Source organism: Strigops habroptila, chromosome 14 (assembly GCF_004027225.2).
Source record: "Strigops habroptila isolate Jane chromosome 14, bStrHab1.2.pri, whole genome shotgun sequence".
In the NCBI taxonomy this organism is placed as follows: domain Eukaryota; kingdom Metazoa; phylum Chordata; class Aves; order Psittaciformes; family Psittacidae; genus Strigops; species Strigops habroptila.
Genome location: NC_044290.2, coordinates 3,355,768 through 3,415,370, shown reverse-complemented (window position 1 = coordinate 3,415,370; position 59,603 = coordinate 3,355,768). Strand labels below are relative to the sequence as shown.

The 59,603-nt window shown below is 45.3% G+C and overlaps 2 protein-coding genes across 4 annotated transcripts in view; both read right to left on the bottom strand.

The window, feature by feature from the left end:
* Window positions 1-800, bottom strand: part of LOC115616666 (GTP-binding protein Rhes-like) — a 1,655-nt gene extending 855 nt beyond the window's left edge. The window contains exon 1 of the mRNA XM_032920290.1: window positions 1-800. This exon is cut by the window's left edge and continues 855 nt beyond it. Within this exon, the coding sequence (XP_032776181.1) occupies window positions 1-427 (427 nt within the window). The 5' untranslated portion in view covers window positions 428-800.
* A 15,512-nt stretch (window positions 801-16,312) lies between these two features.
* Window positions 16,313-59,397, bottom strand: SEC14L1 (SEC14 like lipid binding 1). 3 transcript variants are annotated; one of them, XM_030506073.1, is made up of 16 exons: window positions 59,250-59,397; window positions 57,690-57,780; window positions 34,371-34,520; window positions 34,149-34,280; window positions 32,079-32,207; window positions 31,584-31,818; window positions 30,757-30,866; window positions 29,821-30,010; window positions 26,653-26,741; window positions 25,607-25,677; window positions 23,804-23,975; window positions 23,354-23,488; window positions 21,536-21,670; window positions 20,834-21,085; window positions 19,605-19,783; window positions 16,313-19,040 (listed from the first exon to the last, which is right to left on the bottom strand). In XM_030506073.1, the coding sequence occupies exons 2-16, from the start codon at window positions 57,750-57,752 to the stop codon at window positions 18,935-18,937; spliced, it is 2,148 nt and encodes a 715-aa protein (XP_030361933.1). In that variant the 5' UTR covers window positions 57,753-57,780; window positions 59,250-59,397; the 3' UTR covers window positions 16,313-18,934. The 3 variants fall into 3 exon arrangements, with proteins under 3 accessions (XP_030361933.1, XP_030361932.1, XP_030361934.1); XM_030506072.1 differs by lacking the exon at window positions 59,250-59,397 and adding an exon at window positions 55,864-56,050 and having other exon boundaries at window positions 57,690-57,767; XM_030506074.1 differs by lacking the exons at window positions 57,690-57,780; window positions 59,250-59,397 and adding an exon at window positions 34,631-34,652.
* Between the last annotated feature and the right edge of the window lie 206 nt (window positions 59,398-59,603).

Below are 59,603 nucleotides of genomic sequence, written 5' to 3'. Positions count from 1 at the left end.
CCACCAGCGACAGAGCATCCTCCACCGGCACCTGCCGCTCGCTGCCACTCTCCGCCTTGTTGCCGACCACCACGATAGGAGGGAACTTGTCTTCCTTCACCTCCAGGATCTCCTCCCGCAAGCTCTTGATGCTCTCAAAGGACTCAGCATCGTCTATGGCGTAGACGAGGGCGAAGGCATCACTGTTCTGGATCGAGAGCTTCCTCATGGCTGGGAAGGAGTAGCTGCCGCTGGTGTCCAGGATTTCCACCTTGACCGTGGCCCCGCTCACCTCGTACTCCTTGCTGTGCAGCTCCTCCACCGTGCGCCGGTGCTTGGGCTCAAAGGTGTCCATCAGGAAGCGGCGGATAAGGGCTGTCTTGCCCACGCCGGCAGCACCCAAGAAGACCAACCGCACATGGTTCTTTTCCTTCACCACCAGGGACATAGCGCAGAGGGGACAGGATGCTCCGCAGCTGGTGCTCACCTCAAAGGTATCCCTGGATGGCTGCAGCCCCGGTGTCTCTCCGTCTGTCTGTCCTCCCCGGCACCGGCTCGTTGCAGCCAGGGAAGTTTGGTTCCACCTCCCTGCAAACTTCTCCCAGCTGTTCTGCTACAGATGCTACAGTCCCCAAGTCCAGCTCATTTTTTATCCTGACTCCCCTCTGCTATGTGGCAGCCGGCTGTCCAATCTCCGTGGGTTGAGGGTGCTGAAGGAGGAGGGCTGGGAGGGAGGAGAATGGGGTGCTCCGGGCCAATCCGCAGAGCTCAGTCCTGGAAAGCCACTGCAGCCCTGGAGAGCACCGCGCTACGCTGCACATTGCACTTGCATCTCTCACCACTGCCAGCAGCGCCAGGGAGCTGGCAGTGTTGCAGCCGTCATGCTGCACAAGCTGTCCTGTCCTTTTGTTCTCCCTGGAGATTAATGTGTGGTACTTGGCATGGGCTTGCTGGCAGCAGGGAGCTCGGTGGTGGTCCCTCACCCATTGGGTGACATGGCAGGAGCTGGCCGAAGTCACCCATGGTGTTTCTTACACTTATCCGAGGCTGGGGACTTGTTTTCAGACAGGGGTGCTGCAAACGTGCCCAACTCTTCCTTGAACCCGTGAGATACTTGACCTGAGGGGAAGAATAAGCTTTCCCTGAAACCCGTGTGTCATAACCAATATGTTCAGCTGTCAGTTATTCTGTGGTTCTGTGAAATATTTAACCTGAGGGGAAAACAAGATCTCCATGAAACGCTGCATCACGACCTCTGCGATGCTGAGTGGTCATGGGCAGGAACACTGGCTGTGACCTGCTTCAGCAAAACTGTGACCTACAACGGCTGGTGGCTTTGTCAGGCCAAGGGGTGGGAGGTGTGCTCATGCCCATCTCCGCATGGATGGGCATCGACTCTGGAAGTGAGTTTGCTCATAGAGGTACAGGTTGCCCCGTGTTTCCTCAGCAGTCACCGTCCCTATTTCATGCTAGAGTTGGTTCAGAAGCTGATTTATGCACAGTGCAAATACAAAGGGAACTTGCTCAAGAGTTAAAATGAGTTTTATCTTACCTTTGTGCATGTGTGGGTTTTTTCAAGCTTTGGACTCATTTGTGTAGTTTAGATGCAGCTGGTTTTCTTTCCATAGCAAAGTTCCAGCTTCAGCATTTGGTTCTGGTTGAATTTAACCTGTTGTTTCCAAAAGCCCTTTTCACAAGAATCATTTCTGCCTCTGAATTCCCCAGTTGTTGTTACGCTGTAGGCATGCTAAGAGCTTTCTCTACCTGATCATAGGTAGAGCCAAGAGATTGCCTTGGGGAAAGCAGAGTCCCATCCTTGGCTGAGCCTGCCCTTGGAGAAGGGAAGGTTGGGTCCCTAACAAGACTGGCAATGGGACCACTGTCCAAAATTGCCAATTTGCTGTCCAAAAAGTGCACTGTGGCACCCTGCGGGGTTTTGCACCATCAGGTGATGCACATGGTGAAGGTGCATCACATGACAACATGAAGCTCTTTCTGGTGAGATGACTGTGCCCTGAGGAGATCCCTAAGGTGATGCCAACGACTGAGCCTCAGGAGTTAGAAGATGTTGAAGACACAAAAGATGTAATGGCACTTCCATAGGACCTTATGTGAGCCAAAGACCAGAGGAAGGGATGGATGAGCTGGGTTTAGGCACGTGAACAAAGCAGTGACCACATTTTGGTGCCTGGTATATCATCAATATCAGTGGGAATGAAGAACAAAAGACGGCGAGGGAGAAGGGCATGACAAGTAATCTCACCCCAGCTTTGGAAGCTGTGTAAAGCCAAAACCCACTTTTTTTAACTAGAAAAGAATTTGGTTAATGCCTCTTTGTGCTTAGATGGACATAGCAATGGAGGTTTTTGGGAAAGGAGATGAAAGGGGTTTCCTGCAGTTCCTCCCAGCCAGCTATGGTGAAGCTCTGCAGGGCTCAGCTGGCTCTCAGGAGATGCTGGGGGCCTGTGTTATGCTCTTACTGCTGCTCTGTTTCCCAGTATTTTATTCCAAAGGGCCTCATGGCCCTTGGATCTGTTCAACCTCATCAACACCCATCTCTCTTACAGGTGCAGAAATGATGCCCAAGGTGAAAGAGGAACCTATGGCAGGAGCAAACGGAGACCCGGGGCTCCAGACCCCCAGCCTGGCTCTAAACCATCCCTGTTACTGCCAGCACTCTGCAGGGAAGGAGCTGTGAGCTGATGGACACACTGGGAATGCCGAGCAGCAATGCTAGCCATGGAGAGGTTGTTCCCAAATAGTGCCCAGGAAGGTGATGCTGGTGCCATGGGAGCCAGCACTGGGTCGCATCACTACCACTGTCTGCAGTTTGAGTCGTTCATTGTAGATGTGGATGTGTCTTGCATGGTCTGGCCAAGGTGAAGAGCCAGCCCTGGCCCTGTGAGACAAAGAAGAAGTGTGTTGCAGAGAAGCAGCTTGATGCTGCAGCTGCACGCAGCCTGACTGTACGTCCCCAGTGATTTTTCACATCAGTTGTCTCCCCTTCCTTTTCACATCTGTGCTGCTATGGTTACCGAGAGCCTGAAAGGTTTTAAATCTCCCTCAGAGCAATGGAGGATTTCAGGGGTAATCTTGTTAAGAGATGAGCAATGAATATTTCCAAAGGCCTTTTGCATGAATATCTCGTTCCCTATTAGCTTCTGTCCACTGACAGCAGGGAAAGCAAAGCACAGAGGGACTGTGTGCAAAGAAGGGAAGAAATCGGGGAAGGATGAATGCATTGACTTGTTTTCCACTGCAGCCTTTTGTACCCAGAATGATGTCTCTAAAAACTATTTTTCAAGGAAGACTTGGCCAGCTCGGGTCAGAGATTATTCAAAAATAATTATTTCAGCCTGTGTTTCCCCCAGGGAAAGACTCGCAGGCCCTTGATGGACACGGGGAGCTGGGGACACTCATGGCTGAGTCCTACAGCAAAGCTCTGCATCCCTTAGCTGTGCATCAGATGGTGAGCGGAGCTGAGATGGCTCCGGCTTCAGCAGGGCTGTGGGAGCAGCCAGGATCTATGTGGGGTTCAGTAATGGGGGTGGAGAGTTGGATCCTGCACTGAGGGCATGTGCTGCACCCGTGGGGACTGGAGCGTGGTGCCCTGGGCTCTGTGCCTGCAGGAGAGGGACGGTGACGGCCTGAGGAGGGAGGGAGAGAGTCAGTGACCTGCGGGCAAGGGAGCCCTGAGCTGCTGGCAGGGAGGGGTGCAGGCAGTGAGGGAAGGATGAGGGGATGACAGCAGTGGTGGGCAGGAGCTGGGATGGGGCACGGACAAGCTGGTGTGGGTCTGGGGCAGGTGGAGCCCCACACCCGGCGTTCACAGGCAGGTTTGGAGCAAAGGGCGCTTGGAGGTGTACAAAAGGGTTCTTGGTCATCCTTACCCCAAAGCCATCAACCACGGAGTGGTGAGATACCCTGGAGGAAGTGAAGGATGGTCCCCAAGGCCCCAGTCAGTGCCAGGGCTCAGACAGAGCCATGAGCTGAGCTTGAAATACCGGCCAGCTCCTGCCTAAGCGGGCTGGGCAGCCTTCAGCAGCCAGGATGGGGCAGTTTGGGACAGAATGCTGAAAAATGGTGTGCACAGTGCTGCTTCCCACCATGGAAGCACTGGGGAGCAGCAGCAGAAGCAGGGATGGGGCAGAGGAGGACGTTGGACCCCTGCTCCTGGAAAAAGTCAGCAACACCTATTAAGGGAGAAACTGGGTTCTGTACAAGTAACACTCTTCCCTCCCATTGCTCTGTGCATCCTGCGACGTGGTACACCATGGTGCCTGTATTTCTCCTGAACCAGCCCATGCTGCTGAACCAGCTGATGGAGCTATCCCCAAACCAGGTTTTAATGTTCTGCCAAGTTTTGCAGCATCTTTTCCAAACATTCACTTTTATTTCACTGGCAAGCCTTATGTTTAGTGCCTTTAAATGGTTGTGTGAGAGTGGAAGCCAAAAGAGCACAGGAACCTTTCCCACCAAGTGCTGCCCAGCTCTGCTGCCAGACCTGGCTCCACTGCAGCACCAGGATATGCCTCATTGAGACAATTGCAAACTTGAGGAACAGCCTGTGCTGCTTCTGGATGTGGTTTTGGGGAGCAGCTATCTCAGTTGTCACGGTTCAGAGGGGATGGAGTAATGTTCTCCAAGGAGCAGCGGGTGCTGGGCATTGCTCCAGTCCCTTACGTGGTGCCCCAGTAACCCAGTGACATGGAGGGAAACGCTTTCCTGGCTGGTGGGAGCATGTGCCTTGCCCATTGCTCACAGGCAGTCAAGCATCATTATGAATGTGGTAGCAAAGAGTTCTCAGCATTGTGACACTTTTCCATGAGTCTGGGCCAGCTTCTGGGGGCTGATGGAGCTGCTGATACGTGGGTGCAGTGGGGTGCCTGGTGCCCCAGCACCACATAACAGGACACAGAGGCAGCCCATGTCAACAGGATGCTTCCACCCCACCCCACCTGCTTGTGCCTCTGCCTCCTGTTTCAGCCCATGGTTAAATTCATGGTGTACGTGAGAGCGGCTGCGTTTGCAGCAGGGCTTGCTGGTGTTCAGCTGAGAAGGTGAGCAGGAAGCAGCCAGTAATGAGAAACCCCACTGAGACCATGTCCCCAGCTGCTCACCACCACAGGCAGGGGCCAGGGGTGAAGCATCACTTCTCCCATATGGAATGAACCCTGGATAGGAGACTAGGCAAAAACGGGAGTGGGAAGGAGAGGGCTGCCCCACTGCCTGTATCAGAGGTTGGACAGGCAGGTCCTCACCTGGGGACACCCAGCCACGCAGGAGAGGGTTAAACCTTTCCCGGAGATTAAATCTGAATGTCCTTTGATTTAGAGGCAGGTGAGGGGAGAAATCTGAACCTTACAGCTTCCACCCCCACTTTAGGGGAGCTGCAGCCCTCCCAATGCATAGATGGATCATCCATACGCGGGGCCACTGTCTGGAACAGCATGTCGCCGGGTGGATCCTGTTCCCAGCACTGATGAGGCCACCACGGGGTACGTGCCACCCCAAGCAGGGAAAACCTGTGGCTTGGCTCTGTTTTGGGGGGCAGATGAGGGTGATCAGCCCTGGAGACGGCCACAGTAACCCTGGCTCCTGCCCCACTGCCTCCCTGCTGCATGGTGAACCCCAGGGCAAGGTGGGGTTGATGGCAAAGGCCATTACAATGGCAAGGTTGCAGGAGCTGGTTGCAAAAGGCGGGGGCTGAGGTTTGCCCATAGCCCTGCACTGGGCATCAGTGGGGAGAGGGGAGGAGAGCAGGGATTGATTTGGGGTCTTCCATTGCTGGTGGAGGAGGGAGAGGAGGAGATCCCTGCTGGCGTCACCAACCACTTCAGGAGGACCAAGGGCATCCTCGTGGCATGCCCTGGCCAAGTGTATGGGATCTTCCTTAGGGTTGGGGCTGATCCAACCCACAGCTGTGCTCATGGAAACCAGTATCACCTGTGCAGCCCTCGGTGAGGGTGCTCAGCCCCAGTGTCACCCACAGCAGCCAGTCCTGGGCACGGGGGCAAGGGGAAGCTGATCCTGGCACAGGCACTCCCCAGCTCACGCCTTCTCCACAAAACCCACCTTTTCCAAGCAAAAGACGACACCTCAGGTTTGATAACCTTGACCCAAGCCCCTGTTCTCTGCTGTGGCCCCTGCTCTGAGGGGACCAAGGGACCAGCACCAGCGCCGCGGAGGGGTGGGCAGGAGCCCATGAACAGCCTGTACTAGACAAGGCCAAGTAATAAAATCTAGTCTCCCTGTAAACAAATGTCTTGCTGAGGACTAAAGGGATTTAGTGCAGCTGTTCTGGGGCTTGGATGAGTCTCTGTAGCATCTCTTATCTTGCCCTGGTGGAGATTATTAGCTGGAGAACAAAGCTCGCCTCTCTTTGGGCCATCGACATGGCTTTTCCTCAGGTAACACGGTGGTGACATGCTCTGTGGCCATGCTCTCAGGTCATTAGGAGATGAAATGTGTGATGTGGGAGTCTCAGACATATGTCCTGCAGCTCTGAAGGGCCTTGCAGGAGCAGGGCTCCAGCCCACCCCATGGTCCCAGTGTTCCCAGTGCCTGGCTCTGCCTGGCTTTGCCCATTACGGTGGCATCAAGCTCAACCCTGGCACATGCCTTAACTCTGAAGACACAAGAATATGGTTTCGTATTAGCATTGCTCCACTTTGAGGTGTTACAACTTTGGAGTGTTATAAGGTACATTGGGCAGCTGGTTTCCCACATGCTGCTCTGAGTGGGGCTGAGCCTCTTCCACATGGGGCTGAGCTTTGACCTCTTCCACGTGGGGCTGAGCTTCCTCCACGCCAGGCTGCAGGCACAAAGGCAATAGCTGGGGACAGGGAGGGTGCTGTGACCGTCCTCATTCTGTTAACCTTTGGCCACTGCAAATAAATACATCAGTCCAGGTTCAGTGCGTGCCCTTGGCTGTGTGGCTGATGCTAACGTAGTCATGAAAGCCCCAAGTCAAGACGGGTCTTGTTGTCCTGGGTTCAGGATGTGGATGGGAGGGACAGAGATGCTGACAGAGCAGTGAGACTGAATGTGAAAGAGGCATGAAAAGGAATGGTACAAGGTGGAACAGCATTAGCCAGGGCAGGACTGGCAGGGGTGTACCTGATAGTGATTACTGATACACATCCTAGCATGCATGGACAAGGTATTTCCAGGAGAAAATGGCAGGATTAGGTAAGAACATTCCTGAAATACAGCGTAGGGTCCTGCCATTGTCCAAAAAACTTCATTGTGAAGTGAAGAGAGGAGCTACTCTGAAGCTCAGAGAAAGCCTGGCACCTCTGAGGGATGACTAAAGGGCTTCGGGGAGCCAGGAGCAGATATATGGCTTCTCATGGCAGTGTCAGAAGGGAAACGGCTCTTCAGCAGCTCCACTGCATTAGGACAAGGTTGGGTGCAGCAGGGTCTGGCACTGGCAGGAGATGCCTGTGACGCCAGGCTCGGGAGATGGGAGCACAAGGAGCACCCCTCCAGCTTGCCATGGAGCCAGACCAACCCCTCTCCTGTCTTCACCCATCCCGGGTGCTCCGGCAGCTCAGGCTGGGGACATGGCCCCTCTCCCCCAGGCAGCAGCCATCGCCATGTCGTGCCTCAGACCCCACCACCCGGGCTCCGGTCCTGTCACTGAGCAGCGCTTGCAGCCTCCCCTCCCCTGACCGTGTCCTGGTGCTAGCAGTGCTCTCATCATGCCCTGTGCAGAGGCAGACGTGACACAACGCCCTGAAAACCAACTGCTTTTTTTGGTTGTTTCTGTCAGAGTGCATGGAAATGTCATGCTGTAAACACCCTCCAGGGATGCTGCCTGTCACTGCCCATGAAAGTCCATTCCCTGCTTACTGTATGGCCTTAACTCCTTGGGCTTTCACTACACAGTCCTCTACCATTTCCCCAGTGACCACTTGTCCTCAAATAACAAAATAAACCTTTATTTCACAGGGCAAAAGTGACCTCAGTGCTGTCCCTGAACTGGGCTGATTTTTGCTATAGCCACCTTTATGGTCAGACTGCTCCTTCCTTTCCAGGGCATGTGCAAAGAATGGATCAGCCAAAACACAAGGTGGGAAAAACATGAGGTTTTTATTCATTCTGCAGATGTTCCCCCTTAATGTGTCGGGTCCCACAGTGTGGGCTGCATGTTCCCTGCCCCAGTCCTGCTCTGGCTCCCCCCAAACCTCTTCTTCTGCCTCTCTTGGGTTTGGAGGAGAACACCTCCTCCTGCTCCCCACACGCCATCCCCGTCCCCGGCTGTCCTGGAGCCGGTGTCACTGTAAGAGCTCCTGACAGCGCTGCTGGAGCCGCCACTGTCTGGGCTCTGCAGACAGTGCCCGGGGCTGCAGCACAACCACAGCCTGTCAGGGCACCTCATTTCTAACACATATTTCCTGTCGGTGGCTATCAGCAGCAGCAGATCCCGTTCTTCGGCGTGGGGCCACCGTTGTGCTGAGCTCCTCCATACCCAGCTCCTTTGTTGCTCTCTGAGATTTGGCATCCACCCAGCCCTTGAGCTCTCTTGGTTTCCCCAAGTTCTATTTTGAAGGAAGCAAACTGGTGTTGGGGAGCTGTGAAATGGCACCTTCCCCTCGCTGTCTGCTGTGGTGGGGCTCTGCCCTACCCCAAAGAATGACTCTTGCTATGGGTCTGGTTTGCAGAACCTCCTAGCCAACTGTAAACCAGCTGAGACCAAGAAAAGGCCCCTCTCCTGGTGGTTAATGGGGTGACTGGGTGAGCAGAGGGGTTGGGGACTGTCACCAGTGGGACAGAGACTGCAAAGCCAGGAGGAGTGCTGGGGATAAAAGACAAAGACCCCAAAAGCCCATTTGCAAGAGGTAGTGAAGGGCAGGGGACACTGCATGAGCTGACTTGGGGGTCTGGTGGTGAGACAGGGTCTCAGGGCTCCTCTTCCCCACAGGGCTGGGGGGCACAGCTGCCAGGCATGTCCTGGCATCATAGCTGCTCCCGAGCGCTTGAGCAGAGCTCTGTGGTTCTTTGATGGCTTTGAAGACGGGGAATGACATGCGCTTCACTTCCATCAGCCTCTTCCAGCAACAGTGTGGAGCAGAGAGAAGCTGGCAGTGGTAAGATACCTGGTTCAGTTGCTTTATGCTCAAAATCAGGTCTCATCAAGGCCAGTGTAACTCCAGTGGCACTGGGAAGAGATGCTGATATCACACCAGGATCTGTCGACCTCTTTACATCTCCCAAACAGGGCCATGCTCACCCTGTGGGGCAGGCAGAACCTTCTGCACCAACCGAGTGGCTTTGTTTTCCCTGTGCAGTGACCTGTGTGTGTGCTCATGTGTTCCTCTCCTTCCCTTCCAATAACGTTCAAAACAATTGTCCATGTTTAATCAGAGCTGATGGATGGGGTTTGTGGTGCTGATGCTGGCCAAGTGCCTCCTCATTTCACAGCAAGGACGTGGGAAGGAAAAAAGTCCCAGCCTTTAATCCACAGCCCCAGTGCCTCGGCTCCATCCTCAAGGACTGCTAAAATCCTCTGCATGGGGAAGAGAAGTGGGATTTTGTTGTACAGGGTAAACTGAGTCAAGGAAGGCAAAGCACCACTGCGTTCCCTGCTCACGTGCTTGGAAGGTGAAAATAAAAGTGCAAAAGCTGCAGATTGCCAACTGTCCACCCGGGCTGCAGCAGGGACACTGCTCACCCTGCACAGAGTCTTCTCCAGCCTGAGGTCCAGCAGGGAAAGGAAGGAGTGCAACCAAATGCCTCTGAGGTGCGCCTGAATGCCGTGCAGTGCTGTGCCTGAGGTGTCCTGCAGATGCACATTGGCCTCCCTGGGGACACCTCGGTGCTCAGACCCATCTTACTTGCACTGTGGCCGCTGACAAGTACGAGTTAATCTGTGCAATTAATTATCCAACTCACATCCCTTCCCTGCTCTCCAGCCAGCCCAGCGGGGGCACAAGGGGCCTAGAGCTGAGCCTCTGAAGCAAAGCAGGAACAAGGGCAGTTTGTGGGCTGGGCTCTGCAGCATCCCTCCTGTGGTGCTTGACAAGAGCACAAGCCTTTGCTGTTATCAGAGGACTGGATATCCAGAAGGGAGTGATCCTCTTGACCTGCACTTTAAACCTTTCTTTAAAAGCAGTGAGACTGGGGCTGATCCTGCCTGAGCGCAGGGAAGGGGGCTTTGGGCTGCTGCAAGCTCAGGGGTAAGACAAAAGTGTGTTTATTTAACCAGCCCTTGCCCTACACCCTGCCCCAGAGCAATAGGGGCTGTGGTGAGGGCTGCAGCTCTCTGTAGGCAGGCTCACACTGGTGAAGCATCTGCCCAGTATGGATGGGGAGAAGGAGCCCATGAGCACATGTACCTGCAGCCACCGCAGGCAGAACCCCCCCACCATCTCATTCCCAAAAGCCCTGCCAGCTCTGCCATTCCTGCCTGCCCAGTGCAGGGAGAGCAGCAACCCAGTTAGCTCCAGTAACCTCCCATTTCCCAGCGCGATGAGAGAACCCAGGGGTGGGCAGGCAGCATCCCACCACACTTGGCAGAGGCATAACGGCCTGTGTCTTGCCTTTGGACTCAGGAGCACCTCCAGTGAATGAGGCTGCTTCTCACAGCATGTCCCCACCACCACAGCCACCTCCATGGACATGTCTGGCCCCGTCAGAGTCACCCCAAGTGACCAGCTCAGCCCAGCCACACTTGCTTGTTAGAGAAGAACCATCCAGATTGAGCCCTTCCTTCAAGGATGCTGTTTCTTGTCACTCTGTCACGTCCACAGAATGCTAAGGGAGAACTGTGAAGCAGAAATGACACGTTCTGGCAGCTGACATCTCGGGGAAGAGTTTAGCATGAAGACAAAATAACCCTACGGTGAGTTACTGTTCCCGAGCTGCTGTCCTACAAAGCCCAGGACACTCGTGATGCCCAAACAGGAGAAAACAAAGGCAAGGGCTTGTCCCAGATTCACATGACCAGCGCCAGTGGTGCGGGGCGACCAGATACAGCCAGATGTGTTTGGCATTTCTCTGGCCCTGCTCCCTCAAAAACTTGGATTGCTGCTGTGTCACGCTCCAGATAGCACAGTATGTGTGCCCCAGTGCTGGTGAGCCTGGGACAAGTGCTGGCATCTGCTCTGGTGGGCTCAGGTAAAAGGGTCTTTCAGGGCTGTGTGATGATGAGTGTGGTTGCACACGTATGGCTGTGTTTGTGCATAGTGTTTGCAAAAGGAAATCGTGTTTGCAAAGCCATGGTGCTGAGCAAAGGGAGGGTAAAACCCTATGCTGAGGATGGGCTGCGGGGATGTCCTCCCAACAGCTTCTAGGCACTTGGAGCTGCTGCCTGCTCCATCCTGGCTTATAAACTTGGCTTGTAAAGCCCAGTCCCTTTCTTTTTCTCCCCACCTCATATTTATTTTTCCATATGAGACACGATGCAGGCACTGTGCGGAGCTGATGCTTGCAGGCTTGGCTTCTTTCCTCTCCCACCCAGCACAGCTTGGGAGCTTGAGGGGGGGACTGGCGAGGACTGCTCTGAACAGGGAGGGCTGATGGTGCCTGAGCCTGCAGTTTAGAAGGCATTGAGAAACGTCCCTACAAACCTTCTTGTAAAGAGGTGAGGAGAAGCACTCCCATTGTCAGGGGCTTTAAACTTGCTACTGAGCACCCTGCTGCAGCCTGGCACTTGTTCAGCCCCGGTGTCCCTCTGCCCTCAGCCCAGCACTTGCTCCAGGGCTGAAAACAGCTTTTATTTGGGCAGCGCTTGCCACGGAGCTGCAGACCAGCTGACATTTGTGACTTTGCCCTCCCTGAACCAGGAGCCTGCACCTTGTGGGATGAGGGCAGCAGCAGCTCTGTGCTTTGCTCTACCTTCCCCTGCTGGGTTGCAGCTCCCAGGTCCCTGCTTGCAGCGTCTTTCCCAAAACCTCTTCCAGTGAGCACTGATCCCAGCAGCATCTCCCATCCGCCATGGGGGCTCTCAGGGCTCCAGCGTTGCAGGAGCTGGCAGCTTGACGTTGGTGGCCTGACTCAGAGCCCTAAGGGCCTGTCTGCTCCATCCCATCCATCCCTGCCTGCCCAGGGGTCCCCATGGTCTCCTGGGGGAGGTTGTGCCAGATGACATTTCAGTTGCCCATTGTCTTTCTCTTCATCCCCAATGGTCTCCCTTACGTGGTTTCCTAGCCTGCTGTTTCCTCCTTAGTTTAGGGCTGCTGGTTGTCTGGGGTTGCTGATGACCCATCTCCCGGCCGATCTCGACAGAGAGCTGGCCCCTAACATGCCCTAACAGAGAATGGGCCACACAATTGCTCCTGCAGCTACTGCAGGCAAGCCAGCACCAGCGAGTTCTGCAGAGCCCAAACCCTGAGCTCTGGGGAGGAGGACGCAGATGGTACGGAGAGGCTGATGGAGAGACAAGGCCTTCCCTCGCCCAGGAAAACAGGGTCTGTTAGCAAAAACCCTGTGGAGGATTTTCCCTGCAGAGACTCCATCTCCAGCTGGCCTCTCTCTAAGGCCAAAGCTGCCCCAGGAGCTTGCATCCTGAAGTCACCCATGTCCAGTAAGAAAAATATGCTCTGGCTGCTTTGCTTGGCTCTGGTCTGGATGCTGATGGGTGCTGTGGCCCTGCAGGGCCAGCCCAATCAAGCTGTGTTGGCTCCACACAGGGCGTTGAGTCCAGGGTGGGCAGGATGGGGTAGGGCTGATGCTGGTGGCCACATGGCATCGCCACAGCTCAGCCTAGAAACCTTGTCCTGGGCAGCCCTTACCCCCTGTGGCAGTGAGCTGGCAGCTTTAGGAGGGCAGGAGCAGCAGGGCAGGGGCTGCACCACGCACCTGGGACAAAAGTGAGCCCCGCGATGCTCTGCTGGCACAGTCTGTGATGGGAGAAGGTTTCTGGGAGCTGTTATGAAACATCCATCAGCGACAGGGAGGGATTTCAGGGAAATCCGCTGGAGCAGGAGCAATTATCAGCTGTATTTACAGACCCGTGGCCTCTGCAGCCGCAGATGGGTTCACGAGGGGCCGTGATCGGGGCAGCCGGAGCTGTTTGTCCTCTCCCGTGGCTGGAGGAAATAGCAAAAGCTCCAAAGGGGGATGCAGTGACCTGGTAAAGCCCCTGGGCAGGACCTCGCAGTGCTGGTGCCAGCTATGGGGAGAGGAGCAAGTCCTGCCCTGCAAATGTCTTTGGGGGTGAATGCCCACAAGCACAGGCAGACTCAGAAGAGGGATTTTATGCATTTACCTTGTTCCTGCCCTTTTCAGCTTGTGGCCACTAATGGAGATAGACTGGGTGGCGCTGGAGAGCTGCAGAGGGTCTATGGTGGCTCCTGCCAGGGCCCCTGTGTCCCCCAAAGCTCCAGAGTGGAACCAGTATCGGTGCTCACACCTACAGTCCCATGGGGTGAGAGGGACACCATGTTTTACTACAAACACAGTGTGATGGCCCTGGCTGATACCCACCCTGGGTCGGTTTAAGATGCTCTTGTGAGGAGCAATGATGTATTTTCAGCTCCCATCTTACTAACCGTGCTGTTCCTCCTCTTTCACCTCCCTTTCCCTGGGGGTGTCCTGCACATAATTAATCTGAACTGTTTGGTTACGGCTCATGAGCTAATTCTTACTGAGGCCACAGCAATGAGCAGAGTGTTTTTTCCCTTCTACAGGATTTCTCCCACCAGCTCCAATGGGGTTTCTCCAATATTGATTAACTTTCTCATGACCCCTGTGAGATAATGACTGTTTCGGAAGATTCCAAATATCAGGAGAGCAAAACAAAAGACAAGCTGATGCTCGAAGGACAGCCGAGCATCCTCTCGTCGGGGGCAGGGTGGTTTGGGGCTTGTGCAGGGCACAGGGTGAGGATCTGTCCATGGCGGTGGGCGATGACCAGTCCTGCTGCCCTGGGGTCCCCCAGTATGGACCGGCGCTCCGGATGGTGAGACAGCAGAGCCCGAGGGGGCTCAGGACAGCCCCAGCCCCACACCGCATCCTGGCAGTAGGGACATGAGTGGGACACGGCAGGGTGGCCGTGACCATACGTGAGCTGCTGGCACCATCTAGTGGGGTTCCTCTGGGACAGGCTGTGCTGCAGGCACCTCCAGTGCCCTGTCCCCTGGGGCAGCAGCACGGCCCCGGACCCCCATCCATCGCCCCAGCCCTTTGCCCGCGGTTCCTGGGTTTTGTAGAATAGTAGAATCAACTCGGTTGGAAACTTTAGGAGCAAGTCCAACCTTTAAACCCTTTTATATGCTGGGCTTGGGCTGGTGGGGTTTGTGCCTTAACTCCCCAGCAGCGCCGGATGGTGTATTTGGAGGTACAGAGGCTGCCTGCAAAGCTGGGCTCCCCCAGACACTGGTTTAGCAAAGCTTGCGCCCTAGCTCAGCACCATGGCACCCACCAAACCCCCCTCAAAACCAAAGCAGAGGGTTCAACCAGAGCAATGCCTTCCCCAGGGGAGCTGTGTGATGCAGCAGCGCTGGCCAGCACTGTTGTCACCTGCTCAGCTCAGAACGAAGAGCCTCAGACCTTATCTCATTACCAGTTCCAATTCAAGAGAGGAGCATTGGCTGGTGAAGGCAGCTTCCCCCCTGGGCCCAGCACAGCCAGACAGCAAAAGCCACCTCCTTGTGTGATGCCTTTTCAAGGGCTTTTGTCTTTAGTAACATCCTGAGTGCCAGTGAGCCGGTCCATGATAATTATGGGCTGGCACAAAAACCTTGCCCACACGTTCAAACTTGAAGTAGGTCAGGCAGCCATCTGGTCCTGCTGACAGGCCTCTGTGGCCACAGTTAAAGATTGTCATTTTAGAACCTTTGCAGCATGGTTAATATCCACAGCAGCTGCGTCCACAAACTAACTGCTTAGGTTAAAGGCTCACCTTTAAAGAGTCATCCTCTTACCAAGCCCATGCTGCACCCGGGAACAGAGCAGCTCTCACCAAGCACCATAGAATGGTTTGGGCTGGGGGGACTTTAAGGCTCATCCAGCTCCAACCTCCTCCCATGGGCAGGGACACCTTTCACTAGAGCAGGTTGCTCCAAGCCCCTGTGTCCAACCTGGCCTTGAACACTGCCAGGGATGGGGCAGCCACAGCTTCTCTGGGCACCCTATGCCAGCGCCTCAGCACCCTCACAGGGAAGAGCTTCTGCCTAAGAGCTCATCTCAATCTCCCCTCTGGCAGGTTAAAGCCATTCCCCTTGTCCTGTCCCTACAGGCCCTTGTCCAAAGCCCCTCTCCAGGTTTCCTGGAGCCCCTTTAGGCACTGGAGCTGCTCTAAGGTCTCCCCTTCAGGAGCCTTCTCTTCTCCGGGCTGCCCCAGCCCAGCTCTCTCAGCCTGGCTCCAGAGCAGAGCTGCTCCAGCCCTCGCAGCAGCTCCGGGGCCTCCTCTGGCCTCGCTCCAGCAGCTCCACGTCCCTCTTGTGCTGTTGCCCCAGAGCTGGATCAGGACTGCAGGGGGGGTCTCCCCAGAGCGCAGCAGAGGGGCAGGATCCCCTCCCTGTCCTGCTGCTCGCACTCTGGGGGTGCAGCCCAGCACAGGGGGGGTGGTTCTGGGCTCAAGCGCACACTGAAGCTGGGTCAGGGAGAGCTTTTCATCACTCCAGCAAGGCAGGGCCTGTGGAGCTCAGCCTGGCTGGAAAGACCAGGATTTACCAGCAGTTCTATGGCTTGGCTAGCTGTGCCTGTGCTAAGACCACTCAGGTTTTCCCAAGACAGCACGTGCTCAGCCTAGGGATGCAGGCAGCTCCTGATTCCACCAGAAAGCACGTGACAGGGCCACTTCTAAAGAAATAAGTTGGTGGAAAAAGAAAACAGTTATTGCACTGGCTGGTTCAGGCTGCAGAGGGGTAACAGAGACGTTTACCTGTACCCTGGCTGTGCTAAGCTGGCCAATGCAAGCCTTTCAGGTAATACACACAATACACACCACAATGGCTGCTGCTGCAACCAGCAAGTCATTATATCATCCATGCAAACAGCCATTTTCTTTTTGGGGCCACCTGAAGACCTTTTCAGCACAGCGTTTTGTTCCTGTTGTGCATTCACAGACTAGTAAAACATCCCATGCGCTGTGGGGAAGACAAGGATTTTGTTATGTGACAAGGAAGTGACCAGCAGAGGCCGTTTTCCTTCTAAAACCATATTCCTTGTACCAGTACCAGCTCAGGTTTCTACTCCTCAAGACAGAGAGCTTTGCTGAAGCTTCTCCTCAGTGGTCCCGTAACAGCACTGCCCCAAAGCAGCTCTGGCAGACTCAAATTCAGCACATTAAATAACCTGGAAGCTCTGCATCAGATGGATGAAAAAGAAGTTGACCCTTTTTTTTTCTCCAAACAGTTCACATTTATTGATAACGATAAAAAAATCTTTTAAAGACTATCTGTATTTTATTACCAAGAATGAGGTATTATGTATACAAAACATTTACAGGATTTGATATGCAGTTCATGAGTACAGACAGGAGAGTGCAGAGGGGACACTGATGCCAACAGAGGGGAAAAGAGCCAACAGAAGAGTCATTGGTGGGGAGAAGGAGGAAGAGCAGTAATATCACACAGACCAGGGTATGGGAAATTAATTAGACTGCAGCAATCAAGTCATATTGCCACAGCACTTTGCTTAGAGGAGAATGAACTATTGTTTTTGTGGAATTTTATCTCCCCAGCTGTTTGTGCTGTCATGTGCTTTGAGCTCTAAAAGATGTTAAGATGAACAGCAGGAAAACCCCAAAGTGCCACTTTTGAGCCAGCTCAAGTGCAAAACAAAATCTAGATCTTCAGACTTGAAAAGTGACTGCAACTCAAAAAGGTCTACAAAGCCAGACACCTCTGGACAGATGTGGAGTGTTGAAGGAAGCAGTTTCTTTACAGTTGTCAGCAAAATCGCCATCTGAGAGAGAGAGAGAGAGGGAGAAAGAAAGAAAGAAACGGGACCATCTTCAACCCTTGCAGCCCAGTAAATGGAAAGTGGCATTTGCAAAGAGCCATGAGTGTCATTAAGTTAATTAACCTCCCTGTGCCTCCTGCTGTGCTGGCTTTCCTGTGCCTGGGAATACTGGTTCCTGCATGGCAAGAATCAAGGCACCTCTTCAGGTTCCTCCTAGGCAGACAGCTCGTATGAGCAGCCCAGAAGCCACAACTCACGGTTGCCTGCTCTGCAGGCACTGGCTGGAGGGGTGCTTGACACCAAAGTGGTGGCTTGTCTCACACAACAGCACACTTATGGCAGCCTAAGTAACAGTTTAATCTCCATCTTCAATTTCTAAGCCCAAAATAGCTGAGTTTGGTTCACTTTAAGGAGACTGGCCTCTCAGCACCTCTAAACCTGTTATTAAAACACTTGCATGTCAGCCACAGCCAGAATTGGTCCACAGGAGAGGTGCTCTCAGAGGTTAGTCACCGGCTTCTCAGAAACTTTGCAGTCATAAAACAAGGTTTATACTGAGTTCAGAACCAGCTTTCCTCAGGCAGGGCATCCAGTATCTTAAGCAAGTTCTGCTCTGAAAGTGCAACACCTCCACAAGCTCCTCTACCACTTAGCCACCACTTAATGCTGCCTCCTCAAGATTTGAGAGCGCCTCTCCGGCTTCCTATCAGGGACTGCAGCCACGACAGTAGCTCCTTTTGCCTGGATGGATAGTTTAGCTCTAAAAGGGTGAGGAAAGACTAAGCAGGGTCTAACTTATGCAAATCCTGCTGCATTTCAGACTGAAATCTTCTCTGCCTCACTGCCACGTATGCTCTGTAGTTGTCTAATGACAGCTCTTCGCTCAGCTCTTCAGGCTTTTGTGCCTTTTGCTGTGTGTGGGAGAGAGGGCTCGAAGTGGAAGGATACCTGAACAGACTAACAAAAAGAGCTCAAGTAGGATTGCTTGGGCCTGGGTAGAATGGGGACAAAACTGAAAATGGCAATTCCCCTCTGGCAGTGAAAATGGTTGAGCAGGCACTGCTTAGAGCACCTCCTGCTGCATCACTCAGAGTGAAGATCGCTGTGCTCCCTGCCTATGGCAAAGCTTCTGCTGCTCAGAACTCAAGCCCCTATTTCTAACATGCACAGGGAAGGATGGGAGGCTAGAAGGATTGGAAAGTGGACAGGAAGGATGTAAGCCATACCTCCTTTGGACTGATTTAAGAAGCAAGCTTAAGCTTTGCATAAATTCTGGATAACAACAGAGTCTCAGTAAAATCAATTCACGTGGAGTATACTAAGGAAGTGGAGTGAAGCTCCAGCACCGAGCTGGGAACAAATCAGGATCAGCCCAGCGTGACACAGTGAGGGAGAGCCTGCTCTCTGCCTCTCTCTCCACAGTGCTTCAAGCACAAACCCAAGGAAAGTATGAATTGCTTTAACCCATCAAGACCCAGAGCTCAAGATTCCCCAAAATTGTGCTCATACAAAAGGTATTAGTGTTTACAGCCTGGCCACAGCTCTGTGGCCATGCTTTGAAAAAAACGGACTCACAAAGTCAAGTATCCAGCAACTGCTTTTCTTTGTCTCGGACATCACTTGGTGGCAATGGGAGAACAGTTTGCAGCACTGGAAGACCACAGGGGATTTCTTAAGATGGCAAGCAATGTCCTGACAGGAGACTTGCAGTTGATCTCTAATGCACTACAGAGCATTTTTGGTAGGGTTTTTTCTTTTTTAAACATTTACACAGTTAAAAATTATTCTTAACTGATGCACTGGTTATTCTTCCTTTCAGTGAGAGCCCTTGTGTTCAGAGTTAGGATTTGTGCAAGCATACTTGCAAAAGTATTATGGCTGAGTTAGGAAAAAGGGTTAAACTTAAGAGACTAGCTGTTGGAACTAACAAAGACCAAAACCACTGAGTTTAAAATTCAAACAGCTACTTTACTATCTATAAAAGGCTTTAGGGGGTGGGGGTTTTTTTGCGCAATTGCCAGTTGAATATGGTGTATTGCAGTCAGCTGCCACAGGCGAGGGTCCAGCCATCTCATCCATTTGCTTTTCATCTGTTGTGGCACTACCTGGAAATCATGGAGCTGGAATGGGACTGGCTAGAAGAGGTGGTGGCAGCACTGAGCTGGGAGAATCCACTGTGGCTTGATTCAAGGCTGGTCATAGATCCCCTGCAATAAAAACCAAAGCAGTTTTAAGCTTCCGAACATACAAAGATTTTGATTTCTGCTATGGATCTACACCGGGTTTGTTTGCACACTGAATAAAAAGCAAGTAAGAGTTTTGGGGCAGATACTCAAAAGCTTTTCTCCCTTACACATAAGATAATGGGGACACCAAACACCTTGCAAAAAAAAGATGCTATTCGAAGAGACTGAGAATAAGTTTCAGTCAAACAGATCTACTGGCAGGGAACTGAACTGGCTCAACTCCATTTCGAGTTGCACCCATTTCTACATGGCAACCTGCCAAGCCCAACAATTCACACAATAGCAAAGTGACCAGAGATGATTATAAGCAGATAACTAATTAACCCCTTTTATACATTAGTTGCCCCCAGTGCCAGTAATGGTTGAATTTATTTGCTGGTTTTGGGGGGTTTGGTTTTTGAGGCCTAAGAAAACACAAATCCTCACAATTTACATGTATTTAAGTGAACTTGACAGCGGCTTCATCATCAAAGTATCACAAAGGTTTGACATTACCTGACCTTCATGAACCTTGCCCATACATACCTGAAATCTTCAGATCCTATTACTTCTGTATAGTACATCACTTTACACTTGTGAGAGGAGACCTGTAGAGATGCTAATACATCATCCACACGAGGCAGGTTGGTTGTAGCACAGGCAGGCATGCTATGAAATTTCCACTGGAGGATATAGAAGCCAGGCCACCTGGTCACGTGTGATCCCTGGAAGCAGCCACAGCAAGAATGAATAATTAACTTTGTCAACACCAATATTTTTAGGCTTGAAACTTCTTTTCCAAGCTTAGAAAAACTGCCTGGATGCCCCTAATTTTTCCCTCAATGCCAGTATTTCAGCTCCTCAGCCAACTGGCAGTGCTGGTCAACTCTCCCCACACAGCATATGCTTATAAAAGTTATGACACAATGCCAGAGGTTCCTCCTGCTTTTTTTTGCCAGAATCAAGGGGTTAGGATTTAAATACACCGAAAGGACAAATTCTTGTTTAAAACAATACCCATTTTTTTTCCACTTATTTTCATTAATGGCTGTCCTTCGAGACTGTGAGAAGGGCAGTGAGCTCCTGACTCACAGAAAGAGAAACTACAGTTCAAGAGGTCACTGCCCATATTTGCAGTTGAAACACTTCCAATTAGATGACTTAAGGAACAGCTTTTTCAAAGGTACTTCAACTCTTACTTCAAGTTAAAAGGAATAGCAGTGGCAGAGTGTGATTGCAAACATGCTGCATGTAACATCAAATTTGGTAATTAAAGGATAGGTTGCAAATGCCGTGAAAAAAATAATCAGGAACCTTGGCCACAGGGAGCTTCTTACGGTACCTATTAGAGGGACAAACACACAGAAGCTAAGTCTTAATTTCCACACTTCTCCCATTACTGTGGTAAGAGACTACGATATTCTTCAAACACAGACTGTTTGCTTCAGCAAATAATGGTCAAAATTACAGCACACAGCATGTCTTGCTGCTTTCAGGATGAGCACTTCATCCTAGGTGATTTCCCTATGGTCCTTGCTGATCAATCTCAGTCACTACTGGACTGATGTAACCTCCCCTCACAGCAGATCCCATGTAAATACTATCCCCATTCCCTGCAGCATGCAGCTAGGAACAGAAGCTGAAATGTCAGCCAAAAGCAAGCAGACAGCCTGGAGCTGAATCACCACTCAGTCATCAATAATGATTGTGAATTAGAATGTGTCGCTTTGGAGCTGGCCTCCACCTGCTCCCATCTGAGGATTCAGTGGTCTCACCTGCACACTCTCCCCTTCTTTGCAGATAAGGGGAGACTCCACCATACTGTAATCACAGCCCAACTGCCAGACTTTGTCTATCAACTGGACGTTGTTCCCACCAGGAGAAGTAATACTGTGAGCTCCCAGAGAGTCCTTTTTAGGAGGCTGTGGGGCTCTCTTGGAATGAAAGATATTAAAAACAATGTCGCCCTTGCACACGTCAAAATCCCATGTGATGACAGATGAGGCATCCACAATCTGAATGAGAACCTGAGACAGAAGAGTCATATTAGACAATAGCAATTTGCTCAGTAAAGACAAGCTCCTACCAGAAAAGAAGACAAAGAACAGAGGTTTTTGTTGCTGGGCTTAGTTTCAACTATTAGAAAGGCATTATAGGTACAAATTCTCTCCTGATGGAGTGTATTTATTTTAACATACGACTCCCAGAAGCTCTCAAGTAGCTTCTGAGGATATCGTTTATCTTTGCTTAGAAGGATATTTGAATGGAATGAAAACCAGACATATTCTCTATATGGCAAGAAGATGATCCAAGGAATGGTCACAAACTTCAGCTACTAAAGCATCATTATGTACCAGAACTACAGAACAAGGTAGAAGCTTGGCAACTAAATAAGTAAGTTTGAAACCATTTTCAGGCCAAGAAAGAGTCCAGAGCAGAGGGTTGAGATGAAAGAAAAGGGTAGGCTGCAGCCATACCTCATGTGGAGCTCCTTTGAAGACACTTGCAGACTGGTAGATTGTTTCAGTCCAAAGCTTTATGTCTTCATTTTCCAACTCTTCTGCTGTCCGATAGAGGGACTTGGGAACCAGCCCACCCTCTGGCACTTCACACTGAAAGCATAAACAGCCATTATAAAGTATCCCCCCCTCTGTACATCCACACCCTGTCACACACTCTGCCTGCTAGCTTCAGAAACAAAAACTCACCTTCAGCAAGTACTCTGAAGGATGAGACATGAACAGAGTTTGAAAGTAATTCTATAGCTTGTACATCACACATACATATATTTCACAATGAGCTGGTTTAGGTGAGTTTGCAGAATTAGACACCAGGGGAACAGACCTTGTATATGCACAACAGCCACCACCACAGAAAATAACTGTGTCAATGCTATAGTTATCACTCATACTGCCCTATACCTAAGATAGATGTGAGCCACTTAAGAATCCTGAGGAAAGTGGCAACAGGGGCTCAGTCTATAAACTGTAGCTTACACAAACCTGAAAGAACTGGGGTAGCTAAATTGAAGGATGGGGGGGAGATGCAGGTAGTTCCCAAACAGGAAAAAGGATAATGCACTCAGGAAGGTAACAGTTTTGAAGTTACAACTGTAACAGCTCCGTACTAGAACTGATTACACAACTTCCTAAGTAATCTTCTCTTTAAAATACCTCTAGTAATGAAGTTAGACAACTATCTGATCAGAAATAGGTCTCACAGAAGTGTTTGAGAACTGCATTATAATAGAGAATTGAAAGGATCTCTGAGAAGTCATTTTTGTTCAAATATCCACAAGTAAAGAAAAGAGACTGTAATTTTCTGTGACTGACAAGAAGTATTGTAGCAATTTGCTGTCTGGTAACATTCACCTTTTCTTACTTAAGCAGTGGATTTTGCCAGCTTCTTGAGCTTCAAATTAGATAGCACAAACTCTCTCCACTGAAAACTACTGCTGCAGCAAAAACCAGCCTACTGGAGATAAACACACACTGCTCCATCACATGTAACAGTACTTCCTTATAATTTGATACTGTATTTGAACAGACCCAGATGAATTTTCAAGAATGGTACAGAAATTAACCTAAAAAAAGTATACAGGGGCTTAAAAAGCAAGCCTGAAATTATAATTTAACACAGCTGAGTTCAGGAAAAAAGTCACTTAAGTGTTACTGTGACAGAGGCTCCAGAAAATGCCCAAGCTGCCCTCCTACACCTCAACCACATCAGCGGGCCTGTGCTGTCAGAAACATTACAGAGAAAACAAACCTTACAGTATCATTGAGACGTTAAAATGACAGATTCAAGTGACACCCATAGTGTAGGCAGGGAACAGCTATTAAGGCACATGACAAGGGACTGAGAAATTACAGTATCTTGGAGTAAAGCAAGGGTTTTAGTTTGCTGTGGGCTGAGTTCTGGCTGTTTGTTAAGCCCTGCTAGCAGGTGTGCCATGTATTTCCTTGGGCTCCTTATGGTATGGATTAGTTCTTTCGGGTGACACAGACTCTTCTGATGGTGACAGCTCTTGCTCAGTGTTGTGCTGCCACATCTGCTTGAACCTGACAGGTAACAGAGACTATGGCTTTTAACCTTGGCTATTTTGGTAAGTTATCTGATATTCGCTGTGGATCCAGAAGAGAACACTAAACCTGGAAATCCTATATCACAGTCCCTGCCTCCAACCTATATTAGGAATCATCCTGTGCTTCAAGGCTTCTTTGTTTAAAGGAATGCAGGGGAAAAATAATAAACCCCACAAATAAGTTGCTATATACACTAGTTTATATTCATACCATGCACTCTCCACCAAGAAAATCAGGGATGATTTCTTTATCGATGTAATCCAGCAGTCCCCCAGGACCCTGGTAGTCATTTCCAGCATAAATAAGGAATTTCTTTCTAGTGTTGTCATCAATGAATGGACTAACCTATGAAGAAAGCAAAACAGAATAGATCAGTTGCCCACATTTTTCTCAAATCAATTTGAGGAATCAAATTTGAAGGAATCAGTTTGATTGTTGCCATCCTCTTTACATAAAGTTCACACTACAATGAAGCTAAATTAACTGACTACATAAGCAAGTTCTTAGGTAGTGTTTTTTAACCCACCCCAGGAATCCTATAGAGATGTTTCCAACTGGTAACATTCCTGCTTATAAAGCCTGATCTCTAAAGTGCTCTTACAAACAAGTGTGTAGCGGTGTACTGACAGAGCTGAGGAATACCCTGAATTACCAACATACCAGTGTCCAAAGAACTGGGAATACTCGAGGTGCTCTTAGGATAAGAAGACGACCCAAAGTCTCGGGGTAATTAGCTTCAACCACCTCAATGATTCTTAGCAAGGCTTTGACACCAGGTCTCCATAAATGCCGCATGTTCAAACCTTCCAGATCTACTAGACAGGTCCAGGAGCTGAATGTGAGAAAGACAAAAGTGAAAAGAAAAACCTCAATAGCATCAAAATTCTCTTTTCTTCTGCAAATGTCCAATGTACTGAAATGTGTGGATCCCATTGTATGTTTTGGTGTCTTCTATTTTACCTCCTTGTTTTGTACTACCTGTAGACACTGGAGTTTAAGCTCCTCCAAAGAGAAACATCTTAAGAGCACGCCAAGCATGGTTACAGAGTCTGTGCAACGATCACTTTGCACAATACACGTATTCCCCCAGAGACACTTCAGACTCCAGGTGAAGGTTAAGATAAAGCCAAAAAAGATACTGTCAACAGCCAGCCCAAATGTTAAACCGTTGCTTTTACTGGGAAATCAATTAAGTGGCCGTGCTGCTGCAATGAGGCAATTTAACTTTCACAGTGCAGATTTCCTACCAACATGGTACAGTAATAGTGCCATTACATGTCAAAGCTAACTCTGTTGTCAGGTCTCAGGGAAAGAAGCTTTTCCTATAGGAAGAGATATGTTCTTATGCTAAATACTGAGCTTCAGCACATTCTTTAGTTACTTTCCAAGTTCAGGTCTTGCCCTGGGCATGGATTCAAGATCCACCTCTGTGCCGTACCAGCTAGCATCCATTAAATTATGGCTTCTATGAAACAGTAAACCCTTCGTTTCACTTCAAATGTTTGGTAAGTAGTCCTTTAGGATTACTTCTACAAATGGAGATCCAGTGGGCAGCATTATTTCACACTTCCACACACGAAACCCATCACTTGGATTTGACCTCCCACCGAGAGCTAGGACAGCAAGTTCTTTACCAGGGACAAGATAAGCAGGCATACCACACATCCCTGAACTTTTACAGGGTAAGGGAAGGAGTCAGAAATGGAAAAGAATCCAAGAAACACTGTTTCTTTTTAGGGCCAGTCCTGCATTCATTCCACACCCTTAAAACCATTACGCAGTTAACACTTATGTAAGTGACCCCTACAATGACCTGAAGATGGGATAACAAGACATTTCTGACTGAACTTCACATGACGTTGTGCCAGTATTTGGAAAACTAGACCCCAGGTTCCACAAGGTGCCTCATGACCTTACCTTGGATCAAGAATTGAGCAACCACATAGAACAAATGGAGAATGCAAACAAGAACCGAGTGTAATGAGCCTTGGCATGGACTATGGATGAACAAGTAACATGAAAACAATACTTGAAACTACTGGAAAGGTTATCCACGATATTATCATGGCCTGAACTTTTTGGCAGCCTGTAACAATGTCTGTCTATAAAATCCCCCCAAAAAAAGAGAAATGGGAGTTAGGCTGCATTGCTTTGCAGATGTATGACAACAGAAGAGAGCAGGAGCATAAACACCCCTCCTGTAGAACCCTTATGAGCATGATACCAAGACTGCTGGAGCAGATGTGTGTTTCCTTTAGGCTTGGCCATGCAGGTCCACTCTAGTGGTAACTGGGGAGGCTCTCAGTTAACTGTAACTGTGCTTGTACCTGCCTGTGAGACACACAGCCTGCTCTTGTTCCACTTAATAACCTTTGCTCAGCATGATCACGTTGCCTCATGTTCCCCATACCCCCCGTGAAACCAGGTAATTCCCAAAGAGCAGATCCACTTGTTTCATTTTACCTTATTGGCCTGCCAAATACTTTTGTATTCTCCTCACATCGCCTCAGTCCTTCTTCATTTATTGAAAGAACCTATACAAGAAGACATGTTTAAAGAAGACTGTCTTAAACTCAGTAGGTGGGATAAAGTAAAAAGAAAAGGTTTATATCTAAAGCATAATTAAAACTACAAACTCAACCAGCTTTTTCCTCGGCAAAGAACGAACGAGAAATCACTACATTTACCCCACTGTTTGATCTTTCTGAAAAATAAATGTACTTTTCCAGAAATGCAGTAAAATAGAAACAAGATCCTCCTGAAAACTGAGCCCCAGGGGTGATACAGACAACAAGTCTCCATACACTTCTGCCCCTTTAAGCACTGATTTTTTATTTACTCAGAAATTCAAGCCTCTTTTTAAGCTGTAGAAAATAGTCTTGAAACAGAAGTAGGGCAAACAAACAAAATATAGTATATGCCTGGAAATGCCACCGGAAGAGAAAAAGTAAAATCCAGCCCCATCTTCTAGTGGTTATTATGGCCATGACTGTCGTTCTTAGGAGTCAACAACAACAACAACAACAAAAAAAATCATTGCAAACCTGGAATTCTGCCATCTCCTCGCTTGGAAACTGAGCAGATCCACAATAACAGAGCCTGAGTGATGCCTTTAGAGCAGGCAAAATTACAGGCAAGTACTTTTTCTTTAAGAATAAGTTATTCTTATCCTCGGAGCATAGGCTTGGCAAAATCTGAGCATGGCATTTTGTCTTCTGTACAAATGCAGGGATTGAAGTTCAAAGCACTGCACAACTGCAGAAGAATCTGTGAAAATGCTAACCAATAACTAAGGGAGCTGCCAAGAACTATGCCCTTCTGCCATCAGTTCGCAGTTGGAAAGAATGCACAAGATCAGCTACCAGGAGCTTTCAGATGTATTGAAACCAAAAACAGACAGCCAGAGAGTACATCAAAATATCCAGTGTGATGAACGTTTTGGCAAAGGAAGAAATTTCTAAATGAAAATACCACATTGTTAGCAACTTGTTGGCTCCAAAAACACTTACGTAGCGCAGCAAGGCCTCTTCCCCAAGAGCTCGCACTAAGCCTTTGGTATCCATCTGTCCCAATCGCAGCACATACAGCGGGCGACCATCTGAATAACAGGAACAAATACATCAACACATCCCTTATTACAGCAACAGCGAGTGAGCTAGTTTTATGCTAAAAGTCCAAAAGGAAATAAGCCATAATCCATTCAAACTCTGTAGTCCAGCTGGAAGAAGGAGAACCTGGAGCAGATGACAACACAAGTTTTACCCTGTCCAGCTACACCAAAAGATTGCCTGTAAATGAACTGCAAAGGTTTAATGGAGACATCTTGATGCAAAAATAGCTCCCCTATCAGCAAGGCACTTTCAAAGGACTTCAACAAGTACACTAGTACACACAAGATCTTGGTATACACAGTGAAAGACAGAGGACTATAATTAGCTTCCAGGACAGCCAAGATAAAGGAAAAGCTTAGTCCATGAGCACAGGTGAAGAGTTGCACCAAGCAGCAAGCCTTGCATCGTGTACGATGCGATACTGCTCTGGATAGCTTACAGCAACCTTTCTGGAAAAGCAGCAGCACTGAGTGCTGGGAGCTGAGAAAATAAAGTGTTAACCAAGGGACTTGCTTTCTGCAGCACTTGCTGGAGTCACACTTTTCAGCTATGTCATTACACATTCTGCAGAACTGGCAAACAGCCTCACTTCTGCAGGCTAAGCCTGGTAAGAACAGACTCTGTTCCAGGGATCAGCTTCAGACGGACCCTCTGCGTTCAAAGCCTTGCCTCTTCACTTTTGCTGCATACTGGGGCATCCCAATGCTCTTCCAGGATACTAAGGCATTAAGCTTAACAACTGCATTGGCTGAATCTGAGAATCCAAGCCTGCATTCCTGGATCTTCATAAGAGGAGCTCGTTGTCTGAAACGGCTTCCATCCTCCCAAGCTGTGATGCATTTTGTAAGGTTTGCTTCATCTATTCTAGTACATAAGCTAAATAATCACCAACTTATAGAACTGAATATGCTAGGACACAAAAATAAAATAACAAAAAGTAAGAGCTTTTTTATATATATATATATATATAAAAAAATACATCTATATTTTTTATATATCTAAAAACCTCCCTGAAGTCCTGTTGTCTGTTCAGCTTCACTTCCCTTCAATAAATGCAAACAGGAGTATCAAATTATCATTAAGTCCTTTGGGACACAAGGAAAGAAACTGTCAAGATATAAAACCCCCCAATAACCTAAACTGCAGAGTCCTGTTGTCTGTTCAGCTTCACTTCCCTTCAATAAATGCAAACAGGAGTATCAAATTATCATTAAATCCTTTGGAACACAAGGAAAGAAACTGTCAAGATATTAAAACCCCCCAAATAACCTAAACTGCAGAGTCCAGTCAAGTTATTTCTTTAGGAAAGACACCCCCCTCCATGAAAGTTCAGGGTATTTTGTATGTTATCAGGTGGTGTAAAAGAAAATGTTATTTTAACATCAGCACATGCTTATCTTGGAATGTGCTGTTTAGCTTTTGAAACCCTAAACAAACAGTGCTATTAAGCTTTATAGCAGGTTTCCCTCCCTCTCAGCATTCAAAGCTAAGCTAAGTGCTTACTAACCCTGGTCCACCCAAATGACACATGAAGGAAAGTCTCAGATGACAGTGCTGTATCATCACTGTATATTTTATATTCCATTAGAGCTTTGTGATTTAAACCACCATTTGATTGAAGCATTCCTGTCAAAATAAAAGCCACTCAGCTGCACAGAAAACTGTGCTAATTGCAAGCCAAAATAATAACTTTTATTCTTTTGGACTATTAGCTCATTCCAGACAACACGCTTCATAATCACTCCTGCCATTGTTTTCGCACTAAAAGCTATAGAGAATTCAGCTAGCTGAAGTTTGGCACATTTAGCACATGTAGGAGGAGAGGAACATTACTAGAAAAGAGGGTTTAAAAAAAGAACCTACCACTAAAAATTTAAATTACATAGAATTGCTCAGTTTTGAATTCTCTTTCCATTATTGACAAACCCATGCTTTACTTGTGGGCATGCTGCAGAAGAGATTAAAGGAACTGGAAGGGAAGAGAGGGGGTATGAAGCTCACCACAAAGGCTGAAGAACTTCTCAGAATAACATTAAACAACTCTTTGATGCATTCTGTACCTTTCTATCTATTCCCTGGCAGGACCCAGTTACATGCTATTGGCAGAGGAGGTCTTTGCAAAGAAAGGACAAGGAACTGACAGAAACGGAGAACTTGTTCACAGGTCTTTTTCCCTTACAGTCTTTATGAGCATATTCCCATTTTCCCAATCTGAGGTCTGTCAAACCCAAGGCAGCAGGGGAGAGCCATTCAAGCTCCTGGCCACTACTGCTGGCAGCATCCTGTCCTGCTTCATACAATTCTTCTAACAGGAAGAGGCAGCAGAAACAATGGTGCCGAGTGAGGAAAAGACTAAATCAGAACACAGACAGCTCACAGTAAGAGATCATTTCCTTATCTAAAGAGCCAGCTTGCTTCAAGCAACAAATTCCAACTCTGTGTGTGTATTAGCAACAAGATCAGTGCACGATAAAGCAAGCTGACGGATAGGGGAACATGTCAGGCACAGTCATCCATGTTTTAAAGGTCTGGCTGTGGCTCACCATACAAAGGGAATTCAGCCAAAGCTTCTTCCCTTCTTAAATAAACCTGCTCTATTTGATGTTTTTGCAACATGCCACTTTCCATCATTAAGCTGATTGTAATGCCAAATAAGTATTTGTTTATGCTATCAGCAGACTTACACAACATCAGAAATAAATTGATTAGAAAGATATACTTATTTACAAACATATTTTAATCACTGAAAGAGAATACTCAGCATTTGCATAACGCACTTCTAGGCATCGCCAAGCACTACAGAAGTGCAATTAACAACTTTTCTTAAGCTACTGGCAAAGCAGGGCTCTTTAGAGAGTTAAATACGTCAGAATTAGTCAGAAAGATCAGGACCTAGGAGTCTGCCTCCACAAGCTAAGGAGCTGGCAACATCAATTTCAATGCAGTTAGTACATAGCTGAGAAGTTCTAACCATCTTTCCAGCCGCCTCTAGTTAACAGAGGGACAACTATCACCTTTAATTCAGAACATAAAAAGGCTGTTCAATATTCGCCCCATGTAGCATACCTTTGTCATGGTGATGCCAGCCTCCTGCATAGTAATCCTGGAGTACTTGAGGAGGGTTCCAGGTATCTAGAATGTAGTCTACCTGATGCTGCTTACGCCACGTCAGCGACTGGCAAAGGATTTCTCTTGCTTTATCAATGTTGAAGTCTCGGGCACGCAGGAATCTTAAAATGTGCTCATCCTTTGGGATCTATTAAAAAACCAAACAAATCCCAATTTTGTATTCAAGGTTTGAAACAAGAACAAAAAACCCCAACCTATAGACACCAAAAACATGCAGCCCTGCACCAGTGCAAGGGGACGGTCTGTAACACTGGAAGTTACTCGAGCAAATCAGTCTTTGCAGCAAAAACATGAGCCCTGTCAGGTACTGCAGCTACCTTCATAAAAGGGATATAAAAATGTCATAATGTAATCATTTACACCTGTACAACCATACTAAGTCAGTCAATTTAAACGAATCTAGCAACAAAAGACAGGCTGTATTTCGCTGTTAAGTAAAACGAAGCTGAGCCATACATGCCAATCACAAGCCTCTGGAAAATCCCCAGCCTTGCTATCAGTGATTTAACTGGCCACATTGCTTCCCTTTACGTACTGCACTTTGGGACACCGACTTGAGAATATGATGTTTGGCCAAAACAAACAAACATAAAATATAGTTATTGTAAAACCAGGCAGAGTTATAAAACTGATGTTATCCTCCCTGTGCTGGTTTGCTGACGTTCTGAGGCAGTCACACTAATCATTTAAGCACCTCAAGTGGCAACACCAGCTGAACAGTCACAAGGAACTTCTATTGCTAAGCTTTTGGTCATAGAGTGCGATTTAACAGGAATGGTTAGTGACAGGAGGTGTGGGTATGATGTTTCACCATGTCCACCTTGCATATCACACATTTTAAGACAGAGCCACAAGAGATCAGGAGTAACTTACTTTGCCTTTGTGCGTCTCCTGAAGCCACTGCCTCAACCGAATGAGGCAGCTTTCCTGCATTGGGGTCAAGTCACCCAGGTACCTCTTGATATAGTCTGCGTCTAGCTTGTCTAAAAGGAGATGTACATGTGATTAGAGTGGTCCTGAACTGACCAAGCCCAAGTAGTAAGTGACCTTACTGCTGTTATCTGAAGCAGAGAAGTGGCTGCTCTGTGTTCTGTGCAGCCAGAATCGAATGAAGTTTCTTTGAATCAAAAGATAAGCAAAGCAACTTACACAGTCATCTAATGGTCAACCAAGATTAATTGTCCTGCAACTAAGGAAGGAGTAAAACCAGACATTTATAAAAGCATTTTGCCAGTATATTCATATTTGTCAATCCGCAGCACCACAAGGCTTGCTGCTTCTGGAAATACTTAGAGAATGTTGGATCTGAATCTCCCAGTGCAAGAATTTTCCAAAATTCCCATATTAAGAAGGTACAACAGAAGACTGTCCAGGAAACCTTCAGCCCTTTCCTCCCCATTATTGCTATAGTAATGCCTATCCTGAATTTCAAGGCAAGCAGCAGGCCATTCATTTGCAGCTTCATGAACAGCAAAGTGAAGAGTTTTTCCACTCATACCTGATCTTCCTTTACTAAAAGGATCAGCCCGTAACAGCTACCCAAGCTACTCCATATGTTATTGCTTTGCTAACCTGCACTTTAACATTGTATGTTACCAAAGAGCCACTGTGAAGATTTTCAGCTGCCCATCGGAAGCAGCTCAGTGTGGAGAGCCTCTAGAGCACGAAGAATCCCACCAAAACAAGTCAGACCATCATACCATCAGGTGTTCCTGCTGTGGGCTCCGAAGGGCTGCTTGTGGTGTTGAGGATCTCCTTATTGCTTAAGCCCTCCTTTGTGGCAGAGTCTGGTATATTAATAGCAGGTGAAACTGGTCGTCTTGGGTGAGATGTACTGCTCTCCAATTTACATGCAACAGGAGGAGTCCAACGAGGAACAAAAGTTATTCCTTCTTCCTCCAGCTGCTTCAGGTAGTATTCTATTATTTCTTTTCCCTTCAAAAAGGATAATATACTTCAGCTACTAAAACCCACCCATTTAGACACAGAATGGATTGGGCTGAAAAATCCACAACGTGGCCAGGCCTCTTCAATATTATTCCACTTGAAAATACAGACCTATACACACATGCTGCCCCAGACTAAATAATCAGCCCAGCTTGCTGAGCTGAGCAGAGCAGCCTGTTACTTAGCAGCACCCACATTGCCTTTTGGTAACTGGGAGCCAGGCACCTCCTTCATGACTGCAAGCTCACCTTTTTAATATTGCTGGTGTATTGCTTCATGGCAATCTTTTCCACTGTGCTTTCAAAACCAAAAAAAGATTTTATATCCAGACTTGCTGACTGCTCAAAACAGGTCCAGTCTTCATTGTCAGGATGAACCTATTAGGTAAAAGAAAGTCATACAGCTTTAATTGCCCACTTAGTATTTTTCCTCCCTCCCAATATTTGAAATGACCGTTTCTTGTTCTACCCATGGTTAGCACAGCATAATTTTTTCTTAAGAAGAAAAGGGAGGGTGGAGAAATACCAGTGCATCAGCCAAGAGCCAAAGGACTAGCACATTTATCCAACTAACATTGTGTAATTTCTACACACAGGCTGTGACTGTAGCATACATGTGGAGCAGTGAGATTTCTGCTGCTGCAGGTTGGACTGATGACCAAGGCCAGATAGCTTGAGGACTGCAGCAAGTAGTGTCAGCATTTCCAAGCACTGTAGCAACAGACACACTGCACTAGATTGTTCCCTTGCTGACCTGCAAAGTACCTTCCTATTTGGTAGACTGAAAACTATTTCACTGTGTTCTCCTATGATAATGCTACTGAAAGAATGCTACTTCTCAGTTGATTGACAGCTATCTTCAAGCACTCCCAACTTTCTTCTTAACTTATATCTTACTTTGCTGAGAGATGATCTTGAAACAGAGACGTTACTACTTCCAGTTGGGCTCAATCTTAAAAGTCTTTTCCAACCTGGATGATTCTATGATTGATGATGATACTCCGACAAAAAACTGTTTTCTAAACCTTCTGAAAAAAGACTTGTCTAAGGAATTTCCAGGCTGGGCTCTGAATTTTGTGTAACATCTTCCATGATGTTACACAAACATCATGGAAGGCTGGATTTCTGAGCATGCAACTGTCCTGATGCCTTCAAGCTCCCCTCACCTTCAAAACATGCTAGAATTGCCTGGGAAAAGGATCAACACTTTATAACAGGACAATTACAGAAAAGAAAACATTTCCCTTCATTTGCTTCTTCTGCATTAGAGAATGTGGGGTACAAGAATAGCTTGTACAGCCTAAATAAGTACAAAGCATAGCAACTATTTAAGAAACTTCTTGTTCTTTCACAAATTCAATTATAAAATGACTTTAATAACAATCAATTTTTAAAACCAATTTATTCTTGAACTAGAGTTCTGGTTTTGTATTTACCTACTAATTTACTGATCAAATAGAGCAAGGGCAAGGAGATGTGTAGCGAGTTGTATGTGTTTGCCACATGCACTTTTCTATACAGATTTCCCCTGTTTAAACAGAGCTTTCACAGAAAAATTGCAGATGGAAAAGTAGTTTTAAATGTGCTTTGGAAATAATTGCAGAAATAATAATTAAAAAAATTATCAGATGATAGTGTCAAGTGGGTTTGACACCCAGTGGCCTTTTAACCATGGTTCTCTACACAGCAGAAAATGTTATCACCTGCACACGGAAAGAGTGCTACAATCCAAATAAATCAGTTACATTTGCTAGCTTTGATTTGACCTTCAACATTGACCTGAAGTTTCACCACTGTGTGTGTGCTGTATGAGCCTATGAGTACTGGCTAAGTCATTCCAGAAAATAAAAACCCAGGACCACAGCATAGCAGGAAGCATACCACCAGACTCCTCTATCAGAGAACCTTTGTACTGAAGACCAAGAATGATGGAAAAACTGAGGTTAAAACAAAGCTGACTCAATGAGCAGACGGCGAGCAAGTGACACTGAACCTTCCTTTAACAGTTCTGTCAGGGTATCATCAGCCCCACACTGCTATTACAAAGCTCAGATTTGTCTGAACAGAGCTGTCAAACACAGCAAATTATGTTGTGTTCTGCTCTCTGAGAAGATGCTCAAGCAAGAGGGTGCCAAACTTGCTTCAGTTCTTCAAGTGAGCGTGTTACATTTAACACTAGCAACAATTCTCACTCCTGGTGGTGTGTTGGTTATTTTTTCTTGCAAGGCAAAAGCCAAGAACAACCAAATTTTCTGTTGTCCTGAAATCTAAACACTGCCTCAGCTCCATCTGTAGCACCACCAAGAGCCTGTTACTCACTGTGTAAGAGCAGTGCTCGTTAATGATGACTCTATTAGAGAAGGTTTCATTATAGGCTTCTATATGTAAAGTCCTTTCTCGTCTGTTCAAAGAATTCTTCTGGACAAAGTAGACATAATCCACTCCTGCAATCTAGGGAAGATGACACAGATTCCGTTAAGATACAAAATCCACGTGAAAGAATATCCAAAAGTATAAAACAGGCACTTCAGACTTAATCACCTTTTTCAATAGCCGTGGTGCATCTATATCCAGCTTACAGCGCCGTTCAATCACATGGATAGCTTCATCCTCGCTCTTGTATTCATTTACAGTGTCACTGGCTACAAACATAGGGATCAGAGGACATGTAGGAAACCTTCTTTCATATGCCTAGAGAGATGGAAAGAGAAGAAAACAAACTATCATCACAATTCCTGAGAGTGTGCTGAGGGTCCCTTCACTGACATCACCAGCACTTGGAGGCACAATGCCCTTCATACCTTTAGTAGAAGGGACAGAACTATCTTGGAGTCCACATGATAAAGTCACGGTGGCATTCCAAACAATCCATTCATTAATATGCTCCTCATACAGCCTTTTCCAGATCAAGCAATTTTTAAAACACCCAAAATGCCCAATTTCTCCCCTCCCTCCAAAAAGGAAATTGTTCATTATGTACAATGACAAGCCCCCAATAAGACCCTCTAGTTCTAAAATACTACAAGACAAAACAATTCTGTGTTGGATTAAAACCCATGCTAATTATCAGTGTTTCACCAGGCTGTCTGGAGGATTTTCCATATGGCTCCCAAAGGTCTAATAAGAACTTTTCCAAACTTATTTCTTAAGCTAACAAAGCTCTCAAGCTCCCTGTGCACAGAGTATTCATAACGATTTCACTACGCACTTCGCTAAGCTTGCAATTCTGTCCCACAACATACAGTCTTTCCAACACAATGAGGCCATTTCATACTTACAATTTAAACTCTTTGCAATAATGCAAATAATTGCCAAGCTAGCAATAGCTTTGATTCTGGTTAATGAATACAATCATGTAACTCAAGTTAATCTCTTTAAATAAAAGAGAAGATGGTATTAAATCAGACACACTCAGAAATGATAGTTAAGAATCTGGGATCGGTAAAACAGGTAAGAGGAAAAGGGGAGTTATCCCCATTAGTAAACTCATTGAATTCTAGTTTTAGAACCACTGTGTCTGGAGAACACAACATAACTGCTATTTTTTTTCCTTTTCTTTTGTAGTCACTAGTGTACTTCCACTTCTTTGGCTGTTTTTCCTCATGGGGTAGCAGTAAAGAAACTAATTCTTAAGCCTTCTTCCCACATTCTGAAGTCTTTCATTTTTGCTATTATCAGAACCTAGCTGGCTTTGGAGAAAAGGCAGGATTTGCAAGGTGTCCCAGTGTAGAAGAAAACATCAGTAACATAAATCTGCAAGAAGAACATGAAACAATGCTTTAACAGAGCTAAAACATCCACTCTGGCCTTTTAGATGATTTTAACTCCTCTGAATACAGCTGGGTTGCAGCACAGGAACAGCACCAACAGGGAAAGGGTGTGGAAGAAAACAAGCAGCAGCTGCAGAAAGTATGCGCTGGTGGCACTAGAAAAGAAAAGGTCTCTTGATTCTGCCTTTATAAGAATTAAAATAGTTTGTTACCAGTATAAAACAGAATTGGAATGCAGTGTTACTATGGGGACAGTGGTGCAAAGCACTCAAACAGTACCAGCTTTTTTCCCCCCTTGTGCATATCTGTAAACCATTTTTGCAGCATGATCATCCCGAGTTCATAAAGCTCCTCTGTACCATACTAGAAGTACAACCCATGAGTGAGCGAGCACACATGCTCCTTTTGTCAGGCTTTGTATCTGTGCACAGCTGGTTTTGGTTAAATTAAGAACAGAAATAATTCCTCGGGTCAGAGATGTGTGTGCACAATAGAAGTGACAGAGCATTAGTGCCAGAACACAACAGCAAGCACTGGGGAAAAGCATTCCACAGCTCCAAGAAAGAGGGAGGATAGGTCCTATTAATATGGTATAAGAAGTTTCTTACTCTTTTGATGAGGTTCTTGTTCTGGACAGAAGGCTGGACATTTTACAGTTAAGAACAGCTCAGCCCTCTCCCTCACTAAGTGTCAGCATTCTTTCTAAATTTAATCCTTATTTTAACTATATTGACTGTGGTTAAATGTTGTACTAAGTCAGAAAGAAAAGATTTCCAGCAGCAGAATTGAGAGGTACTTCTGGTTTAAGACTGCTTCACCGAATACTTCTGTTCTATTTGAGGACTTTATGTCACCTCAATTATTTTACAGACGGGACAGAAGGCAAAGTAGATAACCTTTTTCTCACTATTTTCAAAGGCTTTTTACTTTTGGATCACGATTAATCTTCCCCATCCGAGTGGCCTTCTCAATGCCAAGCCTTTGTAAATCTCCTTCACTGTACACGTTGATGCATTTCTCAGTTCTCAAAATGCTTCCCATTTGCCCCGTGAACACTTGCAAAATACCTTACCTGCTCATAAGTGTTTACTGAACTGTGAGGGAAAAAAAGCCTAAGAAGAATGTGTTGTTCTGAATGGGAAGAGTGAATGCAATGTGGTCAGATTTGGAAGAGAACAAAATAATTATCTGCCAAAAGTTGGCAAGCTCCACACTTACAGCAACAAAACACTTGACGGTTTCAAAGAGATTAACAGTGACACAGGATTCTTTCTCCCTAAAGAACATGCACACAGAGGACTGAAAACTGTTCACAGTCAATTTTATTGGGCTCTTAAATTAGGCTGGGTTTATTTCTTCATGTACCATTGCCAAAATGTTCTTGTAATGCATCATTTCACAGCGCAGCTTTGTTTGAAGAAAAAGTGATCATAGTAAACCGTAGCCACATAAAAATATGCAGTTTGATTTAAGCAGAGCTGTCTCTTCCACATGTGGCAAATGGTTCTCTCACACTGCAGAGGAGGCAGGGTGAGACTATAGGACACTGAAAGGTCTCACCACACCACAGACCAGCACAGCCCAGGCAGAAAACCTGTCATTTGTGGTATGACACAGTAACAGACACATGCATCAAAGCAGCACGTGCATCGCCAAGACTGGAGCTATTAAAGAGCACGAGAAGATTAAAGAAAGATCAAATGCTGCTTTTTCTTTGCCAATAATAGAATTGAATGGATTTTGCTGCATTATTGAGGTGTTTTGGACCAGAAATTTTGTTTCAAGTTCAGCTTCACAGACAGGAAAGCTGCATTATCCAATATTCCTTTAGCAATCTGATACAGCAGAGTACATTATAAAACACCACACATTTTCCTCTACGATAGGTCTCTACAAATAAAAATCATTAGATTTTACACATCTTTGTCTCAGGATTTCAATTTTACTGTATAGATACAAAAGACAGTTCTTAAGAGCAAAGCAGCTGCAATAATCCTGAGGGATTCAATGCAAGACAGCAGCACTGCTGCTGTAGCACTAAATATATCCAAGGATGATGCTGCAAGGACGTTACTTCATTTTGCCATTTTCTTCTGGTAAAATCTCCATACAGTGTGTGGAGATTGATCTGTAACATGTGAAAACACAGGCATGCACATCCTCAAAACCTCTACAACTGGTGCAGGGCTTGACACGAAAACCCTAATGATCCTGTGATGGTACAGACCTTTCAAAATAAGAATTTTAAGCCTGCCATTCTGTTGTTCCCTAATAATGTACTTCTGCAATTTCCCACCAGGCTCTGGGACATTTGTGTACTCCGGTATATGAGAAGCTGGCATTGTGCACCATGAAAAATACAGTCTGGTGAAGCAGCTTGAACTTCAAATTTAATGGACTCATTATATAAACCCTTCACTTTCTTCATGTGTGCTAACAGTGAGAACACTGACAAGCATAATTTCAACCAAAATAGCCCTGTATTACAGCTTCTTTCCCAACTGCTTCCCTTAGCAACTCATGTTCAGAGTAGAATCAAAATAACAGGATTTATTTGACTTTTATCTTTGCTAGTATTGCAGCTGTGTTTAAAGACATGAAAGCAATTCAAAAGCAAGGCTATTTTAAACCCATTGCAGTCATTTCTCCTACCCAAGGGAATTATACTTGCCACCGCTGCCCTTAAATTTTGGGATTCTAGTATCAGCAATAATTGGATCCTTCCAAAATACCACCTTTAGAACAGCATTTAGGTATGACCCCAACCCAATTTTCAGGAGGACCAAAGAGACTGTTTTGGCTTTTTGCTTCTCAACCTATGCCTAGGGCTAATAAAATACCTTAATAACAGGCATGTGCTCAGCCCTCGGTGGGGAAAGTCAGTCATTTATGCAAGTAAGTTACTCAGCTTCTCTCGCTGGATTCCCAGTCTTCTGCCTCAAAGGGTAGGGATTGTTCAGTATTTCCATTAGCTGACTCAAACCTAACTTCTATACTTAAAAGAAGAAAAAAAGATGTGACAGAACTTGCAGGCAATCTTACACTGTGCTGTTAGTCTTCCAAACGGAACTTCTAACCTGGTGAAATAAGTAGGAATTTCAATCACCACCTAGAAAATGAAGCACATTGAGTGCTTTCTTAATAGCTTAACGGCATGAAACAAGAGTTAAGATGTTTTATTTCTTTTTGATGTTCAAAATTGCTGGGACAGCAACCTTCTAAGAGCAGCACAACATTCTCCACAGGAACCTCAAAAGAGCACATGAAGAGATTCATCCTGGCAACCAAATCTAGTCTGCTGCACTTTGTGTGTGCTATACAAAGCCTTTAACGTCTGCCTGCATTACCTGGCCATGTCCGAGTACTAATCTGCAAGTGCATACCAACATTCACCATCCTTTCCTATCCACTTTGAGTGCGTGGAGTTTCTGAAGTATTCCTAAACACACAAGAAACAAAGAGGGTCACTAGAGCAGGATGCTGCCCTGGCTTGACAGGCTGCATTCCAGCATCTTGATCATTCCTACTTATCACCATAGCCCCTTCCTCCCCCTGCATTAGAGCACTGCAGATCAATAGGAAAAACTCATAGGAGGCCAAGCCAGAGGTTTCAAATTCTTGGCAGCTGTATTTGGAAAGGAGCGATTTTGGATTATATCTCACAAAGCAGCAAATACCTTCTCATCCCCCATATACTGCTGTTCACAGCTCTTTACCATTTCATACATACGTATGTTTAAAAGTCATTATACTTCCACAAAGAAGTGTGTACCTCAGTGTCAGTGTATCTCATGGATGTTAGTGTACGTGCTGGTATCAGCCCGGGGGGGTGTGTGTGGAAGAAAGCAGATGGTTAGAGCGGATATACCTCAAAAAGCTCTAGAAATAGATTTTTGGCAAGGCAGCACTCCCAGGTACCAGGAAGGGGGAATTTGAACTGGACTGCACTTTGGGAAAGAGAAAAACCATCTTCAATAAACAGGTACTGAGCTTTTTGGAAAGGATCATCTCTGTGAAGCCAGTTCTGGAAGGACAAAAAGGACAAACTGTCCTCTAAAATGACACCTTCACTGCTACAAGCCAGACCCCTCCTGCCATGCCAGCAGCACACTCAAACTTTGCTCTTTGGCAGTTAACCTTTCTGGTCAGTATGGCTCTGCACAGCAGCCCTCCTCCAGAGTGAGCTTAACTGGGTTTTTCCTCCACTATGTTTTCCCTTCATTAAATGTTTTCATTTACAAAGAGAGAAGTTATTGTCTTATTGCTGGGAAACAAAGGCTGTTTGGCAGTGACTCAGAATTCTCTCTCTGGAAAGGACCAAGAAGGTTTTAGTTACACAAGACTACAAGTGAGGCTTATGGGGACTACAGACAACCCATCCAGCATGAAAGAGGCAGGTTCAGACCCGTAAATGAGGGCTGTGTATCACCTGAAACTCAAACATTTTCTATACGCACATTTCTGGTCCTTGACGAATATGAGGTAGTTTAACCAACCTTATTTTTGACTTGTCTGTAAGTTCTGGCCCAGTCTATGCCATCAAGATAAGAGTAGATAGATTTTTGAAGAACTGGGATGATAACTCGCTTCAGAACTGGTATTTGTAAAAGTGGATACCAGATGCAAGAGACTTTGCGCTACTCCTTTTCTTAACAGTGTAGAGAACACTATGACTTATTTTCAAAGGGGAAAAACCAAGAGTTTAAGCCTTCCATTACAATTTCTACTTTAAAACATCATTTAAAAGGTTGAAATTAGAACTGGAACACAGTATGCTCCTCCAAAGCTTTTCCAGCAAGATTCACCAATGGTTAAGCTGCTATCTGAGCAAGATCAACATACACGATGTTTGCATAACAACTTATCACTGAATCGGACCCAGGCAATGAGAAGGTACATGAGGAAATAACTTGTGGAAGCCCTTTGTCTGAATTCGAAATTACATTCCTTCACTTGAATGAGAGCTACTTCAAAGCTCTTAAGAATCAAGACAAATGAAGCAGGCAGCAAGCATCCAGGAAGGCTCTGGGTTTCATCTCATTTTGTTAAGAAACTAAATCCCAGTGCCACATATTTGAATGTACTTCTATTTTAATACGTTAATTTCGGAACAGGAAAAACTCTTCCACTCTATGAAGAGCAGAATTTCACTCAAAAGGAAAATCCAGCCTGTAAAAAGTGAGCTGTACTTGAGAAGGGTATGAATAGCAGAGACCTGGCAGAATATGGGATGTGCCAGCCGTGCAGATGGCTCTGCAGGACAGCTGCATCCTGCGGTGGAATGTATTCCAATGAATCTCCTACAATGAGAACTGCCATTCACCTGGCAAACGTGAGTAGCCCCTTACCCTAAACTACAAGCAAAACACTGCTCTCCTTTCTCCCCATCACACTTTACTACACTGCCAACTGCACTTTGATCCTATTTTACTACGTCTCTCTTTTATCCTCCTTCTGGTAGAGCCCAAAAGCATTTTACCCTCTCGTGGCACAAGTCACTCAGGAATGGGATATACTTTCTTCACCCTCTGTTCCTGGATACAAGATGAAGTTTGGCCTCATGGGTATTAACAATGACTATTAAGTATACCCAAGATAAAATAAATAAGCCTTCTGTAAGTTACACACAAAAATCAACAGGACAAGTCAGTATCAGTAAGACATTCTGCTGCATTTTAGAGGCTCAAAAGTTCTTGTTAACTACATAAGTGTAAAGTGCTACTGACCCAGGCCTCACTGATGAAACCATCACCGGTGTATGAAGAGTGGAAGCACTGGGAAGGAGCAGTGCCTGCACGGTTCACACACAGCTCACCAAAGCAAAGCATTCCCAAGTAATTGCCTCAAATGGCCCAACTGCTTCTACTTTGCAGGGATACATCCCAGCTTTAAAGTTTCATAAGGATGGATTTAGTCTCCAATTTTCATAAAGGGTGCTGTTAAAGTTTTATATAATTATGCATAAAATCCTTGAACTACAATGGCTGCTTTGGGTTTGAAGCTCTCATTGTTTGGTGGGGTTTTTTTTTCAGTATAGACCACACAAATACACATTATTACAGTAATTACAAGACAAGTACTAACAAGAATCTGCTCTGCACAACTTCTGGTCATGAATTCTAACTGAACGCTAATTGATTTCTCCAACAGTGAGAAAAGCAAGCTTGAAAAACAATCTCACATGGTCACCAGTGTGGTGAGCAAAGCTTTTAGTATCTGAGTATCTGAGACAGTGGCTCAAGAACTTACTGCAGCCTGATATTCAGATGCTTATAATGCTGTACTTATGATATTGCACTGAAGCTGTGCTCAAATTTACAGCCCAGGTCTATGTATCATACTCAGATGATCAAGAGCCCAACAGATTCAACAGAGACTAAGGTGAAACAGTCATGACCATATGAACATCACTGGATCCTGCACAGGTCTCAAAGTGCTTCAAACACCCATGGGTGGGAACGAGCCTGTGTTCTACACAGCCCATACAACCCTACACACCCTGAAGGTCACTACGGAAACCACATCATTAACATGACCAGGGCTTCACTTCATCTTGTATTAAGTGCGACGATGAGTTGCTGTTCACAGTAGCCTTGTCTCTAGCAAAGCATTTGAAAGCTACTTGAGCCAGTAAATGAAGCTTTCCCGGCTCGCCTTTCCTTTTGTGGAATGGAATTGAAAATTCTTGAGAAATTCTCTAGGAAACCAGGACTTAAAGGAAATGAAACAAAAAAGCAGAGGTGGACAAGAAAACACTTTTTCTCTGGCATTCACCAAAGCCATTAAATTCTTGCACTGACAGCTCCTCTGTCACCCAAGAGCTCTGAATGGAAGGTTTTATTAGGTGTAGAGAAGAGCATATTCCTTACTCCTCCTTGTCTTCTTTTGATACTCATACCTGTTTGAAGGGGTCCTCTTGATTTAATCAGGTTACATTAAAAAGGATTTCAGACCCTACACTGCTATGAATGATCCACATGCACCTTGCAAACACAGAGACAGAAAGGAGAATGAGAAGAGAGATTTATTCCAACACATTTAAATTCACCCCTTAGCTTAACTACATAAAGCCTTAGGCTTCAGTACTTTGTGTGAAGAAGAGAACAACACTGTTCCATCCAGTTTTATGGTAAGCTGTATTAGAAGCCTGTAGTACTTTGAAGTATGTATCCAGTTATGTTTCTTGCACATTTCAAATATAACTTACTCCTCTGTGGTATGAACAGAGCTAATGAAAACCTGTTAAAGTAATCTTGTGGATGTCACCACGTAATAAACACAGAATATCTGTCCTACCAAATAGGTCAATAGGCCTACCGCATGCCGAGCAGACACAGCAATTTGCTGCTCAAATCCTAGAAACGCGGTGAGAAAGCATCTGACCTTCACATCCATTCAGCAAATTCCTGAAACAGAAAGTGTCTGAAAGCCACGAGGATGTTGCCCACAACCATTACAAAACAACCCAGTACAAAGACTAAGCTTAATTCAATAGCTACTTCATAACCTTGTAGGAAGAGCTTTGATGCAATAAAATAAAAATCTCAATGGAATCAGAAAATGGCACAGAAGCTATTCATAGAACCCCAGGCTGGTCTGGAACGGACCTTAAAGCTCATCCGGTTCCAACCCCCTGCCATGGGCAGGGACACCTTCCACTAGAGCAGGTTGCTCCAAGCCCCTGTGTCCAACCTGGCCTTGAACACTGCCAGGGATGGGGCAGCCACAGCTTCTCTGGGCACCCTGTGCCAGCGCCTCAGCACCCTCACAGGGAAGAGCTGCTGCCTCAGAGCTCATCTCAATCTCCCCTCTGGCAGGTTAAAGCCATTCCCCTTGGCCTGTCCCTACAGGCCCTTTGTCCAAAGTTCCTCTCCAGGTTTTCTGTGGGCCCCTTTAGGCACTGGAGCTGCTCTAAGGCCTCCCCAGAGCCTTCTCTTCTCCAGGCTGAACAAGTCCAGCTCTCTCAGCCTGTTTCCATAGGAGAGGTGCTCCTATGGAGCATCTTCAAGGTCTCCCCGGCCTCACTATTCTTGTGCTTTAGCTCAAATAAGTTACTCTAGCTATGACCAGAATAAACTGGAGACAATTTTTGGTTTGCTTCTGGATCACTACAAAAGGCACTAGTCACCCAAAACACATACTGGATGTACACAAGGGAATCAAACCAACCTCTCAGAATAGAGAACCTGTGGCTTTTGACAGGGAACAATGTTCTCTTGCGCATAACAGGAAGTATCAACACTTACACAGCTCTGCAGACACAGTCCAGGCTACTTCAGACCTATTTAATCTCTTTGAAGTCTTGTGCAGCATAAAAGAAACAGCTTCATGTTAAATTTCAGGCATAACAACAGTTCATACACACCACCAGTCACAAAAATCATGAAATAGCACTGAAATGGAACTGCATGCTTGATAGTTAGCAGTTAGAGTGCTGCTTATATGACACCTCACACACCACCCTGGATTTCTGACAACAGGACCTTTCATGTGTTAACACTGCTAAAAAGCACTTCTAAGTGAATGTAGCTGCACTAACACACAAATACTGCCATTTCTGCTCATCTCTCTAATTCAGGCAGCATTTCCATGGTTACAGCGCTGATCACAATCATCTTTCTTTAAGTATATTCCAAATTTAGACCAAATGCAGAGCTTGGCATTTTAAACAGCTCTAACAGCCACCCTGGAGGCTAGTTCATGTAAACTAGCTTTGAGTTCCTGTGAGGTGCAAAGCACTCACAAACACAGAACCATAGAACTGTTTAGGTTGGAAAAGACCTTGAAGACTATCAAGTCGAACCATTAACCCAGCACTGCCAAGTCCACCACTGAAAACTCAGCAAGCACCCTGTTTGTTGTATCATCCAGGTTGTTTGGAAAAGCTGTCACTGAAACTGGACAGGTCTTCAAGCAGTCTCATCATAGGACCTACACCATGTTCTACCCATCTTCAAAATGGGTTTGTCTTGCTTGTGCTTCAACTTCTTTCCTTTGAGGCCACCACACAGGGATAACATCAAGAGTCCTACTGAAATCCAAATATGCTTACTGCACAAAACACCACCCCAATCACATGCCCTTTGGGATATTCTCTTGACTGCCAATCACAGGATACCGTTTGCAACAAGTATGCCTCTAGGAAGCTCCTGCAGAGAATGTTTTGGAGAAATTCATGCTAAGTATGCATTGACTGGATAGGAATATGCATAGTAGCATCACTTCCCTTAACAGTTTCACTTAGAACTATCTTCTGCTATTGAAAGTTACAGAAGACATCAAACCCAAACTTGAGAAGATAGTAGCAATATCAGGAAAAAAAAAAAATCCTTTTTTTGGTAGTAATTTAAGAGTTTACACATATTTCAGAGTTTACATTCTCTGTGGAGTAGATGTGAACCAAGCAAGTGCTCATCTTTCTACCAGCATACAAACCAGAAACCAAAAGCATTTCAAAGGCAGCTGATTGAAAAGATGCTCCATTTACACAGCACCTACAACTAAATAGCAGTAAAACTCGAAGCTTATCCAAGGAAATACTTGATAATATATATTAATAAAGCATTCTTGACAAAGTTGAGTTATACTACAAAAATAAGCACAGCATATTTACCTAAGCCTGCCCAAAACCCAAAGCAAGATAGGGGATAGAAGAAAAGGCAAAAAGCAGAAGCACGGAGTTATTGGGGGACAGGAAGGCCTGAAGCAAACTTCCTCTCTATTGTAGCATAAATGTGTCAGCTACAGAGTTGGCATCCAGTGTTTTCAAGCCTGAATAATATTTTAATATTTCATTAAAATTATTCTGACTGTATAAATGAAGCAGGAGATTCAAAAGAGGCCACAAAGCAATCACCCAGGTAAGTGGAATTTTACTGGTAATTCACTGTAGAGTGAAGCAATAGTGGTAACCGCCCCAGCAGACCAAGCAAAGAGCCTCTGTTTTCCTCAGCCAGAACAGAAATCTCTATTCTCCTGAGGGATATATGACCAGTCAAGCCACCCACACAGGCTCTGTCTATACAGATCTTTATCCCCCTCAGTGCACCATTCCTGCATGGATACTATTCAAAATCTGGGCATTTGTATTTCTGAGAAGTGGTCACAGAGAAGCTTTTCCAGCAAAATCAGAGTGCCCCGATTGTTGCACAGAGGTGCATGAAACTGGAAGAGGACTGGCTTTTAACCACCTAAGAACCATTTTGCTGCATGCAGAGACACAATCTTCCAGATAAAAAGCAAACTCTTCAATGATTTAATGCAACTTTACTCAAACTTTTGGGGACAAAAGCTACACTGATTCAGCAGGAAGAACAGTTCAGGGATAAAGAATCTAACCTGAAGACAAGGGCTCATATACCATCTTTTATCTGTGAAAAAAATGATCTTTAATAACCACAGGCATGCCTCAATGGTACTTTAATTGGGAGAGTGGTTTCTTGCAAACAGATACAAGTCATTTGTGGTTTGCTCAAATAAACCTGCACAGCTGGGACTATGTAACACTTGATTCATGTCTGGGAACCCGAATGTCCATCTTCAGAGAACAAATGTATGGCCAGGGTGGGATCTGAGGAGAAAGTGGCTTGCCAGTGGAAGAGTTTGAGTTCCACTTGCTTGCCTTCCAGACACTCAAAAGGGATCATTAATTCTTTGCCTCCCTTCAAGAAGGCCAGAGAGCCCAAAGAGCCCACGACACAATGCCACACCACTACAGTGAAGTAACTTCAATTGCAGCCTCTGCACAATCTTGAGACATGAGTCTCTAAAATGAGAAGCTAGAACAGAGAAGTTGGGCAAGTACCACTGCTTCCTTAAGAAAAATAAAGATTAAGGACAGAAACCCCAAACATGCTCAATGTAAATAAAATCCTTTTAATCTTCCTTTCCTTTGGAGTAAGCTTGGGAAGTCGGATCGCTCAGGTTAGGCTGGCTTGTGACTGGGAGATGAAGATCAAATTGCTGGTTAGGAAAAAAAAAACTCAAACCAACTGATATTGTTCTGGTCTAGGTTGAAGGTGGAACAAGGACAGACTTCACAGCCACGCTGCTGTAAGTTGCTTTTCAGTATACACAGACCTTAGCTGAGCTAGTGGGGGCAACAGCAATATCAGACTGACTTGCGATTTCACTTTAACTTGTTTATGTTAAATGCATGTGCAAAACTGTTCTGCAGAGAAAATGAGTGTTTGCTCTGCCTGCATTCCAAGGCAGACAGATGGAAATCAGTTCTGGCCCAGAAGCCACGTAGCTCCGAGCACAACAGTTTCTTTGACAAATGTGCCCTGCAATTAGAGCCAACTTCAGTAGTTTCTAGAATAAAGAACTTGGCTTCTGACCCCAATTGCACAGGACATGACTGCCTTGGCTCAAGGTTAAAGTACTACGGTGAAGAGGCTGACCTCCAAAAGAGCATCGCAGGAAAGGCTGGCAGCAGGCCAGTGAAAGCTTAAATGCTTGGAGACCAACACGTGATTACTGGGGAATGTGAGCTATTCTCAAACACTTCCTATTTCTCTGCAACAATGGCAATACATAAACCTTTACACAACACGGGAACAGCTCTTTCTTTGAAATTCTCAAGATACACAGATCAAAATGACTGTAAACCATTAAGCTTGTCTTACCATGGCTTGTAAATAACTATTACTTGTCTGACAGCAGCTGAACAGTGCCAACTGCGTTCTGCATTGCTAAACAGGCATCTCACGAATGCACAGGATGCTGTCACACTGAAAGCAGAATTTGGTATTTAGCTTCCCCGTTCCTTTCCAGTTAACAAAATTGTGTGTCTGGTTTCTCTGCAGCCAGTTTTACTTTAAAATTCAGCTGCAATCCTACTACATCCACTGAGGATCTATTTTTGGAACAGTCAAAATATTCCTTACTGCTCCACTGTACCGTGCTAAAGTCTCACTTTTATGAGTCCTACAACTGGTATTCATCACATTTTTGGTCTTAGAATCACAGCCACTTACAATAAGGTCTGCTAAAACACATTTAACATCTGGAATATGTTAGGGTATTTTAAATACAATTATTACTGTGTAGACAAAACCTAACTCATGAGTGGGGGAGGAAAGGATGACTAAAGCATTGCTACGGAACAGGCTCAGGATTCCTCATTAAACCATTGCCTGAAAGGTTAAGGACCTGTACAACCACAAAGAAGAAAGTCTCCTGATCTCCATCCAGCTCACCCCCCACAAAGGTTCAGTGAAACAGGTTTGACTTCATTGCCTCAGACTGCACCCACCAGCTTCTCACCTGGCCCAGACGCAATTGGTCTCTTAAGCACTGCAAGAGTGATTTCACTCTACCAAGTGCATAATCAGTAAAGAAAAGCTTTGCCAAAAGGGCCTAATTCAAGATAAGCAGCATGGCTCAACTGTAAAGGTCTCTGGCTTTTAGACCAGGAAAATACCAGCTTCCAGGTAGAAAGCTGCTGTACTCTATTAAGCAAACCAATTTAAATTTATTAGTACCTCAATTAAATCTTGACCATTCACTAACGTCAATGGAATGTCATCAAAATACAGCACGATAGGGCCTGGGGCCTGCAGACAATCTACCTCAAGCTAGAAAGTTAAATATAACATTAAATAAAAAAACAACCTAAATACACGTCCGATGTATCAGGAGATCCTAAAAAAAGGTTAGAAATGGTAGAAGATGAACATTACAGAACCACAGTGGTGCTTCATATGGAATCATAAATTATTAAACAGAGTAAGACTCATCACCATGAAAAAGAATAATTTAAAAACTGAGGGAGATATCTACAGATCTAACAGGGCAAGCAGCAAGAAGAATGCGAGTAGGGGTTTAGTGCCTCTTCCAACACAAGGAGCAGGCGGTGTGAAGCTGAGCAAGCAGGAGCCAGGCTCTAGGTAAAGCACACATCTCTTGACAGAGTGTCATGAAGCACAAACTCCTGCTGCAGGGTGTCACGATAGAGTTCACTCAGCTCCAGAAAGGAACTGGGCAGGCACAAGAAAGCAAGCACACACAGTGCTATTACAGACAACGGGCACTGTCTGGAGCAGAAGGGCTGTCGAGACACATCACTGTAGGATGAAATATCCCCATAGAGTGTTAACATATGTTTGTCTCATTCTTCCTTCCTTCCCTAGACGCAGGCACTGCTCTTGGCCACTGCCAGATACATAGCACACTGGCTACATAGGCCTCATGGTGCAATTCAATACTGAGGTTCTCATCAAGAGACAGAACACAATTCTTTTCCCCACATCCCAATACATCATTAAGACATTAATAACCAGATAATACCACTGCTGGATGCATCCCTGGCATGCTAAGGTGGTCAACTCCTGCACCCCGATACAGAAAGATACCACTTCGCTTCAAAAGATAAGCCCATTAAAAATGAACAGTCAAGACTTCTTTGTTTTCTTAAAAGCAATTAAAATAATAGAATATAGACAATCAATTCTTTGTGCTTTGCCCTCCTTTACAGCAAAGAAAGGCAAAAAAAAGCAAGAATCAGTCTGGTCACAGAACAAACAAGTTCAAGTGAAATTGGTTTAAATCCTGTTTATTACAACATCAGTGGCTGCACCATGCAGATCATGAAACACTTCAATAGAAATAAGTAATTTCATAGAGCCATGGATTCAGTAATGAAGAATTTATCCACAGGCCAATAAACTGCACAGCAAAGAGAGAGTTTTGCAAATTAAATAGTATAATTTACACACTGAATGAAACAGCCAGAAAAAAAATGTTCTCTGGAAAGGATTCTGCTGGCTGATGTTCCTGAGCTGCACTTAATGTCTATGGCATTCACATTTTACACTAAATGAAGAGACACAATGCACTCAAGAAAGGAAGTACTCTCATCAGGCAGCTACCTGCTCCCCTTCTGTTGTGGCATAAACAAACAGAAATGACACATCCCCATCCTGGCCATCACCAGAGAAATGTTCATTTCCACAAAATGACATCTATTATTATCAAAGCAGGATGATATAATATTACAGCAGCAGTAGGCAAGGCAGAAAGTTATCAAGCACAGAGAGGCTGAAATGTTAAGAGGTTTGCAATGTAGTTTTCAATGTAGTTGCAATGTAGTTTTGCAATGTAGTTTTGCAACTGTTACACAGATTGACCTGCATCCATTCCAAAAAGCATCTATATACAAGTTTTGAGAATGTAAATAATGTCAGAATGAAAAGTTTAATTCCCCAACAAGTAACCCAAAATGCACATAACCCTCCAGATGTAGATATTTAACTTTATCAATCTTACCATGACAGAAATGTTGATTTAAGAGAACCCAAACAGATATAATTAAGAATTAAAACAGTTTAAATAAGAATTCATTTTTAACACAAAAGGATAGCTTCTCATTGCTCCCTCCCACCATCCCTCTGCTGTCACTAGTTAAAGCTGTCAGGTTCCAACAGCCCCATGATGGTTTTGTTTTCAAATTTACTGATATATAGTCCCCAAACCCAATTATCATGAAGTAAAACCCATGAGAAATCCAGGATAGAAAATGGTCATCGCTGAAGTTTCCCACCTGAACACAAAGCAAGGAAGCCAGTCAGCTGGCATGCTACCCCATTAGATCATCCAAACTACCTTTTTCCTTGTTTCATTTAGGACAGATTCCCTTTAATGCCAAAGCAATTCTCAGAATCCACAACTCCAAGCCATTAACCACAATTTACAAGTACTTTGCGCTGCTAAATAATACCAGGCCTGAAGACTGCGGCATCAAGTTCCTAAGCCCCCTCATTCACTGTTACAGCAATTTTACAGGCATTTTTCAAACTGCAGCTCCCTAATTATTTCCCCAAGGAATGGAGGGTTCCCACAGTGCAAAATGCGCTGACAAATGCCCTGCTGACTCGTTCCTTCCTTCTTGTGGCCAGCTGGCATCAGCTCACTGACAGTGCAGAAGGGTTCACCAGCCCTACGCGAGCCTGCTGAGGAAATCAGGCTGACAAGGGGGTTATTTTCTCTTTTTTCTAAGGCAGCTTTTGACCAGCCTACCTCTCTATGCTGCCTTTCTGATGAACATGCCTTTGCAAGAAAGCAACAGGAGCGAGCTGGTACACCAACAGCTATAACGGGAAACCATATACTTGGTTGTGTTTCTCTGACCCTTACAGCGAGCTCATGAACCACAAGCTGAAAACCTCTGTGGACTAGGCTGAAATCAGCATTACTTGAGCAAAAGCAATGCAGTGAAAAGCCAAGAGCTTGAGACCTCATCTCAGATTTTGATGGCTCATTGCTTGCTTGTACTCTTTTGGCAAGGCTCCTCCATGCTGCAGTGGAGCTGGATGATGCCAGCCAGCCCTTCCAAGAGGAGCTTCCCAGCCATGCTGCCACCATGTCTTCCACCAGCACAACTCTCACCTCAAACATGACTCATTATAACCAAAACCAGTTACATGTGAATTGGCTGTGAGAAAGCCAAATTATTATCTGTAATGTAATGTTAAGGCCTTAACATTTTACCTGAGCTGCCAACCTGACCTGCTTTATTTAACTCTATCACAAAAACGAGATAAAAAGTTCATAATTCAGCTTAACAGCCTAGTTCTTAATTTAGAATATATACACAGTAATTTTGAACTACGGGAAAAATTGGAAGACACTTGGGAGAAAAGAAAAGAGACCATTTAAGACTAACCTGTAATTAATTTGAACTCGAGCTAATTAACAGATTTCCTTGCAAATTCTCAGAGGATTCATTCTATATTCAGAACACAAGTTTTAAGATCACATCACCGCCTTCCTTCCAGAAATATACTGAATTTAAACCCAGGGCAAAGCAAAAGCGGCCTTGGTTACAATGAATCCTGTGTTCCAAAACCTGGACTCTGACTGAACGTCCTCAGGGGTTGCCTCCAGTCCCTCAGGCTCTCCTTCTCCCTCTTCTTTCATGGTGTGCTGTTTTCTAAAAAGCATAGCAGTTCAAATACTCTGCTCTAAGACAGCAGTGAGGGCTCCACACGAACAGGAAGGGCAGATTGCTCAAGCTGGAGGTGCACGTAACTGGCCGCACCATATGGAAACACCTCATTTTACATCTGCAGCTGGTGCCTCTGATCTCCCTGGCCATGTTTTTAAAACTAACAAAAAATAAATACACCGTACCTCTCTCCCACAGGGGTTTTGAAGGCTTTTACATGGGCTGCTTAATGGCTAACAACATGTTAAACTAGGAGCATGAAGTTACACCTTTTCCAGATGGTAACTGTAGTGTCATGAGTGTCTAAGACTCTGCAGAATGTGTTAACCACTTCCTTTCTGCCAGATTCCCATGTGTTTCAAAATTTCAACTCAAAGACAACGTCACTTGGCTGATCAACAGATCCTAGAGCAGCACTTTGCACCAGTCTCAGAGCTAAAACACCTGCAGAGGGTGAAAAGCTTGGCGTGCTTCCAGAACAAAGCAAAAAGAGCTGTTTTGATACCTATTTTTCTTCTATTGACACCTTTCAGAGTTTGACAGGAGTGGCGGGTTAGCTTTTCAAGCGTAAAAGACTTGTTAAAAACAATTGACTCAAAGCATTTGGTGAGCAGAACTGGAGCTGTCAGCCACAGTCAGGTCATGTGTTTGCCCACAAAACCCAGGAAGCAGCTAGCCATGGAAATAGCTAAGAGGGCCGTGAAACAACACATGAATTGCACAGTAAGCAGGCTAAGTCAATATTTTCCCTTAGTGCTCAACTAAGCTCTTATGTCTGTTAACTACGGCTCATTCCAAACAAGTGGCCAAAAATTCGTTTGTCCTTACACCATGTGCTAACACAAGAGACCATCAACAATGACATAAACCAGCAGTTGAGCTGCAGACACTTAGTATAAAATAAGAAAATCCATACAAGGCACTATTCCACCTCAGCGGAACAAATAACCTTGGATTTTCAACAGACAGGAAGCAAAGGTTGATGAGAGTCTGGGAGTCATAGGACAGAAGGGAAGACAGCGGAGCAGGTTCAGGAGCGGACGCTCAGCTTGCTCCCAGCCCCAGGCTTTGGGTATTCAAGATAAAGCCTCAAGAAGGTGCACCACATCGGGGGAATAAATTCTATATACACTTAAAGCCTACTTTGTGCTTTCAAAAGCACTTGGAGAATGGCTTCCTTTTTCTCCTCAGCCTCTCAGCCCCTTCACTGGTTTGTTGAATGCAGTTTTTCCAAGAAAAAGAAAATGAGACTAGAAAGAACGAAAATTGTAGGGACCTACGAGCAGGTTTGGCACTTAACTTCATACAGTTATTCTTTTTAAAATGACATTCTAAAGTAATAACCTTTAAAATTAAAATATTATGTACAGCTCGATCAGGAAACTCATTACTAATCTAGATCAAGGGATTATACTTTGATTTGTCAATCTAAAAAAAAAACAAAAAACAATTTATTTTCTCTCATCTAATCTATCACTGAATCGTATTTATGCCATATACAATATTATTGCTTCCCTGTAATTTAGGGATGCTTTAAATCCTGGAGATTTGCCTTAAACACACTTTTTGCAGATCTATAAAACCAAAGAAAAGCAGTCAGCCTCTTGTCCAAAAGCAGCAATTTGAGCCATTAAAATTAAAATCTAATCAGAAGGGCACTACACATCATACTTATTAAGATTCATGCTTTAGATATTCTATCAGAACAAAGGAAAAATGTGAGACCATTTTTAAAGGATTGTGATGAGAACACATAGTTCAGAAGGAGGCAATTTTCAGCCCCTAGGCAGTGCAAGATTAATTGCAATTTTGATTTTAAAATCAAAACGAAACGTGTTATTTCCACAACTGCAAGCTCCCGACATTGATGGCTACTTTACCTACATTTTTTGGCACCAGTGGAAGCTGACAAACGCCAAGAACTTTATTAAAGTGGAAACCCTATTTCAGGTATTCAGAAGCCTGCAAAATACCCTTGGACGTAAGTCTCCTGTCACAGGCAGAGTGGAAAAATTGTAGCTTTCAAAAAGCCACGAGGCCTTAAAATCTCTGTGAATTTGACTGAACGCAGCAGGACACATTTAGAGCACACTTGCTGTGTTCACTCACATTACTATTATGCTTATTTCTGAAACTGCGTAATTTGTGGCTGTAAGTAGGACATTTTCTAAACTGGCTGAAGAGAAATACATTTACCACAGAACTTCCAGAAATTAAATAAATAAAATCAAATCTCCTCTGGTCAGCATTAATTCCACCTTTGGAATGCCACAGTAGCTGATTATTCATTATTTAAACTTACTTTGGAAATTAAACTCCAGGGGAATTACCCAGTGCACGTCAGACTGAAAATGAGCTGCTAACCTCCACAGTTAATTTTAGCCTCGTGTGTGTTAAGACAGATTCAAGTTTTTAATCTGCCTTTTAACATTAAGAACAAATTCAGCATTCAGCAAAGACCTTATATTAATTTAAACGTAAGCCTCTTTAAGCCAATATAAAAAATTTAATCTATAATCTTAAAAAGATTTATAAAAGCAGCCTCTCAGATTTTTCTCCAATACATTTAACCTTGGTAACTTGACAGGTGAGTCCAAGTAAACAGTCATTTTTCCACATTTCAGCTGCTTCCAGCATTACGTAAACTTCAACATGAACAGGAGGAAAAAGAAGGCGAGATTCTATCCACTCTGCTGAACAGCTGTGTAAGTTGTTGGGGTTTTGTTTTTAAAATATATATATATATATATATACACATACACAGAGAGTTTTCCCGAAGTGGTTTATGACAGATGAGCCACAGAGCAGCCAAAATTCATCATGTCAGCACTGGTAACCATTTAGTGGAACCGTATTGCCCGTGTTAGGTGTGTCAGACCAGACGTGATAATTTCCAGCCTATGATTCTAGAATTTTTTCAAGTTCAGGAGATAGTTTCATTAGAAGATCTGCATCCAGTTCTTACTGGTTTTAAAGCAACTTAGATATTATCTGGAACCAAACAATTTGCCAGTAAAAGGAAATCTTCAAGGGAAATAGCTTGTATTAGATTTCATGTGGCTTGCCTTTAATGATGAAGGCAGGCAAGAAGCATGCAGCAATGGATCCCCCAACTCTCTACCTGCATCAGAACTTTAATTCTGTCGCATATTTGCGAGATAAGGGGCTGTGTCTTGAAGTATGTTGTCATAGAGAGACATGAGGGTTCAAGAGACAATTTTTGGATTTCAGTGAAGGAGATAAGAGAAACTTATTTTCAACACTAATTCAACTTAGAACAAGAATTCTCACTGTGTCTATTTTAAAAGTCTTTATATCATAATTGTCTGCAAAACACTTGTCAATCTTGGTTTAGATCAAAGTGGAATTAAATCCTTTTTTTTTTTTTTGTCTTAATATAGCTGCACTCACCCTTCACAAAGAGAACAAAGTTCTCTCGAAACACACTAGAGCAGTATGAATGGAATGCTGATTGTACTTTATTCTCCCTCAAGTACCTCTTTGAAACCCAGGAAAACTGGGCAAATAGGAAGTTTGTAGTGTAAATGACCCACTCTGCAAGTGGCATTCACTTGGCTGCTTATAGAAAAGACGAATTTTATGCTGATTCCTCTATCTGAAAGCTAAATATTAGTTTGACTTAATGAGTTCCAATTTGTAACTGGAACATGTATCATCCAGGAGCTCTTTAAAGTCCACATGAGCTTCACTGACACTGGTGATCATTACTCTCTATAGAATGAATTATCTCTTCCGTTCCTAAGGGACTCTAAGGGAGGAGGACTTTCCAAATAGAATCTTTAGAAGTACTCAGCACCTTCAGACAAAGAGAAGATCTCACACAACAAGACCCATGCTAGAAACACTGATTTTTGTTAGGCAGCTCAGTATAAAGAACATTGCTGCCACATTGACCAGAGGTTTCTTTGAGAGGCTTTTTAATGACAGCTGAGCATCTCCAGTACATGGGTTTAAACCTCTATTTGAGGACACATTCTTTCAAAGGTTGGGTGCAAATAAAAGAGAGGGACAGAGAAAAATCAAATAAACCACATACTGTTAAAGCCATTTGTTAGGTGCTTGAAATTCAAGCTTAATATATACAGGGATGTGTTCCTCGTTTCAGAAAAGCTGCTGGCACTGTTAAAATAACATTTATAGCACTTTCTTGCTGAGAAAACACAACATAGTACTTCCACTTTAGCAAGCACAAAATTTGACACAAATAGTCCTTCCAGAAATACTTCCACTTAGGCAGTCACTACTCAACCAAGGGAAAACAGTAAGAAAAAGCATCAAACTATCATATACTGTTTATATTTTTTAAAGAATTTGGCTCCTGGAGGGACTCCTCTGCATGCTTTGGAAAATGCATGAACAGTTTTGACAGACCATCACCAGGAATTCTGCATCTTTTAAAAGCCAATAACAGCAGCAGCATGGCAGGAGAAGGATGTTCATCCACTGATCACATCCTGAACAAGTTCAAGTGATAACCTGCTGCCCTAACAGGTGAAAATCACTCATATGTATGATCAGTAATCTAAACTTCTAGTCTCAGAAAGTATCTTGTTCAGCTCCTTTTTATAAATATGCTGCTTCTCTTCGTTCACTGGTTTATTTCTCAACTATTGTTTTATCCTAGTTGCATATGTAGTATAGCCCAAGGAGAAAAGCTTTCATGTAAGGAAAGACTTAACATTTGTTAAAGTTTATTCTTCAACTGTTATCCCCAAGACACAGAACAGTTTGAGAACTAAGTTAATATTAATAGTCAGAAGTCTTTCTAATTAGACTCATTGTGAAAAACCCTGATGTCAGCATTTTGACTCAAAATGTCCTTGAAGAAGTAACTTAAAACAAGAATTTTTGCCTTCAATTCAACAGTAAGTTAGAGACTTGTCAGTTCAGCAAACAGCCAGAGAATTTTGTCCAAGAAACTCATTTTGGTTGACTGATCCAAGAACAAGAATCAGTATACTTCACTGAAGGCTAAAGTTACACAAACAAATTCAAATTAGAAACCATCTGAAGCCTAGCTGTCAGACTGTAGCAAGGTCCTAAAAGAGCTTAAACATACCACAGATTCTTCACCACTCATGAAAATAAACACTCGCTGCTCTGCAGTGTTTGTAACAGCAAGAACTGCATGTGTAATACTGGAGGCAGCTTTAGGAATAAGATAAAAAGAAATTGAAGTATTCCCTCTAGAGTGACCTAATCCTTTTTTGCCCTGTGACTGCAAAGGATCACTTCTGTAAGGAACTCTGCATTCCAAACCATGTGATCTATCTAAATATTTACACTATGAACACTATTAAAACTCTCCTCTGAAGCCACTAAACATAGTATTTCCAGCAAGTGAGATAAAACTATTACTGTTTAGATTCTTATTTCGTTTTAACTGTTTTTATCAGGTAGAATCTGACCTGGCTGCTCTCCTTAACTGCTCTTTGAAACTCATGAGAGCAACACAGCTCTGAATTGGCTGAATATACCAGCCAATTTGGCTTTGGCTGAATATACCTTAAAATGTCAAATACACTTCCTTTGTGTTTTCTAAAAGAAAAAAGAGAGGGGGAGAGCAAGAGAAAGAAGAGGGAACCTAATTAGGATTTTGGTTTTTTGTCACCATTTGTACACACGAATTAGCAACCATGCCCCCAAGAGACTTTTTGTTCATCTCTCTGACCTCCCTATCAATCTTTTCCACCCCCCACCCCAAGGTATTAGCAATGGTCTGAATGCTTTCTCCTCTTTCATTCAGGCTTATCCTTGCTTTCATGGCTTTGTGCTCTGCAGTCCTATGAACTCTGTACTGATGAGGACACAACCACACCGATCTTTTAATCAATGTAGTTGACACTTTCTCCCGTGCTGGAATAAATTGCTCCCAGTAATCAGCTGGGAAGCACGCTTTGAGTCTGCTTTTACTTTAACTTTAAAATAAACCTATAAACTATATCTAAACTTTGGGTAAAAAATATTCCAGTTAAAGAAGAAACCATCAACATACTTCTGATATTTTACACATTGTTTCAGAGTTCTGCTTTACAGTACCTATCAAACAGAGCCCTCTCCAATTGTAATTTGCAATACAAGGAACTGCCAAGGAAGAAAATTACAGTAAAAATTAATACTTACAGCCATAATTAGCTCAAAAGGGTGTTTATACACCCGCACGGGGGATTGGTACTTCTGCACCATCGCTGCAGTTAGTAAGCTCAACTCAAACCTGAAAAAGACATTTTTAAAACCATCTGTCAAATGCAGGAGGCCATTTTCAATCTTCTCTTAAAATTATCCTGTGCGTGATACCCCACTAGCAATTCTACAGGAAATCCTTCACAATTCCTTGACTTTTTCCTTTTGAAGACGCAATGGGGCCCTAAAGAACTACGTATATTTTTGTCAGAATTGACTTATCATTTCTTCCAAAGGCAACACAAAATTAGCACACTTTCAGTCCAGTTTTAGTAACAGATCTTCAACACACTTTATGACTCTTCACCAGGATGGTGAGACTTCCTGTGCTGCTGCTGAGAAACAAACATTGACACATCCCAGCTGAAGGCAGAAAAGCATTGCCCAGTCGTCCCCCCCAGCATGGGACGGGGGCTGCTTGCTTACAGAGCATTTCAAATTGCGATGGCTTAAGAAGAAAACAAAAAAGGAGGTTAAAACATTAAACAAGTGTTAAAGCCCCTTGTTTTCAGGAAGAATAAAAGAAATGGATCACTACAGCACACTGATATAAGGCATTCCTTTCTCATTTCCAAATCCAATTAAATGAGACTTTTGAAAGAGGCAGCTGGAACTCTCTCTTCATTTAGAGGAACTACAAACATTCCAACGTATAGCCAGAAAATATTCACCAGCAAAACGGCCCGGAGATACTCCGAAGGCTTTGTGTCTGCTTTCCCCAGCAAAGTGACCCAAACCCTCTTGAATGCAATTAAGTTTATTGAAAAATGCTGGCGGCAGCACTCGCAGATGAACCCCGGGCTGCTAGCCAGGCTCACTTCTGCGAGAAAGGGGTTTATTTCAGTAAGTTAGCGTTACTTATTTTTTTTTTTACTGCTTTCTCACGTTATCTACAGCGCTTCTGGACAGCGTTATCAGCTCCGGCTACGGAGCACGGCAGATACTCCGCAGAGCAACGGCAGCTCCTCAGCCCCGGGAAGCAGGCAACAGTAAGTCCAAGAGTCACAAGAAAGTTCACCCGACATCCTCGGCAAGAGCGGAATTTACCCGTGACTACCCCGCCTTTCGAAAAATAACACCTGAATCAGCAAAACGAGCTGCAAACCCCTACAGAAGAAGAGTTACACAACAAAGAGGCAGCTCAGCACTTCCTTCCCCCGTGGGGACCAGGGCAGCGCGGCCCCCGCCCGCCCTGCGGGTGTCCTCCCCTCGCCCCGGGCCCCGCCGGTGCTCCGGGAGGAGCCGGGGGGCACCTATGACAGCCCGGACCGGGCGGCCCCCCCGGGCGGTGTGAGCCGGGCGGCCGTTACCCCCCCCCCCCCGCCTCACCACCACACGCGGAGCGCCGCCCGCTCCTCGCGGCTCCCCGCGGGGGCCCGGCCCGCCCGCGCTAACGCTGAGGGGAACCGGCGGCAAACTTGCGGAGGGGAAGGGGCGAGGAACATGGACGGGGAGAAGCGGGGAGAAGCGGGGGAGCAGCACCGGCGCTAGGACCCTTACCGCCTCCCGCCGCGACGGCCGGCCGCGCTCTGGCCTCATGCCGGCGCGGGGCAGCGCCGGTTCCGGCAGGGGAGGGGAGCGGGCGCCGCCGCCGCCTGTTGTTACTAGTGACAAGGCGGGGCTTGGCCGCCGGCTCCGCACCGCGCGTGCGCGGGCCCGCACCGCCTGCACAGGCGCAATGGCAGCGCGGGGTGCTGGGAGGTGGAGCGTTCACCGCACACAGGCTTCAGCCAGCCGCGCTGAGCACGGCTTTGGTGCTAAACCTTTCGGTAATCATAGAATCATTTAGGTTGGAAAAGACCTTTAAGCTCATCCAGTCCAACCGCTCCCCAGCATTGCCAAGGCCACCACTAA

Coding starts and splice junctions, on each gene's coding strand:
- SEC14L1 (XM_030506072.1), bottom strand. CDS start 55,986: ATGCTGCTGCTGTTATTGGCTTTTAAAAGATGCAGAATTCCTGGTGAT. Junction 21,671..23,353: donor TTCTTGGTGGAGAGTGCATG/GTATGAATATAA, acceptor TTATGCTTTCAG/TGTGAAGTGCCAGAGGGTGG. Junction 21,086..21,535: donor TCAAAGGAGCTCCACATGAG/GTATGGCTGCAG, acceptor CTTCTGTCTCAG/GTTCTCATTCAGATTGTGGA.